This window comes from Oncorhynchus clarkii, chromosome 5 (assembly GCF_045791955.1).
Source record: "Oncorhynchus clarkii lewisi isolate Uvic-CL-2024 chromosome 5, UVic_Ocla_1.0, whole genome shotgun sequence".
In the NCBI taxonomy this organism is placed as follows: Eukaryota; Metazoa; Chordata; class Actinopteri; order Salmoniformes; family Salmonidae; genus Oncorhynchus; species Oncorhynchus clarkii.
This window is the reverse complement of record NC_092151.1, coordinates 28,679,374-28,751,462: the sequence shown is the minus strand read 5'-3', so window position 1 is coordinate 28,751,462 and position 72,089 is coordinate 28,679,374. Positions and strand designations below refer to the sequence as shown.

At 42.3% G+C, this 72,089-nt stretch overlaps 1 protein-coding gene and 1 pseudogene across 1 annotated transcript; one reads left to right on the top strand and one right to left on the bottom strand.

Annotated features, from left to right (window-relative positions):
- Nucleotides 1-30,585: 30,585 nt before the first annotated feature.
- Nucleotides 30,586-38,034, bottom strand: LOC139408625 (mitochondrial fission process protein 1-like). Its single transcript, XM_071152730.1, has 4 exons — nt 37,874-38,034; nt 34,756-34,883; nt 34,195-34,427; nt 30,586-33,144 (listed from the first exon to the last, which is right to left on the bottom strand). Exons 1-4 carry the CDS (start codon nt 37,941-37,943, stop codon nt 33,072-33,074), a joined length of 504 nt encoding a protein of 167 aa, XP_071008831.1. The 5' UTR covers nt 37,944-38,034; the 3' UTR covers nt 30,586-33,071.
- Nucleotides 38,035-62,746: 24,712 nt separating this feature from the next.
- On the top strand, nt 62,747-71,507 carry LOC139409672 (VIP36-like protein; annotated as a pseudogene).
- Nucleotides 71,508-72,089: the final 582 nt, after the last annotated feature.

The following is a 72,089-nucleotide window of genomic DNA, read 5'->3' as shown; positions in this document are numbered from 1 at the left end:
AGTTTCTAAAACTGTTTATAATGATGTCTGTGAGTTTAACAGAACTCATATGGCAGGCAAAATCCTGAGGAGAAATCAAAACAGGAAGTGAGAAATCTGAGCTTCGTATGTATTCACCACAGTTCCCAATGAAATGCCCATGAGATATTAATGATGTTGCACGTCCTAGGGTTTCCACTAGATGTCAAACATCTATAAAAATTTGAATGAGATTTCTACTGCATTGGGGGACTGAATGAGAGCAGAATCTATCAGGTGACTGGCAGTCAGCCATTTTCTGATCACGCTCATTCCTCATGGTATCCAGTTGCGTTCCATTGCTAATGAAGACACAAAGGAATACTCCGGTTGGAACTTTATTCATGTTAAAAACATCCTAATGATTGATTCTGTACTTAGTTTGAAATGTTTCTTTGACCTGTAATATAACTTTTTGAAGTTTTTGTCCGACGTAACGCTGACCATAATGAGCGTTTGGATATGTATACCAAATGCGCTAACAAACGGAGGTATTTGGACATAAATAATGGACATTATCGAACAAAACAAACATTTATTGTGGACCTGGTATTCCTGGAATGCTTTCTGATGAAGATCATCAAAGGTAAGGGAATATTAATGATGTAATTTGTTGTTTATGTTGACGCTAACACGGCGGCTATTGTGACTGTTTCTTCTGAGTGCCGTCTCAGATTATTGCATGGTTTGCTTATTCCGTAAAGTTTTTTTGAAATCAGACACAGCGGTTGCATTAAGGAGAGGTATTTCTGTAATTCCATGTGTATAACTTGTATTATCATCTACATTTATGATGAGTATTTCTGTTGAATGATGTGGCTAAGCAAAATCACTGGATGTTTTTGGAACTAGTGAATGTAACCCGCCAAAATAAACTCATATTATGATAAATATGAACTTTATCAAACAAAGCATACATGTATTGTGTAACATGAAGTCCTATGAGTGTCATCTGATAAAGATCATCAAAGGTTAGTGATTAATTTTATCTCTATTTGTGCTTTTTGTGACTCCTCTTTGTCTGGGAAATGGCTGTTTTTATTGTGGTTTGGTGGTCACCTAACATAATCGTTTGTGGTAATTTCGCCGTAAAGCCTATTTGAAATCGGACACTGTGGTGGGATTAACAACAAGACCACATTTAAAACGGTATAAGATACATGTATGTTTGAGGACTTTTAATTATGAGATTTTTTATGTTTTGAATTTGGCGCCCTGCACTTTCACTGGCTGTTGTCATATCATCCCGTTAATGGGATTGCAGCCATAAGAAGTTTTAAGCAGTTGGGCCTGGACACTGTTTTGCTTGATTCACCTCTGGAAGCCAACGCTCTCAATGGAAAGCTACTCTTCCATGTTTTGGAGAGAACTGTTCCTGTTATCCTGCGTCTCTCTGGTAATCACCAGGAAAAGATCAGTTTCCATGTCATCGACTGTTCTCACTCACCTCTGGTTCTGGGCCATCCATGGTTAAAGCTACACAACCCACAGATTGACTGGTCTACCGGAAGGGTTACTACATTTTGCCATTCTAATTGTCTACATTCTGCCCTTCCTCCTGCCTTGTCTTCACCCCAGTCCATCCCAGACCTGTCTTCTGTTCTTCCAGAATATCACGGTCTAGCTCCTTTATTCAGCAAGCACCACACCCCATCTCTGCCGCCTCATCGGCCTTACGACTGTGCTATCGAGCTTCAGCCTGTAGCTCCTCTCCCTAGTAGCAGGTTGTATAACCTCTCTCGCCCCGAGCAAAAGGCCATGGAGGAATACATCCAGGACTCACTGGCTGTCAGACATGTCAGGCCTTCTTCCTCTCCGATGGGAGCTGGATTTTTCTTTGTCAAGAAGAATGGGTCACTGAGGCCATGCATAGACTTCCGTGGGTTGAATAGTATCACTGTCAGGAATAAGTATCCCTTGCCACTTATCAGTTCTGCTTTTGCCCCCTTCCATGGTGCCACAGTATTTACTAAACTGGACCTTCGGAATGCCTACCACCTTGTCCGCATCAGAGAGGGAGATGAGTGGGAAAACGGCGTTCAACACACCACTTGGACATTTTGAGTATCTCGTTATGCCTTTTTTGCCTCACTAATGCCCCGGCTGTTTTTCAAGGCCTGTTGAATGATTTCCTGAGGGATGTCATTGGGCGTTTTGTTTATGTGGATTACATTCTTATTTTTTTCGAAGGACATTGAGGCTCACACGTCCACCAAGTTCTCCAAAGGCTATTGGAGAATAAGCTATTTGTCAAGGCTGAGAAATGTGAGTTTCATGTTTCCTCTGTGTCATTCATGGGTTACATTTTTGCTGAAGGTTAGCTACGAATGGACCCTGCCAAGGTTAGGGCAGTCAGAGTGGCCTGTGCCCGTGAATCTGAAGCAGCTACAGCATTTTCTGTGGTTTGCTAATTTTTATAGACGATTCATCCTTGACAACAGTTGTTTGGCAGCTCCTCTCACCTCAACCTCCACTCCATTCCACTGGTTCCCCGAGGCAGAGGCAGCATTCCGGGAACTCAAGCACCACTTCACTACTGCTCCAATCCTTACCCAGCCAGAGTCAGAACTCCAGTTCGTCCTCGAGGTGGACGCTTCCGACACCGGTGTAGGTGCAGTCCTGTCTCAACGTACTCCCTCGGATCAGAAGCTCCATCCTTGTGCCTTGTCCCGCAAGCTCTCACCTGCAGAGAGAAATGTTGACGTAGGCAACCGGGAACTCTTACCTGTTAAGCTGGCTCTTGAGGAGTGGCGTCACTGGTTAGAGGATTCAGTACTTCCCTCCATTGTGTGGGCGGATCATAAAAATCTAGCCTACATCCAGACCGCCAAACGTCTCAACTCTCGGCAGGCCAGGTGGGCATTGTTTTTTAGAAGATTCAACTTCACACTCACTTATCGCCCCAGATCTAAGAATACCAAGCCTGATGCCCTCTCTCGTCAGTTGACCGCAGACAACAAAAGTTCAGAGCCTGAGACCATTATGCCATCCTCCTGCATCGTTGCTGCTGTCTCCTGGGAGATTGAGTCTCATGTTCGTCAGGCTCAGCTGAACTAGCCTGATCCTAGAAACGGCCCTTGTAAGGCTCTGTTTGTGCCAGATTCAGGTCGTTCTTCAATGAGCCCATTCTTTAATGGGCCCTACATCTGGTCTGCTTCATCTTCTTCCCATACCTAGTCGCCCCTGGTCACACATAGCTTTGGACTTTGTCACTGGGCTTCCCCCATCAAATGGTACAGTGGGGCAAAAAAGTATTTAGTCAGCCACCAATTGTGCAAGTTCTCCCACTTAAAAAGATGAGAGAGGCCTGTAATTTTCATCATATGTACACTTCAACTATGACAGACAAAATGAGGAAATAAAATCCAGAAAATCACATTGTAGGATTTTTAATGAATTTATTTGCAAATTATGGAGGAAAATAAGATATAAAATAAAATTACTTGCACAAAGTAGATGTCCTAACCAACATGCCAAAACTATAGTTTGTTAACAAGAAATGTGTGGAGTGGTTGAAAAACGAGTTTTAATGACTCCAACCTAAGTGTATGTAAACTTCCGACTTCAACTGTATATATTGTTTGACACATTTAACCCCTTTTTTTGTTGGCACAATACTACCTCCATACTTCAATTAATTTGTATGGGTTACCTTCAGATGAGTCCTGTGACACTTATGGGGGTCGTAGAGCAAAATGGACAACACCATCGTGTTCGTGGGAGGGTCCCCTTTCCCCCTTTCCATAGTTAGTAGGCCAAACCGTTCGGAAGCTACAGACGTTTTCTGGAGAAGAGATTTTCGGGATGTCTCCTGGTCTGACAAGCAGTACTGTAGCTCTGCCACTTTCCACCGCAGATACGGAAGGCCAATCCTTCCATTCATCTACACTGATTGAAGTGGATTTAACAAGTTACATCAATAAGGGATCATAGCTTTCACGTGAATTCACCTGGTCAGTCTGTGGGGCGGTTTCGTGGACAGAGTTAAATTTAAGTTAGGACTAGGCTAATTCTACTTAAATTAATCCAGATGTAAAAAATTGCTTCCTGAGATGTTACTTAACTTAGTTCTAGACTAAGGAGTTCCAGACTAAGGTAATCCTTGTAAAGCCTAATTAAATTAATGATGTGCACTTGGTGCTGACCTGAGGATGCTTCAAAAACCAGGTATGGGACACTGATAGATAAGCATTGTGTGGAATTGGAGCAAGTCACCTAAACCAAATAATGGACTGAGGTAAAAGAAAACATTAACATTTTTGTGACTTTGAAAAAATCCCTTATGAAGCTAATTGTGTCGAACCACCCAATTATCTAGAACAAAGACCATGATTCATCAACAGAAAACAAGAAAAATAATGCATGGACTACCATCTGTAATGAATTCAACTGAAATGAAAAAGTAAACAGAAGGACGCTACAACAACTTCAGGTAAGATACTGTATTTATTGTTGGTCCACAAATCAGAGTCACTTTGAAATGTTTGTTTTCTTGTGTAACACAATGGGGGCCTAAATGTATTTGTGTGACAAAAATGTAACAAACAATATCATACATAATTAATAATATATTTTCTATAAAGTCGTTACTTTCTAAGGTCCTGTAGAAAAACATAAAATAAACTTAAAGAAGATACATGCTGTTGCTCGTAGGGAGCGTTTCAAGACTGGTAAGACCAGAGACAGTTGAGCTTGGGGACTTGTTGACCGGGATCATTGATAGCCAGCAACCCCTGGACGGTATCCCAGATAATGACCATTTGCACAGTTCAGATGGGGGACCGTTCCAATCTTCATTTGGTAGGACACATTAATTTAATATGCAATGTTGTCAGTCAACTCATGCACTCCCATAATAAAAATGTAACTCTTGAAGAAATAATGTTCTCCAATGCATTAATGCAATCATTTTCTAGAGGCAGATGATCACCATAGCTCAGAGGAGATAATGCAGGATGAAGGTCAGCCCACTACATCTGCAGCAGCCAGGAGGGATGATTGTGTCACTAACCCAGGCCGAGGACAAAGAGGCTGAGCATGCATGAGAAACTGACCATGGAATTTCATGAGCGCAAACTAATGTATTTAAAAGAAGAGCATGATATGAAGATGCAAATCCTTCATGTTTTGTTGGCTATGAAAGAGGAGAAGAGAAACATGAAGCAACAGCAGAACCAATATTTTTCTTGAACCAGCACCAGTTCAAGGTCCTGATATTTCCACTTGAGCTATCTTTGTTGTGAGAAGTACTGCATAGCAAAAGCTTCTTTGCAGGCTAGTCCATTTCTGTCATTGTCTGCCTTATCCAATGGAACATCTTCAATGCAAGGATCTGGGCAGCCATGCTGTTGGAGGTTATTGATCTGGGCAGCCATGCTGTTGGAGGTAATTGATCTGGGCAGCCATGCTGTTGGAGGTAATTGATCTGGGCAGCCATGCTGTTTGAGGTAATTGATCTGGGCAGCCATGCTGTTTGAGGTAATTGATCTTGGCAGCTATGCTGTTTGAGGTCATTTGTCTTGGCAGCCATGCTGTTTGAGGTAATTGATCTTGGCAGCCATGCTGTTTGAGGGTAATTGATCTTGGCAGCCATGCTGTTTGAGGTAATTGATCTTGGCAGCTATGCTGTTTGAGGGTAATTGATCTTGGCAGCCATGCTGTTTGAGGGTAATTGATCTGGGTAGCCATGTTGTTTGAGGGTAATTGATCTGGGCAGCCATGCTGTTTGAGGGTAATTAATCTGGGCGTCCATGCTGTTTGAGGATAATTGATCTGGGCAGCCATGCTGTTTGAGGTAATTGTGAAGCACTGCTGTTGCAATTATGGCAATGCCACATCTTGGTTGAAAGCGCAATGTGCTTCTGAGACTCTAGAAACGACTAATCCATACACCAAACATGTGCTCCACTACACCCCTGGTTCAGATTTGAGCTTGGTTGTACCGTTGTTGATCAGGTTTTATTGCATGCCGATAGGGAGTGAACAAGAAGTTGGTCTGTGCATACCCACTGTCACCAAGTATGATTCCACTATGCTGTCCTTCTGTTCTATTCTCCAGGTCTGTACCCAAATAATTTGAACTTCTACTTTTAAAAATCCACCTCTCTAAAAACAAGTCTCTCACCGTTGCCGCCTGCTATAGACCACCCTCTGCCCCTAGCTGTGCTCTGGACACCATATGTGAACTGATTGCCCCCCATCTATCTTCAGAGCTCGTGCTGCTAGGCGACCTAAACTGGAACATGCTTAATAACACCCCAGCCATCCTACAATCCTACAATCCCACCATCCTACAATTGATGCCCTCAATCTCACACAAATTATCAATGAACCTACCAGGTACCTCCCCAAAGCCGTAAACACAGGCACCCTCATAGATATCATCCTAACCAACTTGCCCTCTAAATACACATCTGCTGTCTTCAACCGAGATCTCAGCGATCACTGCCTCATTGCCTGCGTCCGTAATGGGTCAGCGGTCAAACGACCTCCACTCATTGCTGTCAAACGCTCCCTGAAACACTTCAGCGAGCAGGCCTTTCTAATCGACCTGGCCGGGGTATCCTGGAAGGATATTGATCTCATCCCGTCAGTAGAGGATGCCTGGTTATTTTTTTAAATGCTTTCCTAACCATCTTAAATAAGCATGCCCCATTCAAGAAATTTAGAACCAGGAACAGATATATCCCTTGGTTCTCCCCAGACCTGACTGCCCTTAACCAACACAAAAACATCCTATGGCGTTCTGCATTAGCATCGAACAGCCCCCGTGATATGCAGCTTTTCAGGGAAGCTAGAAACCATTATACACAGGCAGTTAGAAAAGCCATGGCTGTTTTTTTCAAGCAGAAATTTGCTTCCTGCAACACTAACTCAAAAAAGTTCTGGGACACTGTAAAGTCCATGGAGAATAAGAACACCCCCTCCCAGCTGCCCACTGCACTGAAGATAGGAAACACTGTCACCACTGATAAATCCACTATAATTGAGAATTTCAATAAGCATTTTTCTACGGCTGGCCATGCTTCCCACCTGGCTACCCCTACCCCGGTCAACAGCACTGCACTCCCCACAGCAACTCGCCCAAGCCTTCCCCATTTGTCCTTCTCCCATATCCAGTCAGCTGATGTTCTGAAAGAGCTGCAAAATCTGGACCCCTACAAATCAGCCGGGCTAGACAATCTGGACCCTTTCTTTCTAAAATTATCTGCCGAAATGGTTGGCACCCCTAATACTAGCCTGTTCAACCTCTCTTTCGTGTCGTCTGAGATTCCCAAAGATTGGTAAGCAGCTGCGGTCATCCCCCTCTTCAAAGGGGGGGACACTCTTGACCCAAACTGCTACAGACCTATATCTATCCTACCCTGCCTTTCTAAGGTCTTCGAAAGCCAAGTCAACAAACAGATTACCGACCATTTCGAATCCAACCATACCCTCTGTGCTATGCAATCTGGTTTTAGAGCTGGTCATGGGTGCACCTCAGCCACGCTCAAAGTGCTAAACGATATCTTAACCGCCATCGATAAGAAACATTACTGTGCAGCCGTATTCATTGATCTGGCCAAGGCTTTCGACTCTGTCAATCACCACATCCTCATCGGCAGACTCGACAGCCTTGGTTTCTCAAATGATTGCCTCGCCTGGTTCACCAACTACTTCTCTGATAGAGTTCAGTGTGTCAAATTGGAGGGTCTGTTGTCTGGACATTCTCTATGGGAGTGCCACAGGGTTCAATTCTTGGACCGACTCTCTTCTCTGTATACATCAATGATGTTGCTCTTGCTGCTGGTGAGTCTCTGATCCACCTCTACGCAGACGACACCATTCTGTATACTTCTGGCCCTTCTTTGGACACTGTGTTAACAACCCTCCAGGCAAGCTTCAATGCCATACAACTCTCCTTCCGTGGCCTCCAACTGCTCTTAAATACAAGTAAAACTAAATGCATGCTCTTCAACCGATCGCTGCCTGCACCTGCCCGCCTGTCCAACATCACTACTCTGGACAGCTCTGACTTACGTGGACAAATACCTATGTGTCTGGTTATACTGTAAACTCTCCTTCCAGACTCACATCAAACATCTCCAATCCAAAGTTAAATCTAGAATTGGCTTCCTATTTTGCAAAAAAAAGCATCCTTCACTCATGCTGCCAAACATACCCTTGTAAAACTGACCATCCTACCAATCCTCGACTTCGGCGATGTCATTTACAAAATAGCCTCCAATACCCTACTCAACAAATTGGATGCATTCCATCACAGTGCCATCCGTTTTGTCACCAAAGCCCCATATACTACCCACTATTGCGACCTGTACGCTCTCGTTGGCTGGCCCTCGCTTCATACTCGTCGCCAAACCCACTGGCTCCATGTCATCTACAAGACCCTGCTAGGTAAAGTCCCCGTTATCTCAGCTCGCTGGTCACCATGGCATCACCCACCTGTAGCACGCGCTCCAGCAGGTATATCTCTCTGGTCACCCCCAAAACCAATTCTTTCTTTGGCCGCCTCTCCTTCCAGTTCTCTGCTGCCAATGACTGGAACGAACTACAACAATCTCTGAAACTGGAAACACTTTTCTCCCTCACTAGCTTTAAGCACCAACTGTGAGAGCAGCTCACAGATTACCGCACCTGTACATAGCCCACCTATATTTTAGCCCAAACAACTACCTCTTTCCCAACTGTATTTATATTTTATTTATTTATTTATTTTGCTCCTTTGCACCCCATTATTTTTATTTCTACTTTGCACATTCTTCCATTGCAAATCTACCATTCCAGTGTTTTACTTGCTATATTTGTCACAAATTACTAAGGTGGGTGGAATCAGGCGCAGAGAGCAGGTTTCAATTATTAGACAGTTTATTCTCCGGCGCACAAAACAACGGTCAACCCAACACACAGGGTGAATAATCCAAAGCAGGACCAAAATAGTCCGGAGAATAAAACTCATGAACACCACCAAATAACAGGAATACAAAAACAATCCCGCACAAAACAAGGGCGGGACAACCTACTAAATATAAGGACGCTAATTAAACTAAAATACACACAGGTGAAACTAATAAGACAAAACCAACAGACAAACGAAAAAGGGATCGGTAGTGGCTAGTAGGACGGTGACGATGACCGCCGAGCACCGCCCGAACAGGCAGGGGAGCCAACTTCGGCGGAAGTCGTGACAATATTGTATTTACTTTGCCACCATGGCCTTTTTTTTGCCTTTACCTCCCTTATCTCACCTCATTTGCTCACATCGTATATAGACTTGTTTCTATTGTATTATTGACTGTATGTTTGTTTTACTCCATGTGTAACCCTGTGTTGTTGTATGTGTCAAACTGCTTTGCTTTATCTTGGCCAGGTCGCAATTGTAAATGAGAACTTGTTCTCAACTTGCCTACCTGGTTAAATAAAGGTGAAATAAAAATAAATAAATAAAATACTCTGTACATTTACTGAGAACCAGTTTTTACGATTCCTGTACTCCTCAGCATCTGCTGTAGAGAGAAACTTGATGGGAATATGACATCCATCTATACAGCCAATGACTCCATGGAAGTTCCCATATTCATAGAACTCTACCTTGTAGTTGGCTCAGTCAGCAGCATCAGGGAACTTGGTATAATTGTCTTTCAGTTCACATATAGCATTGCAGACTTTGTGGACGATTATGCATACAGTTAGTTCACTTGCACCACACACATCTCCTGTTTCATGATGGAAGGTTCCAGATCCCATAAACCTCAAGGGGATCAGTACTTGTAGGGAAGGAGGGATGGGCCTTCCCCAAAGAGACTCAGGCTCAAGAAAACAAGTCGGCTGAATTTGTACATATGGAAACTTGATTTCATCAAAATCATTCAGTGGGTTGCTCTTGCCTATAACAGCTCTTTTGTCTGGCCTTGATGCTCTTTGATCATTACTGAAATAGTCCAGGTAATCCATTTTCCTCCATTGCCAAGGTCAACCTGGGGGCCAGCATTCATTAATCGGAAGTTAAAACTGCCTCTAGGCCAGGTTTAATTTGAGCCTTCACTTAGATCTAGATTAACTCTAAATGTCCTTCTGGAAATCAGGTTTTTAAAATCTAGACTAGGGTAAGTCTGAAACTATTTTAAACCATATGCAATTTCACTTAGTCCAGTTTAAAAGGACAATTTAGTTTAGGGTTAGGCTTAATCTGTGTCCGTGAAACCACCTCATTAGTCATGGAAAGAGCAGGTGTTCCTAATGTTTTGTACACTAAGTGTATATATAACAATGCCTTGTATTATGTGACTTTTGAGCACATAACTTTCCATGCAAGACCTTCATTGCAGGTCTATTCATCAAATAACATTTATGAATTCCTATGAGCTTTTTAGAAAAAGACTGGCACGGGCAATTGTGCTCCACAAACGTCACGAGATGGTGATAGCTATCACATTATAATAGCCAATTCATGCTGTTATTCTTTCTGCATGTACTGAGGAAACACCTGCTATATCTGCCTGCAAATATACGGTTGGCATCTTGCCTTGTACTTCGAGTTGAAGATCAGAAAAAAAATAAGATATGAATCAGATGGGTGAGAGCTCAGCCTACTCGCCATTATTGATCCCGTGCTCAGGGAACAAGCCAGAATTGATTTGCACTTTTTTCTCCTTGTTCAAAACCTCCTCCAGGCCTCTATACTCTGTAGCATTACAACATTGTGGTGAGAAGCTAGATGGCTCGTACACAGTGAAGTGCTAGCCACTTAGATCATTCAATGCATTCCTCTTCACAGCATATCTCGGTGGCTTGAGCTAGATTAGAAGGAAAAGATGCATTGCGGTTTTCCGCAATTGTTTACACACGTTTGCTGAATCTTTGGACCATTTTCCAAAAACTCTAAACACAAAACACAAACCCACAAAATGCAAAACTCTACAAATCTCTAGAAAAAAGCAAAAACTGCACTCAAAACTGTTCTCCATCCAAAATATTAAAAAATGCATCAAAATGACACACACGTCATATGAACTAATCTGTCTACCAACCAACAACACACTGATGTGCTCAACACAAAACACTACTATGAATAGCCCATCAGCAGGTTTATGCCTGCAGTGTTACACTGTAGTCAGTTGTCAAATAATGTATACCTACTCAAATATACATTAATAAACAAACACAAATGCAATACAGTAACAAAAACATGATTTATTTCCAAAATGCACTATTTTTGAACACTTGTGTTTTGTATGTAACACTTTCCATACCCAACAGGAGAAAACCAGGAAAAACATTCAGTAAGATAAAGGGTTTTCTGTACAACAAAAAAATGAAAGTAGCTCATTCTTTCAAAACTCTAAACATTAAAAGACAAAAACACATGCAAAATGTAAGAAAAAAGACATTAGGCTGCATCCTGCCTTCTCTTTTGGTCTGGCCACAACACCTCATCTACATCACAAGCAATGTTGTCCCTGGCTAAACAGCGGGGAAAGAGTATTCTGGAGTGAAGGATCCAGCCGCTGAAAGCCCCACATCGACTTCACCACATGCATCCTCCATTGCCTGGAGAAGAGGCAGGCGTGCGAGGGGATGGCGGTCATACACCTTCCATAGCCATGCCGGAAAAAAACTCTTCAATTGGGTTTAGGAATGGGGAATATGGTGGGAGGTATAGAACAATTAATTATGGGTGGTTGATGAACCAGTTGCGGACCAGAGCAGCCCGGTGGAAACTCACGTTGTCCAAGATGACAACATACCTGGGCTGCTATGGTCCACCCCTCTGCTCGGCTGGAATGAGGATGCCATGTTGTGTGTCCAGGAATGTGATGAGAAGGGTGGTGTTGAAGGGACCAAGGTTGGCATGGCGATGGAGAACGCCTGGCTGTCTAACGGCTGCGCACATGGTGATGTTCCCTCCACGCTGTCCAGGGACATTCACAATGGCACGGTGGCCAATAATGTTCCGTCCCCAGGTTGAAGCCAGCCTCAATGTAAATATAAACGTGCTGAATTGCAGCGGCATCCAGCTCCAAGATTGTCTAAGACAATATGTGACATAGACCTAGAGCAGTCAATATATTGAAGCACAATTGTTATGAGAATTTAGTTATCAATGTTCATAAACTTCAAATAAGCTACTCAGTCTGCAACCCAGAGTTTGTAAGGTTCTGGTTTAAATGAAACACAGACTTCCCAGATAACAATAGTCAAAACATTTATTCACGAGAACACTCTAAAAATAAAAACTGCAAACCCAGTCTTTATAACGCACACAAACAAGTTCAAATCTTAAACTACGCCTTGCTCAGACAGTCGTTTTTTTTCCACTACACAGATACATGGTTTAATCTGAAACATGTTTCATAATTTTGTGCAAGCCTAACAGTTTCTTCCCTCCACGGGTGGAGACAGAATGTCCTGTAAGAAACACAGTAGTACAGCTCCACTTGTCATTTGTTTCCCACTTGCACCCTGCTTACATGCTAAAAAGGAACAACGGGTCCTGGTTCAAATTCTGACTAAAACTACACACATCATCAGATTATAGTTTTATGATTCTAATAAATTTCATACAATTATATGGTTTCAGGGTGGAATATTTTTTGTCATTATCTTAACATTACCTGAAACATATAAATCATATGAATTTCTATCATAACAATCCGCCCTTTGACTAAACATTATATACACACACCATTGCACATCTATTTTTAATGGAATTATAAAAGTCACACAAAAATCTATCACACAAAACCAATATATGTATTTACATCTCATACTCATCAATGACTGTCCTAGGTCTACATTAAATTATAACTCTTCTTTTCAGGATTTTTGTCATAATCTTCATTAGAACAGCCTAAACATTAAAAATGGTCTCATCCAACATGGGCTCCTCGTAAGTGAAGGAACCAGAATCATCTACTAGGTTTGGAGGCATGTATTCATCATCCCACTGGCCAGAGCTTGGAATCGGTCCGTATCTCACCATTGCGTCATCGACCTTTCCAGAGTCCTGGAAATGAGACCTCACATACACGGAATCAAACAGCCACATAATACCAACACAGTCATACAGGTGAAGGTTGCCCATAACACAGTGATTATGACATTTTTCCATTTCCCAAACATACTGTCAAATCAATTTGTTAGAGAATAATCCACCCCAGAGTTCTCTGCTAATTTGTGAGCTAATGTGGTTAAACCAGCCAGGGCCTTGGTCACTGATCCGTCTGGAGCTGTGTTATCAGGGATAAAAGTACAACATTCCGATCCGAATATCACACACACCCCTCCCTTCACAACCAGTAGCATATCCAATGCTCTTCTATTCTGCCATACCATCAAACTAGTTGCAGCTGTTTGTACTGCTAACCTTTTTATTGCATCTCTAGTATAGTTGATGAAATGCTGTTGCTTATAGTAGATATAATTTATCCAATCTACATTTTTAATGAGAGTTGATCACCAGAAGATGCTTGATTCCAATCCAGCCAATATCTGATTCCTAGCTTTGAACTCATCAGGCACCCCCATTGGATCCCCAATGCTATCAATGTAAACTCTATTGTCAAAGGACCCTGATGGAGCACTCCTTCTATCTCTTCTACATGGCACTAGGTATTTGTGTTTGATAAGGGTGAAGGGCATGCCTAACTGCACTAGTGCACAAATACCGGTCCAATTTGTAGGCTGGTTAGGCCACAGCTTCATATCTCCACATAACCACCAGACATCCGAGGACTTTAGTAAGATAAAAAGGCCTAGAGCGGAACTCAACCACCCAGTCAGGTCCCTCATTGTCTTGTCGGTTGTAACATTCTCTGTCCTATTGCATGTTTTCACTTCCCCTACGTCCCGTCTGTGTGTTGTATCGAGCCATACAATAATAGTTGTATGTCTGGATGTAATGGGCACATGGGGATACAGATAAGGCAGATCAGTGCAACTGTCATTGTCTGGCTTTCCTGCCTTCATGAACAGCTTTACCATACAGGCCATTCCCCTGGGTGAATTACTTCCATCGAGTGGAAAGGGGATGGTTGTCAACTGAGGTTTGGCTGTGGCGCAGGCATAACATTCTTCTTTAGCTACTGATCTAGCTGTATACTGAATCCATTCCAACCATAGATTGGAATCCCCAAACCCAGTCTCCACCTCAATCCCTTCCTTAAGAGCTTTCGTCTGAACTATCCGCACCAGTCCTTGGCTCTGGACGACTCCACGGGTAATGTCCGTTTTGTCAGGGGTACTGCTTGTATTCTGGCTGGCGGTAGAACTATCACCAGCTTTAACTTCTGCTACCCGGAATGGTACCGTAGTGTCGACCGAAACCTGGTCAAAACCAACATACCATAACCCTAGATCCTCTTTCTTTACTTCTTTAATGGTAATTCATACTTTTATGCAATACTTCCCTTGCTCCAGATTACAGTCAAAAACCTGTAATCACCTTTACTATACTCCATCTGTTTCCATATTGGGTGTGTGGATTTACATAGCTCACACAGAGAGAGAAGGCTATGACCGGATTCCATGAGTTACACGGGGACCTGCACAGATATCTTCCATAAAGGCCCATAGTTCTAGACTGCCAAGGGGTCAGAGACCCTATTTGGTCTACATAGAACTCAACTGAGACATCCTTCCCTAGCTCTACTCTCAATTCCTTTCTACCCGGATTAACTTCTCTAGGGTAGGGGACTTTTGGATGAAATGCATGCCCAAATTAAACTGCCTTCTACTCGGGCCCAGAAAATAGGCTATGCATATAATTAGTAGATTCGGATAGAAAACACTCTAAAGTTACCAAAACCTGATAAAATAATGTCTGTGAGTTTAACATGTTGGTACTAGGGGGCAGTATTTTCATTTTTGGAAAAATAACGTTCCCAAAGTAAACAGGATATTTTGTCAGGACAAGATGCTAGAATATGCATATAATTGACAGCTTAGGATAGATAACTCTAAAGTTTCCAAAACTGTAAAAATATTGTCTGTGACTATAACAGAATTGATGTTACAGTCGAAAGCCTGAGAAAAATCCAATCCAGAAGTGACTCATTTTTTGAAAGCCCTGCGTTCCGATGCGTCCCTATTGAGCTGTGAATGTCCTATAATCCAGATTACGCTTTCTACGTATTCCCCAAGGTGTCTACAGCACTGTGACTTAGTTTTACACATTTGTGTTAAAGAATATCCGTAGGCGGCTACATTGCGCAAGTGGTCACCTGATGCTCCCAGAGAAATTCTCGGTAAAATACAGAGGTAGCCATTATTCCAATCGCTTCTACTGAGAAACCAATTGTCCCGTTTGATATATTATCGAATAGATATTTGAAAAACACCTTGAGGATTGATTATAAACAACATTTGACATGTTTCTGTCGATATTATGGAGCTAATTTGGAATATTTTTCGGCGTTGTCGTGACCGCAATTTCCGGTCGATTTCTCAGCCAAATGTGAAGAACAAACGGAGCTATTTCGCCTACAAAAATAATATTTTGGGAAAAAATGACCTTTGGCTATCTACCTGGGAGTCTCGTGAGTGAAAACATCTGAAGTTCAAAGGTAAACGATTTAATTTGATTGCTTTTCTGATTTTCGTGACAAGGTTGCCTGCTGCTAGCAAGGCATAATGCTATGCTAGGCTATCGATAAACTTACAAATGCTTGTCTAGCTTTGGCTGTAAAGCATATTTTGAAAATCTGAGATGGCAGGGTGATTAACAAAAGGCTAAGCTGTGTTCCAATATATTTCACTTGTGATTTTCATGAATAGGAATATTTTCTAGGAAGATTTGTCTGTTGCGTTATGCTAATTAGTGTCAGATGATGACAACGGTCCCGTTCACGGGATGGGGTGTCACTAGAGGATAACAGAACTGATTTGGCAGGCGAAAAACTGAGAAATATCCAGGATTTAGGATTTATTGTTGTTGTAGTTTTCTATTCAATGCCATTACAGTATCCTTTGACTTAGGATTCAAATTGCAGTTCATATGCCTTCCACTAGATGTCAACAGTCTAGAAATTGTTTCAGGCCTGTATTCTGATAAATGAGGGAGTAAGAGCAGTGGAAACAGATTGATATTGTTAGTATACATTAACTTCCTGCTCAAATTCACTGATGTTACTTAAACAATAAAACCAAAAAACAAGAATCAGAAACTATCACGAATTGTAAAAGTTTTAACTATTCAGACCTGAATCCCTTACAGCGAAATATTAACTAACTCAACTATTCTTCCCAGTAGGCAAAAAACATAACCCCTACTCAAACAACGTTCTGCCTTGCCAAACTTTACAACTTTCTCTTCTCTTTCTGTAATGGGTGTCGTCGGAAGGAGGATGAGACCAAGGTGCAGCGTTCCTTGTACAAACGAAGAACAAGATCCCACACAGAAGGAGGGGAAAAAAGCTACCTAAGTATGATTCCCAATCAGAGACAACGATAGACAGCTGTCCCTGATTGAGAACCATACCTGAACAAACACGATAATTCTCCTTACTCTCTCTCGTTGTCTCTGCCTCTCTCTTTTTCTCTGCATGTCCCCTTATCTTCTCTTTTCCTTTCCTCTCTTGACTTTTGTCACGCTCTCTCCTACTCAGAATTTAGGAATAATTACTATTGTGACTTTTGATAAGTTATTAGGTCTCACACGCACATAATTTCCCCCCTGCTGATATCCTTCTTGTAACTTTCTCTACACTTGCCTTCTTACCTTCTTTTCCGGGCTTCAGACAGCCAGGTATCTAACCCTTGACCTGCTGTTTCCCTTCACTATCTACACATGTCTTATGTAGCTACTTTATCATTCATTCTAATTCGTACTTCTTTCTCCTTTTTGGGCATTAGATTTACCTCTCATCCCCAGTTAATTCCGGGACCTCATTTGAGGATTTACCTCCCATTATTAGTTAAAACCTTGTATAACTATTAATTTGGATCTATGATTAGCTTACCTTGTTTCGTTTAATTCAAATCTATTCATTTGGATCTATGATTAGTTTACCTGGTTTTGTTTCATTCAAAATCTATTAATTTGGATCTATGATTAGTTTACCTGGTTTCGTTTAATTCAAATCTCTCGCCTCTCCTCCTTTTTGGACTTATTTCAGTATTGTCTTTTGAATCAGATCTATGGTTAATTCACTCTTGTTAATTGACCATTTGAGTTATTTTGTTTGCATAGAATTACCGTCCTATCTCACAAACCCTATTTTATATCCTCGTCTCTGTTTAGAATACCTAAGTTCCTATCCTTGATTAATTCTAGGTGTTTAGAATATCAAGTCCAAGATGTCTTAAAATATTTGGCAAATTCGTGAATAAAGATTTACTGACTTTCGTCTTGCAGGCTGGGAAAAGCAATGTTGGTTGGATTCCGTCACTGTCTGTCGACCTTAGATATATACCGGCCTGTTATGGAACCCCAATGTCAGGGGACAGGTCTTTAATAATTTATGGGTCATCGACCCGCCCGTGCGCGGTGTTCGGCGTGTTACCTTCGGACGACAGGGACAGGTATTGGAATCCGTCTCGAAGGACCAAATTGTTATGAGAATTTCATTATCAATGTTCCTAAACTTCAATTAATCTACTCAGTCTGCAACCTAGAGTTTGTAAGGTTCTGGTTTAAATGAAACAGACAGATTTCCCATTTTACAATAGTCAAAACGTTTATTCACAAGAGCACTCTAAAATCAAAAATGCAAACCCAGTCTTTATAACACACACAAACAAGTTCAAATCTTAAGCTACGCCTTGCTCAGACAGTCAGTGTTTTTCCACTACACAGATACATTGTTAAATCTGCAACATGTTTCATAATTTTGTGCAAGCCTAACAGTTTCTCCCCTCCACGGGTGGAGACAGAATGTCCTGTAAGGAACACATCATCAGATTATAGTTTTATGATTCTAATAAATTTCATACAATTATATGGTTTCAGGGTGGAATATTTTTTGTCATTATCTTAACATTACCTTAAACATATAAATAATGTATTAATTATTTTACCATTACCTTAAACATATAAATCATATGAATTTCTATCATATCAACAATACACTGGATTACAGTACTGTAATGTGTCTATACAGTGCTGATATGGTAGTAAAATCACAGTATAGTACTTACTTGCACATATTCATAGCGCTGTTCTTTAACCCTCTCTGAGTTTTGCTCAAATGGCACCATGTAGACCTGTTTCATCCGGATTCGGTTGCGCTGTAATACACAGTCAAATGTAGACAAGCCCGACGGCTGAATGTTATTGAATATTGTGTTGTCTGCAATTATGTGGTTCTGGATTCCTCGTAGTCTAATGGTATTGTTTGCCACCACCATGTTCACAATAGTGGTCTCCTGTTCTGGTGTGAACAGCCGGTGTCTTCCACCATGGCCAAATTAGACATGATTGGTTATAGTAAGCTAAAATGATGTATTTTCTTTCAATATGAAATTACATTACTGTAACATTGGTCAACAATCACTGAGGCTTACTGATATGTATGACTGCAGTATACTACAGTATACATACATAAAGAGTATAGTGTAGATGGTAGGTAATATACCAGTTGTCATTTCTGAATGTACAGATGATAGATACAACCGTGTAGCAGCTCAGGTTGGGCTGAACTCTCTGCCCAGCCTCCCTTATACTCAATCCATGGTTGAGCACATGGTTAACCAATGTGGCCCTGATCTCATCTGAGACAACGGTCCTTCCTCATTCCTGTCCTCCTTCACCTCTAGCTCTTGCTTCACCATTGACTTCCATTTCCTCCAAAACAGGAGAGCTCATCTGAGGCCTTTTATAGTGTTAAAGCTCTGATTTCTAAGTGAACAATTCAGCAACTAGTGTTTACACCTGTGAGGAGTGGGTGTTGCCAATTGGTGTATAGAGCTTGGCATTGTGATTGGGGTTGCTTTCCAAAGGGACTAAAGTTGAAATGTTGTGCCTAATGTAGAGAACTGTGTGTAGTATTTTGCAAAAAGTGTGATATAGAATTGAAAACCAGGTGTAAAGCAGGAATTGTGCTTGCAATTTTGCAGACTTGGTTTAGGGATTTGGTACATGAGTTTCAGGTTTCGGTGATTGCGTTTCAAGTCCCAATTTTAGTGTGTAAACAATTGGTGTAATGGCTGTGTTAGTTGAAGGTGACACGGTGCGCAAAGTGAGCCCTGAAAGGGTTGGAATCAGGACAGTGCATTAAGTGCTCTAAAAGAATATCTTCAGTACTGATTACCAAAAGCCCCAGCAGATTCCTCTATGATCAGATGGGAGTTTCTATTCCTCCCGGAGCGCAATACCTCAATGGAATTTCCTGGAGCACAGAGTGTCTCACAGAAGAATAGATGGTCTGCATTATCATGAACACAGGCTGACACAAGCTCATTCATCATTCAACCCAGGAAAATTATAGCTGACATATATATATATATATATATATATACACACACACACACACACACACAGAGAGAGAGAGTTCAAGCCACTTCCGCAAAGCACTTCTGTGGCTACAGGTCTCCTGATTTCTCTGCAGGCTGTCATCACCCTGTTGTTTTCTCCTGCCTGATTGTTAGTCAGTGTCAATGTATTACTGTGTCATATATTTTCATCTCATGTCCAATATTTTCATCTAAATCCCAATTATGTTTCTAGTTCTTTCAGTATTAGTTCCATCATCTTTAATGTGTGGTGACTGTTCTTCTGTTGTTGTGTGTGCCTGCTAACTCTGCCCGTCCTATAGTTTGTGGCACTGCTGCTAATTAGTATGATGCATGTCTATGTTTGTGAGTAGAACGTAGTCCCCTCACCCAGGTCCTCTCTCCCTGTGCGAGTGAGTCTACTGTGCCCAATAAAATTGATTCTGATCTGGCATTATTTTCCAGCCTATGGCGCTTGCTTGATTTTCTGTGGTTTCCACATGCCTCTCTAACGCTAGGAAGCTTTGTCTCCGGGCACGAAAAACACAATTGAATTACATCGAGTAGAATTACTCATTCATTGCTTTAGAGGAATCTGTTGGCCTTGTTTTAGCGTTACAGTTTGGTACACATCTCCCTGTGTTTGACTTGTGGCAACATACTGCACCAGAAAAGGCACCAGGTTGTGGTGTTGATGTGCTCCTCTGTGATTTGGTGGGATAAGCTCAAAGGGCATTGTAGGTTCTGTTATGTGACAGTTCATTCTAAACTGTATAAAGCATTATTTCATGTCATGCTCAAGGACAACAGCTATTTTAATCAAAATTGATGTTAGATATATTACAAAAAAGAGTTTCCAGATTTAGGAGGACTACCTAGACAGGGCTTGCAGAGATTTTCACATTTTTACTTAACTGACCCTTGATTAATTTGAGGAAGATACAATTTTCTTTTGTTAGGTATTTTTCATTTACTTAACTAATCAAAATAGAACAAACTGTCAGTTTCAGCCTCACATGTGCCGAAGTTTTCTAATTTAGCATGTGTGATCCATATTCTAACTAGGCATTTATTTTTCATATCCACAAAGAATGGACAACTTCACCAATGTTTTGCCCGAAGCCCTTCATTATTCCTTTAATTCCTATTTGCCTGAAACTAAGCAGCAAAGTAGTGAAATATGTTATGAAAATGTCTTCCTCCAGGCTAGTTAAAAAATATTCTAGATTCCAAATGAAATTGAAAATTAAGAGCTGTTCCATAAACCCCTCAAAATAAAATTGGACTTCAAGAAAATGGGATTTTGTTATTTACAGTATGTCAAACATATTTTCTCCATTGATTAGGACATTCATTTAAAAATCAAACCCATTAACCCCAAAGTATACAATTTGTCAACACGATCTGCAGATGAGATGATATAACCAATGTATGTTTTGTAGTCATATAACCACATAATACATACAGAAACATAAAAAAGGCTAAATCCCCATCTCAAATGGCAGGCACAATGATAACCATGGCTGTGCTGCTTTCATGTAGAGAGATTACCACAGATAGTGGGCCTTAAGTGAACGGGCAGCATTTCCACTTGGCTGCCCCATATGATGCAACCTGAACAAAATCCAGCAAGAGTTCCTCATACATAATGTATTGCCATTGGCCTGCTCACTTTTTAACTTCTCCAGACAATTTTTTTTTAAAAACAGCAAAACCCTGGGAGCCTACAGACCATCCCACTATACAGTATCAAATCAACCATCACTATAGGATCACAAATCTGTTACACTTTTCACACCTTGGAATGAAGGCAATATAGTTCTGAAATGGAGGCAATACAGTTAACCCTATAAACTCAAAGCAGATTATTGACATTTGACCCTCTGTTGTTTTTGCTCTAACCTAAATATAGCAGATGTAATATTTAAAAAAGCCTGAAACTAGATCCCCACATTCTGGTCTTGACAAGAATTAAACTGTTGGGGTAGGTTATCTTTTGCACTGTTCAGCCAGTCCATGAAATGTGGAGGAAGAGTTAAGATGGAGTGTCTACCTCGTTAACATCTTCTATTTCACTTTCCTTTTGACTTTCCACTATCATCAAGCTGTAATGATTCAACGTCTACTCCGTCTCCACAGCTTCCCAGGCAACCACCATGCTTAAAGGGGGGATATGATGTGAAGCCAGTGGAGACAGACCCATAGTTATTCATTTCAAATCTGCATCAACTGAGCATTTCAGGCACACAAAAATTCCAAATACAAAATTAAAAAGTTTTACTAAAAACTTGCATATTTCAATTAAGTATTTCTTCAAAAACACCAGAAAAAACATTGTAGATTGATTAGATCACTACATCTACGAACTGATACCATCGTAAGGAAATGAAATGCACTACCCATTTGACAAACATTTCCCTTTTCAAAAACTTTACAGGCTACGTAGAGGCTCCTGGATCTCTTTCTTAATGAGGTCACCTTTGATCCAGCGATGTATGAAGCTGTGCAAGCTGTCCATCCCATGACCCCCATCTGCCCAGAGTGAGAGACCTGACAAGGAGGAGGCCATAGCTGGGTTTGTCTCCTGCTTCAATCTTGGGGGTGACTGAAGCCTGCTTGATTGAAGCGGGGTAAATTGGTCCCCCTCCTCTCCCTCTCTCCTCCCCTCTCCATCAATCTCTGTAGTCGGTGTAATTTCCTAAAGTCTAAGTAATTCACTTTTACGTGATATGATATCACAATTTAATACTTGGTATTATTTTTTCAAGCGTTTGGACAGGAGATAAGTGTTACAAATGATACAGTACAATGGGTTCTGCAAACTTTAGGGTGTCATTTCTCACCATTATTTCTCATGAGTGTTCATGTTGATCTATATTTCAGCTATGCTGGCCTATTGTATATTATCCAATAAATATCTGATCAATACGTACAATTCTGAACATATTGTGAAAAAAATATACAATAAGCTAGCATATTTGATATCCAATTCGTAGTTATAGTCTTGTCACATCGCTGCAACTCCCGTACGGACTCGGGAGAGGCGAAGGTTGAGAGCCGTGCATCCTCCGAAACACGACCCCGCCAAGCTGCACTGCTTCTTGACGCAATGCTCGCTTAACCCGGAAGCCAGCCGCACCAATGTGTTAGAGGAAACACTGCACACCTGGCGACCGTGTCAGCGTACACTACAGTTCAAAAGTTTGGGGTCACATAGAAATGTCCTTGTTTTATATGAAAACAAACTCAGCAAAAAAAAGAAACGGTCCTTTTTCAGGACCCTGTTTTTCCAAGATAATTCTTAAAAATCCAAAAAACTTCACAGATCTTCATTGTAAAGGGTTTAAACACCGTTTCTCATGCTTGTTCAATGAAGCATTAACAATAATGAACCTGCACCTGTGGAACGGTCATTAAGACACTAACAGCTTACAGACGGTAGTCAATTAAGGTCACAGTTATGAAAACTTAGGACACTAAAGAGGCCTTTCTACTGACTCTGAAAAACACCAAAGGAAAGATGCCCAGGGTCCCTGCTCATCTGCGTGAACGTGCCTTAAGCATGCTGCAAGGATGCATGAGGACTGCAGACGTGGCCAGGGCAATAGGCTGAGAGAGGCTGGCCTGAGGGCTTGTAGGCCTGTTGTAAGGCAGGTCCTCACCAGACATCACCGGCAATGTCGCCGCCTATGGTCACAAACCCACCGTCGCTGGCCCAGACAGGACTGGCAAATAGTGATCTTCACTGACGACTCGCTGTTTTGTCTCACCAGGGGTGATGGTCGGATTCACGTTTATCATCAAAGGAATGAGTGTTACACCGAGGCCTGTACTCTGGAGCGGGATCGATTTGGAGGTGGAGGGTCCATCATAGTCTGGGGCGGTGTGTCACAGCATCATCGGACTGAGCTTGTTGTTATTGCAGGCAATCTTAACGCTGTGCATTACAGGGAAGACATCCTCCTCCCTCATGTGGTACCCTTCTGCAGGCTCGTCCTGACATGACCCTCCAGCATGACAATGCCACCATAAATAACTTTGCTTTCATCAAAGGATCCTCCATTTGCAGCAATTACAGTAATTACAGTAACTGTAATTGCTGCAAATGAAGAATTCTTTGATGAAAGCAAAGTTATATCTTACCTTGTCAATGTCTTGTCTACATTACCTATTCATTTTCCAACTAATTTAATGTAAACTCAGCGAAAATCAACTGCGTTTATTTTCAGCAAACTTAACATGTGTAAACATTTGTTGTCATGCTGGAGGGACCTTTGGCATTCTAGTTGTCAATTTGTTGAGGTAATCTGAAGAGATTCACCCCATGCTTCCTGAACCACAGATTGGATTGGCTTGATGGGCACTTCTTACGTACCATACGGTCAAGCTGCTCCCACAACAGCTCAATAGGGCTGAGATCCGATGACTGTGCTGGCCACTCCATTATAGAGAGAATACCAGCTGACTGCTTCTTAACTAAATAGTTATTGCATAGTTTGGAGCTGTGCTTTGAGTCATTACCCTGTAGTAGGAGGAAATTGTCTCCAATTAAGCGCCGTCCACAGGGTATGAAATGGCGTTGCAAAATGGAGTGAAAGACTTCCTTCAAGATCCCTTTTACCCTGTACAAATATCCCACTTTTACCACCACCAAAGCACCCCCAGCCCATCACATTGCCTCCACCATGCTTGACAGATGGCATCAAGCAGTCCTCCAGCATCTTTTCATTTTTTCTGCATCTCACAAATGTTTTTCTTTGTGATCGGAACACCTCAAACTTAGATTAGTCTGTCCATAACACTTTTTTTCCAATCTACCTCTGTCCAGTGTCTGTGTCCATTTGCCCATCTTAAACTTTTATTTTTATTGTCCAGTCTGAGATATGGCTTTTTCTTTACAACTCTGCCTAGAAGTCCAGCATCCCCGGAGTTGCCTCTTTACTGTTGTCATTGAGACTGGTGTTTACTATTTAATGAAGCTGCCAGTTGAGGACTTGTGAGGCTTCTGTTTCTCAAACTAGACACTCTAATGTACTTGTCATCTTGCTCAGTTGTGCACCGGGGCCTCTCACTCCTCTTTCTATTCTGGGTAGAGCCGGTTTGCACTGTTCTGTGAAGTGGCCTTCCCCAGATCTGTGCCTTGACACAATCCTGTCTTGGAGCTCTACGGACAATTCCAGCCTCATGGCTGGGTTTTTATGGTCACTCTGACAGAGCCCCAAAGTTCCTCTGTGGAGATAGAACCTTCCAGAAGGACAACCATCGCTGCAGCACTCAACCAATCAGGCCTTTATGGTAGAGTTTCCAGACGGAAGCCAATCCCCAGTAAAAGCCACATGACAGCCCGCTTGGAGTTATCCAAAAGGCACCTAAAGACTCTCAAACCATGAGTAGAAAGATTATCTGGTCTGATGAAACCAAGATTGAACTCTTTGGCCTGAATGCCAATCGTCAAGTTTGGAGGAAACCTGGCACCATCCCTACAGTGAAGCAGCATCATGCTGTGGGGATGTTTTTCAGCGACAGGGACTGGGAGACTAGTCAGGATCGAGGAAAAGATGAACGGAGCAAAGTACAGAGAGATCCTTAATGAAAACCTGCTCCAGAGCGCTCAGGACCTCTGACTGGGGCGATGGTTCACCTTCCTATAGGACAACGACCCTAAGCACACAGCCAAGACAACGCAGAAGTGGCTTCTGGACAAGTCTTGACTGGCCCAGCCTGAGCCCAGACTTGAACCCGATTGAACATATCTGGAGTGTAAAAGAGCTGTGCAGCAACGTTCCAACCTGACAGGGTTTGAGAGAATCTGCTGAGAAAAATGGGAGAAACTCCCCAAATACAGGTGTGCCAAGCTTGTAACATCATCCCCAAGAAGATTCGATGCTGTAATCGCTGCCAAAAGGTGCCTCAACAGAGTATTTTCCTATTAGTAATAATTTAGCAAAACATCTAAACCTGTTTTTGCTTTGTCATTATGGGGTGTGTGTAGATTGATGAGGGGAAAAAACAATTTAATCCATTTTAGAATAAGGCTGTAAAACCTAACAAAATGTGTGAAAAGTCAAGGGGTCTGAATACTTTCCGAAGGCACTGAGATATAGACATATATATATTGGAACTCAGTCCAGTCTCAACAATTTTTTAAGAGCAATGTCAACTTACCAACATTACGACCAGGAATACGACTTTCCCGAAGCGGATCCTCTGTTTGGGTCACCACCCAGGACAATGGGTCTAATTCCTGTAGTCAACCCAAAACAACGACACCGCAGAAGGGGCCACCTGGTCAGGCTCCGTATACATGCACGTCGCCCACCTCTCCCGAGTAAACTACTAGCCAATGTCCTGTCTCTTGACAACATGATTCCTGATGATTAACGACTCATGGTGTAATCATAACAACATACAGGAAATCAAGTCCTTCTGCTCACCTGACCTAGAATTCCTTACAATCAAATGTCGGCCATTTTACCTACCAAGAGAATCCTTGTCAGTTATAGTCACAGCTGTGTACATTCCCTCTCAAGCAGACACCAAGACGGCCATCAAGGAACTTCACTGGACTATATACAAACTGGAAACCATATATGGAGGGATTGCATTTATTGTAGCTGGGGATTTTAACAAAGCAAATTTGAGAACAAGGCCACCTAAATTCTACCAGCATATTGATTGCGCTACACGCATGGGCAATACCCTCGCCCACTGCTACTCTAACTTCCGCGATGCATACAATGCCCTCCCCCACCCTCCCTTCGGCAAATCTGACCACGAAGCCATCTTGCTCCTGCCGTCTTTTAGGCAGAAACTCAAACAGGATGTACCAGTGACGAGAATCATTCAATGTTGGTCCAAACAATTGGAAGCCACGCTTCAAGATTGTTTTGATCACGCGGACTGGAATATGTTCCGGTCAGCCTCAGAGAACAATGTTGACCTATACGACGACTCGGTGAGTGCGTTTATAAAGAAGTTCATTGGAGCCCGATCCACCGCATCTAACCATGGAAAGTGGTCTGGGAATATGACTGGATATAAACAGTGTAGTTATTCCCTCCGCAAGGCAATCAAACTAGCGAAATGCCAGTACAGGGACAAGGTGGTCGCAATTCAATGGCTCAGACACAAGACGCATGTGGCAGGGTCTACAGGAAAGATAACCAGCCACGTCACGGACACAGAAGTCACGCTTCCAGACAAACTAAACACCTTCTTTGCCCGCTTTGAGGATAATACAGTGCTACCGTCGTGGCCCGCTAACAAGGACTGCCCCCCCCCCCCCCCCTCACCTCCTTCTCCGTGGCTGACGTGAGTAAAACATTTAAACGTGTCAACCCTCGCAAGGCTGGCCTAGCATCCCTAGAAGAATCCTCAGAGCATGTGCAGACCAGCTGGCTGGTGTGTTTACGAACATATTCAATCGCTCCCTATCCCAGTCTGTTGTCCCCACATGCTTCAAGATGGCTACCATTGTTCCTGTACCCAAGAAGCCAAAAATAACTGAACTAAATGACTACCGCCCCGTAGCACTCACTTCTGTCATCATGAAGTGCTTTGAGAGACTAGTCAAGGATCATATCACCTCCACCTTACCGGCCAACCTAGACCCACTTCAGTTTACATACTGCCCCAACAAGTCCACAGACGACGCAACCGCCATCACACTGCACACTGCCTTATCCCATCTGGACAAAAGGAATACCTATGTAAGAATGCTGTTCATTGACTACAGCTCAGCATTCAACACCATAGTACCGTCCAAGCTCATCATCAAGCTGGAGGCCCTGGGTCTCAACTCCCGCCCTGTGCAATTGGGTCCTGGACTTTGTCAGGCCGCCCCCAGGTGTTGAAGGTAGGAAACAATATCTCCACTTTGCTGACCCTCAACACTGGGGCCCCATAAGGGTGCGTGCTCAGCCCTCTCCTGTACTCCCTGTTCACCCATGACCGTGTGGCCATGCACACCTCCAACTCAATCATCAAGTTTGCAGACAAGCATTAGTGGGCTTGATTACCAATAAGTGGCTGAAGAAATTTGGCTTCTCACCTAAAATCCTGACAACCTTTTACAGATGCACAATCAAGATCATCCTATCGAGCTGTATCTTAGCCTGGTACGGCACCTGCACCACCCTCAACCGCAAGGCTCTCCAGAGTGTGGAGCAGTCTGCACAACGCATCACTGGGTGCAAAATACCTTCCCTCCATGACACCTACAGCACCCGATGTCACAGCAAGGCTAAAAAGATCAAGGACATCAACCACCCTAGCCACTGCCTGTTCACAGTGCTACCATCGAGAAGGCGAGGTCTGTACAGGTGCATCAAAGCTGGGACTGTGAGACTGAAAAACAGCTTCTATCTCAAGGCCAGCAATTACTAATTCAGAGAGGCTGCTGCCTACATTGAGATCCAATCTCAATCTCACTTTAATAAATGGATCACTAGTCAATTTATACAATGCCACTCTAAATAATGGCACTTTAATGTTTACATATCTCATATCACATGTATATACTGTATTTTATACCATCTATTGCACCTTGCCTATGCCGCTCGGCCATCGCTCATCCATATACTTACATGTACATATTCTCATTCACCCCTTTAGAATTGTGTGTATTAGGTAGTTGGGGAATTGTTAGATATTACTGCACTGTCGGAACTAGAAGCACAAGCATTTCACTACTCTCGTCAACATCTGCTAACCATGTGTATGTGACAAATCAAATTTGATTTGAAGTGTATCAGTTAACTGTATTCTGTAATTAGTTACAAAACTAAAAAAAAATGCAAGTGTTTTCCTACTTATTGTCTGATATTACAATCCTCCATAATCAGCTGTTTACCATGAGAGTATTTTGCAATGAAAATAGGGTTGGGGCATAGGATTTAGGCTTGGAATGACATGTGGCCCATTGTGGTTGTTGCCAGGTAACAACATAAACAAAGACATTTCAAAGAGCAGTCAGTTTAGGTGAGCTCATGAATATAAGCTCCTCCCCAACTCACCCTGTTCTTTCAGGTTTCCAGGAAGTTAGCGATGAGAGAAGATTCTGAGCATTGTAATACTGTAAAAATATTACTGGGGATGATTGTCATTGAAAGGCTATTTTTACTTGGGAAATGGGATGACTGTACGGTATCTTTAATATACATAGATTTTTTTGTCTGCTTGACAAAACCTATGTATTGTGAAAGTAGCCTTACCCAGTTGAAGGTCCATGTAAGGTCACCATTTTTAAATATGAAGCCGAAGGTTTATTAGCTTAGTGTTGTGTTTACACAGGCAGCCAATTCTGATATTTTTGACTAATCAGATCAGTTCTGAAAATGACCTGACGTGAAAAGACCAATTAGTGGAAAAAATTGTTTTCCTTCCCCCATTTCTTTTGTGGTCAGTTCATATGCACCATTTATTTTTTCCCACTTTTGGTCTGAGGGAGAATGATATTAATGAATCTACACACATTGCCGCCCAAACGTAGCCTTCTGCTGACCTCAAAATCGAGGGCAATAATTTGTATCTGTCCATGAACTCACCCGTTTATAAATCTACCGTGAACAAAATGTTCTAGCCTATTCTAATCCATATGATTTATTTTGTGTGAGGATAGGCCTGTGGTAAATATAAGTCTAAAAACATACACAGAGCAGAGATGTTGCAGTTAAGTCATTTTAGGCACTGTTGAGTCCTAAATGTATTATGAGGGGAGTGACTCGAGGTATGTGGATGGAAGCAAAAAAGGGAGGGGTTCTCTTGGCCTTCACTACCCAGGCACAAATCAAAGAGGGATGTGGCTATCGGAGTGACAGATGAACAATGCTCCCCTTTTCCAAGCCCCTGTGAACACCCCCAGCCAACACATATGGGAAGATTAATTCAATTCATCAGCACTCTTTCTCCTTGGGCCTCCTAATAATTGGTCGGGTGAGCCTCATGAATGTGTTGGGATTTGAGACTGGACGTTCAGTTCAAACAAATCACATGGACAGACCTCTTCAACCTGCCAATCGCAACAGTTCTGATAATGAGGGACGCTAGACCACAGTGGGAAAAAAAAAACAGTGACTGCCTGGGAGCAGAGTTTGAGGGACGAAAAAAACCGGTAGTGAGTGTCTGATGCGGTCCCATGCCATCTGTTCTATATACAGATAGTTTAAAACGCCAATACCCCTAGTGATACTAGAACAAAACGACCCCTGGTGGTATGCAAGGGTATCTTTTTAAAGTTGCTTTGAAAATCAGCATCAAATAAAGAAAACCTTTGGATTGAAGTCTTTATCACAGTAGTGTTTTGCAATCAGGAGCACCATCAGGTCAGTCACCTGAATGCAACACCAAAACAAGTCAATGAGTTTGTCCTAAATGACAGCTTACCAACAACCCTAACATAACAGAAACATAAGGTGAACATGTATCCCAAAGAAAACCATTTTGACAACCTAGAACTGCCTAGGTCCAGATTTGGCATGCGTTGTGCCATGTAGTTTCCTGTCAGGGAATCGCTAGCTACTGGGACTGCTACGAGGTCTTGTGTTTGTGTCATGTAATGGACATACACAGCAGTATGGTTTTACAAGATGCAGGAGTCAGGGAACTAACATTTATTTTCAAACCAAACAAAGCAAATTGGTTAAACGTTTGTCAAGAGGTCTCTGCGGGGCCGGTAGCCTAGTCTGCCTCCCCTCCACACACACAGGTAGTAACCCACAGCCAGAGCTCCCATAGCAGTCAATAACACCATAGGGACCACCAGAAACAGAACCCAGACTGGAGACTCAATCAGCGCACCTGAAAAATATAACGCATTTTCAATGAGTCAAATGGCCTAAACTACAAACCACAGTTTTGCAGACACACTAAAGGGGATTATTGATTGAGAAAACATCAGCTCACCTTGTTCATCGGCACCAAGAGACTTGTCTGATCCAATGGGTTGGATCTCATCTGAGGCATAAGTCTGAAGCTCATCTGAGTCATAGGGCTGAAGCTCATCTGAGTCATAGGGCTGAAGCTCATCTGAGTCATAACTCTGTGGAGTCTCCACAGAGATGGTCCACTGGTCTACCCTGTATCTTATTCGTGGAACTCCTACAGTAGGTGGAAGGAGTGTCACTGAGTCATTTTAACTACCCATTTAGAATGTTGTCCAACTTTTAATTGGTTTCCATATTAGCAAAATTAAAATGAATCCAAACTTTAAACATTTAAGGCAGACCTTACACAAACATTTAGCAAGTTATCAAATATGTTAGCATACCTGTTTGGGCCACGGCTGTGGCCACAAGCATCAAGAACAGCACACTGTGGATAAACAACATCTTTCTGACAATATGCCAGCACTCAGACCACCTGGACTTTTTATGAGCTAATGCACCTAATCAAAATAATTGCTGTCAGCTGTGGATCACTTACTCAATCACGACAAATTTCTTAAACTAGAATCTTGGCTCGTTGAGGTCATTGATGTGATTGGCTTTGACAGTGGCACTGTGGGCATTTTATTGGTAAATGTATGTTGTGGCCGTACAATCTACAGGGAATGAAAGCTGTGACTGGCTGCATTGAGAAAAATATGTGCAATGTTGTTTAAAATCAATACATCAATTTGTACAACTTGTTAGACCTTATTGTCAAACCACGAACACAATTCCACAACAATATCTCTTTGTGAGAGTTGTCAATCATATTCCCCAGAGGAACGCTACTGAGACAGTTCTGTGCTACTTGTTGCCAATGAGTGTGTCATAACACATCCATAGTTACTCCTTATTTTCTGACACCACAGCATGAGGAATGTTGTACTGTGGTATGGATTTATGAAGGTTCAAGTACATTACGGGTATTTGCGACAGTGTTTTGGCTGCGTATGAGGGGTTGCTGTTTCATTTAAACAAGTGTCAAATGAATACATATGAAGAAACGTATTCTCACTGATAAACTTAAAAACATGTTGAATATGTTCAATTGTTTGCACAGGAAAAAAAAATGTATACAATACAGGATATTGTTTTTCTACAGTATATATTTTTAAACAGTTTCAGAGTAGGGGATAGCTAAATAGCTGCCCATTGCAGTATTACTTTCACTTTCGATGATAAATTACTATAATTTTGTCAAAAATGTTTTTTTCAATTTCTCTGACAACTAAAATAAAATGTACATGTACATCAGTAGCAGGTTTGAAAACATATTTGAATTTTAAGGCTAAAACAAACATATTATGAAATTAACAACAGTTAAACATTCCCTTGTTTCCAGCATGAAAATATATTGATATCGAAATATGAAATTGATTATGTGACTATGTGGGGAAATAATTAGAAAAAAACATTCAAACATATCACAAAAATGTTGCATTTTGGTGACAAAACATTTTTAAGTAATCAATATATTAAAAATACAGAAGTTGACTTATAACTGAGAAGTTAAATGAAAATTATTGCTAAATATTTGTTCTGGTGTATGAACAATTGGCAACATTTCCCAATTCAGTATATCACATTAATTTACATCAGGGCTCTCCAACCTGTTTTAAAACCAACCCCAGTTGATTCAGCTTATCAACCAGCTAATTATTAGAATCAGGTGCGCTAGATTAGAGTTGGAGCAAAAACATACACAACAGTAGCTCTCCAGGAACAGAATTGGCGTGCCCTGATTTACATATTCCAATAGCATTTCCCATTTTTGAATAAGATGACTCAGATTCCTTGCATATTGCAGCACAGCTTTGTATACTGATGGGTTCTCTTCCAGAGTAGCCTAAATCTTTGGCAATAATTACAGTATTTTATGCATATTCCCTTCATATGCATTCTGCATAGGGCATGTTACACAACTATTACAGTACTTTCTATGCCTTAGATGCTACCAAAGTAACTGAATCTTTAGAGCCAACCAAAACCTCAAGGATTCTTACATCTATTCGGTTCACCTCTGTAATAAATGACAAAAAGCACTCAGGTTAATCTCAAGACTGAACATTGAAAAGTGCATCACAATATACTCTGTAAATATCTATTCAAAGTGACAGACAATACATTATTTTTGAGGCAGAAATAAACAAAAACAAAGGTAGATGTTAACATGTAATGAAAATAGGGCCTTAATGCCAGGTCTAAGGACAGTGACCCGAATATTCCCAAATATGGCTAACATCAAGAGTTACCTGGATACATGCCAAGTGGAGGTCTGAAAATTAACAGGTGGGCTCTGCAGGCCAGTAGCAGCCACAGGTATTCAACTCCAGTGCTGGAGGGCAACACTGTCTATTGGATCCCTTTTCTCCCTGATTCATTGACTGGCCAAAGTCATTGACTGGCCAAAGAAACATAGGTCCCCCTAACTTGGAGTTTAAAATGAAAAGATGGGAATAAACAGAGGGGCATAGACAAGTGGCAGACAGTACAGTGGCCCTGGAGAACTGGAGTGGAGTAACCCTGCTGTATTGGCTTTGTGCTTCACAGTGATGTTACAGTAGAGTGATCAGCAGAGTTTTCAGATGGCTTGGGAGGAAGTGCTGTCTGGGACAGAGGGTGGGTGGGGTCAATTTCCTGGTGGAGCTAACCTGTCCGGGCCAGGGACACTAGGACCAGGTTGCAGGGTGGTCGTGGTGCTTATTAGTCGTGCCTCTCTCCTGCAGATTGACCGTAGACCTTACGCAGGCTGGAGTCCAGCAGGAAGTCCACTCCCCTGTGGAGCACAAAGAAGGAGAACGGCTTTAAGGTTAGAATGTAGCAAGGATGGGACCTCACCTCAAACACTGGGGGGGGGGGGGGGGGGGCTTTTTTTTAAAGTCTCCTGGCTCCCTTGACATCATCAAGTACATATAAGCCTATAGATATGAATGTGCTATGCACTCACCGCAAATGGGCGTAGGCTATATCTCACAGCCATGCAAGATACTCCAGTTGTAAACGGTGGAGTCAATATTTCGAGTTTCCCATATTTTCAGAAATCGCATGCTGACCTATTTAAACTGCTGTTCACTGACAACCGTGCAACTCAACAATCAGCCGTTTGAGAAAATCCATGTGCTGCCCAAATTGAGGGCTTCCAGACTAATCAAACCATTCATGTGATAAAACATAACAGAAATGTCTTCAGAAGCAAATGATCCGTTATTTATGTCTGTAAATAAATGTAATGCCTACCAGAGGTAGGGGAAGTCCATCCGCACCGGGGATTAAATATAACCAGCCATTCAGAGCTGGTTGATGGCAGAAGCCAAGATGGGGAATGCCCCCATCCCTCCCTAAAAACCAGACCCTGAATACACCTACCTCTCTTCAACAATGGATTCAGATAAATAAAAATGGTGGCTACACATCTAACACCACATTAAAAAATACATTTTTTTTTAAATACATTATGGTGTGCAACTCCTAATTGGACACTCAAAATGATGCATAGATTTAAAACATGTAATGCTGTTTTCTAAGGTAATGTGTGGATTTTTCCTCTCAATGAGCTGGGGAACACATTCAGGCCGAGACATTTAACTGCAGGCTAATACCTTGGCACACTTGGGACCATAAACATTGATGGGAAAACGTGCCAAAGTACACACGCTACTGTTATTTCTTCCTCCCGCTCACATTCAGGTTCTTTCTTTCTCAAACACACACACCTTTATCATGCTCTCGAACACACACCCCTTCACTGCCTCCCTGTCACATATCTGGCACACATTCAGACAAACATTTTCTTCACTATCTAACACCCTCACCCACCAACACAAACCTGTCGATGGGGTGGATGATGAAGGGGATGGTGGAGAGGCCGATGGCCGTGGTGGTCCACTTGCGTACGGAGAGAGGCAGGCGCGTGGTTCTGCCCAGGAGGTAAAGAGAGGCGGCACACACACGGTTGATGGTGAAGCCTGGGATAGCGACCGAGGCCAGGGCCTGCCATACAAACGTATCCACCACTGCTACAGCCACCTTGGTTGTCTTCCCTGGGTTGTCACCATGCTCCTACAGCACAGGGATAGACATAGAGTGTGACATTCTGTGCTTCAGACCACTTTATGTTTCAGGGTGGGAGTTGAGTTTTGTTCTATGACACATTCTCTAGGGATTTTCAGGAAAAGCTCCATTTACTTATGTATGCGTTGAAAAAGGCAATGTCATTTGGAAGTATGTGTTCTCTACATTTTTGGAAACTCAAGTTCATAATATAAATGCTTCACGGGGCAATAATTCCATGACCCCTTAAAAGAATGGTAGTTCATATCAATACAAATGAAGACAGGATAAGAATGAGAACAGAGCTTTGCTTTTACAAAATGTCCTCCTTCCTTACCACGGCAGCCTTCTTCCCCTTGTCCACAGCATCAGCGGAAACATACACGGTGGCAACTGCATATGTGGCCCATACAGCACTCACTGGCACCAGGGCACGGAAGGCCTCTCCCACCTCGTTGGCATAGCCTGTGGGCACAAGACGACATGACAGGGTAAGATACAAGCGCAATTAAGGCTTTAACTGCCTCACTGTTGTGAGAGGCCTCTAAACAAATCATAGTCAACCCCCACCGGATCAGAGCTAGGGGCCTGAGGTAAAACAAAATGTATTAGAATAATAATTCCAAATTTCCCTCTTGGACCTCTGCCATGTAAAGGGGGGTACATTAATATTCACTTTTGTTTGGGGCTGTGGGTAGTAGCAATAACCCCCCTGACACGTTTCGTTCCATAGAATGGGCGGTGACCTTTGGAGCAATATGCACTGTCCGCTCCAACAGGGTTGGAATGACTAATAATGCCCTTGGTCTGTCATTAAACGCTTACACAGCTCCTCCTGCTGTGTTGGCTGCTGCTGAAGCTGTACTGCCACCCTGTGGGAAAACATTACACAGCGTCAGGTCTGTAGGCCTTTACACACGACACAAGGTTATATGAGAGATACACTTTTGTATATAGTGTGTGGACACCCCTTCAAATTAGTGGATTGGGCTATTTCAGCTACACCCGTTGCTGACAGGTGTATAAAATCGAGCACACAGCCATGCAATCTGCCTGCGGCAGGCACGCATGGGGCAGCAGGGTAGCCTAGTGGTTAGAGTGTTGGACTCGTAACTGAAAGGTTGCAAGTTCAAATCCCCGGGCTGATGTTCTGCCCAAATGTTCCTAGGCTGTCATTGAAAATAAGAATTTGTTCTTAATTTGACTTGCCTAGTAAAAGACAAACATTGGCAGTATAAAGACCTTACTGAAGAGCTCAGGGACTTTGTATGATGCCACCTTTCCAACAAGTCAGGTTGTCAAATTTCTGCCCTGCTAGAGCTGCCCTGGTCAACTGTAAGTGCTGTTATTGTGGGAAGTGGAAACATCTAGTGAGTGTTGCTCGGTTGCAGAGTTCCATACTGCCTCTGGAAATAACCTCTGTGTAAATAACTGTTCGTCAGGAGCATCATGAAATGGGTTTCTGAGCAAGCCTGACATCACAATGCCAAGCGTCGGCTGGAGTGTTGTAAAGCTCACTGCCATTGGACTCTGGAGGAGTGGAAACGCGTTCTCTGGAGTGATGCTTCACCATCGTCCGACGGACAAATCTGGGTTTGGCGGATGCCTACCTGTCCGAATGCATAGTGCCAACTGTAAAGTTTAGTGGAGGGCAGTTTCGGGCTATTCCATTGAACACCTTTGGGATGAATTGGAAGGCCAAACATCAGTGCTGGAGTCCCCGCGGCGACGTTCCAACATCTTGTGGAAAGCCTTCCTAGAAGAGTGGCTGTTATAGCAGCAAAGGGGGGGTTGGAATGAGATGTTCAACAAGCAGGTGTTTAGGACACACTTTTTAACATACTTTAGGAGATGTGGTGTATTTGTTTACCTGGTACCTTTACCTGTAAGGCTACTTAGCTGGCTAACAACCTGGTAACGTGACCAATGACCAAAGATGATATTGGAAGAAAGGAAAGGTACTGGTTAGCTACTCCAGGAGATGTGTTTCAAAAGTTAGGATAGGCATAACCTTTTATAGTGCTCCTATACTGTTTGGTGCGGGGGGCACCAGTGCTATAAGTTGGGAGCATCAGTGCTATAGCCTGAGTACCCCAGTCTATTTTTCTGACATTCTAGTCATTCTCGCCACTCATTATCATGCCAATGTCGTGTTTGGTGTCAAAAGGAGCTAGAATGTTAGTATAGTGGAGTTAGGAACTCACTCCACAGCTAGCTTGAAATGTCTTTTTTTTTCTATGGTTCAACTGGTTTGTAAGTTGTCAAGGAGGGCAGTCATGTGTGTTTGCAATCAGATGAGCCCGGTTATGGGCTATACTATTAGCAACACACTGACGTGGGTTTCAAAATCACAAACAGATCTGGGACCAGCCTACCAAAGAAAAAGTTCATTTAGAGCCCTGCTTGTGCTAACACACTGGCAGCACTAAACAAAATTGTTACTTCAGTGAATCTGTTTCTGGGACAGGTTACACTACTCATACAGCAGAACAACAATACATTCTGAACAGATTCTCTAACATTGTCATTTCTAACTATGTAGGCTACTGAATGTGCTTTACAATACACTTATCAATAATTGATTGGAGTTCATTATAATGCTATAAAGATGTTTCATTTGATAAACATAAAGAAGTAGTTGTATGCTAAATGTTTACGTGTGTGAGAAAGACAGGGAGAAGGCAAGGAGAGAACCAGTCAGAGTCAGTGTTAGAGGAGATAGAGCGCTGTGCATGCAGGCCATAACAGTCACCAATTTGCAGCTGGCCCTGGGGTTTATTTTAGTAACATAGCACATTTCAATGTCAACCCCAGCCAATAAGAACCCAGCAGAAAATGTCAACGCATTGCACAATGGCTAGTGTTATTTATCCCTTAAAATAAATGTAGAAGGCCCATTTAGCTTGAAATCAACCTGATTGCCTTATGACAATGAGGAACAGAGATCCTCTGTACAGTTTTGACTCGAAGGTCAGTATGGAGTAATGGTATTGCAATGCAGGGACAGCTATATTAAATGTAGCTATCAGGCCTACTACGCTGAGATTCCAGACATTGTATCATTTCAATGGAACTGGTGCTTAAATATGTGATGAGCATTTACTTATTTGTCAATAATGAATCACTACTAGGAAGTGCCATGCAATTTACCCAACCCACTAACCTAACTAGCTGTTTGAAGGCAGGTATTAGAGTGCTAGCTAACGTTATTTGAATACATTGGTATTTGATCGGGTTGCTTAGCTTTGAATTGGTCGAATGCAGCCATTACAAAACAATATCACGTAAAGTATAGAGCATCTATTTATAAGTCGTTCAAATTCAGACGTAAAACTGGATAGCTCACGAGCTAGCAACCCAGCTCGAGCTTGTTCTACTAGTTTACGCTTGTTCTTAGCGTGATGGGGACATCCCCCTGGTTTAAGACATCCAAAAACACCACTTTTATTGCATACCTAAGAAGCGGACCCATGTGTCACGATAAATATCGACCTCCTTGCTTGTTTTTTCTTGAATTTGATCCATGCTTCGTCTTTAACCCCATGTAGATAGAGTCCCAACTAGAAGCTGCGAGTCAAGTCTTGCAATGCGCCACACCGAGGGAGTGTCTAAGACTGTATGGTGCTATTCAGAAAGGGAAAAAAAGCCTACTGTATTTGTCTGACTTCACATTTGTTATTGGTAAACTATTAGGCCTATTATCTTAAGAATCAACCAGTTGATACATTTACAAATTGAATCTTCCACAGAGGGATAAAGTTCGAGTCCCGTGACAAAAGTTAAGAATTTCTAGATAGTCCCTGATGACAATTTACATAATTCATATGCCGGAAGTTAGCGGATATAGGAAGAGAGAGACTCAACTCGGTGGAAAATCTGTCTCCCTCCAACAGGTGGCGTTTTTCACCCACCAACTTTGAGAAAAAACATTTTATATTGGAGTTGTCTCGAGATGGCTATGCATTATCATTGCATGAGGCTTGTAGCATAGCTTCGGCAGTTGACGTCAACAACCCTCTGGAGCCATGCCTCTTTGTGGACAACGACTCCCATTGTTAGGGCGTAGAGACATGTAGTATATTGTCAGTTTATCCCTAATCTTTGTTTAGGCGTGAAAAGTGTTATGTAGCACTATATTGGATAACTCGAATATGGTATCCTTCCACTCTGTAGGATACTCGTTAGTGCTTTGGCTGACCCCCTTAAATAGCTGCTGCCACACTACTCCCTTCTCTTCCTTTTCTCAGTTGATTCCAAGGAGGATTCGCTTGGTAAGAGCTCTATGTTAGAGTGTATAAGTGCAGAAATATACCCACAGCTATTCAATAGCTTGGAGCATCTAGCTAGCTAGCCTCTCCGCCTGGGTGCTCCGCTGTCCCCCCACTCGGTTTGGCTTGTGCCATCTCATTTGGGGTTTGTCCTGTATTTAATTACTTGCTAGGTAAAGTCGCCCCTTATCTCAGCTCGCTGGTCACCATAGCATCACCCACCTGTAGCACGCGCTCCAGCAGGTATATCTCTCTGGTCACCCCCAAAACCAATTCTTTCTTTGGCCGCCTCTCCTTCCAGTTCTCTGCTGCCAATGACTGGAACGAACTACAAAAATCTCTGAAACTGGAAACACTTATCTCCCTCACTAGCTTTAAGCACCAACTGTCAGAGCAGCTCACAGATTACTGCACCTTTACATAGCCCACCTATAATTTAGCCCAAACAACTACCTCTTTCCCTACTGTATTTAATTATTTTATTTATTTATTTTGCTCCTTTGCACCCCATTATTTTTATTTCTACTTTGCACATTCTTCCACTGCAAATCTACCATTCCAGTGTTTTACTTGCTATATTGTATTTACTTTGCCACCATGGCCTTTTTTTTGCCTTTACCTCCCTTATCTCACCTCATTTGCTCACATCGTATATAGACTTGTTTCTACTGTATTATTGACTGTATGTTTGTTTTACTCCATGTGTAACTCTGTTGTTGTATGTGTCGAACTGCTTTGCTTTATCTAGGCCAGGTCGCAATTGTAAATGAGAACTTGTTCTCAACTTGCCTAACTGGTTAAATAAAGGTGTAATAAATAAATAAATAAAAAACTTGTGACAGCCTAACCCTGCAATATCGGAGGTCTGTGTATGTTTCACTCTGCGGGCTTGAAGTTCTCATTGAAGAGTGAGTCACGTGTTGCTAGGTGCACCACGCTTATCTTTCACAGGGCACAGCCATTTTGCCTAGACTCTTCTGTGTTCCACAGTGAACGAGCTATGCAGTAGCTAGCTTAACAAGAGCAGACCATCGCAGTACTAGGCACATTCCTTACATCCTGCCAACACACCCACGTATAGTAGAATAAACTAAAACCTGGCGTAAGTTACAGCCGACCCACACGTATAAGATTGAGCCAACCTGTGTGTGAGTTTGTGTGCTCTGCCCCTCCACACGATTAGGCAGTTCACACCCAGTTCACGTCTTCTCTCCTTCAGATAGTGTATGAGACTAAGGCTGGTACTATAGGTCTGTAGTATCTGACTATTACAGTATTACAAGTGTATACTATAGACACAGTAATATCACACTGTTGGCTTTACTTTCACAGAAAAATTGCATAACTATTAGGGTGTTTCATTGTGAGAGAAGCGGGGTACCCCTGTCTACGGGGGATGCACACTGCCTTCATGACCTGTCTTGGGTTAGATCACGCATGGAGAGCAGTTAGAGAACCCAATAGTTGTTTGGCCTGTGCCACCTTTGTAGAATGCAAGCATTTAGCACCCCTGGGGTTGTCGCAGCAGCACCCCTTTGGACGCTTTGATGGTGACGGAAGCAACACAGGCGCTTTTAGCAAGAGTGGCTACCGCCCTTGATATCAAGCTGTAAGAAGCACCATCTCAGCAGCTCCTTATCTCCATCTGCCCCAAGTTCGCTTTGGCTCTCCGTGAATACTGGAGCAACATGGGAGGGCGTTTCCATTGCGAAAGCCAGACCAGGCTGTGTACTCTCCTAATGGATGCAGAGTCCTTGGGGCGAGACCACTGGCAGCCATGGTGGCTGCCATGATCCTCCCTGACAAGGAGATCTTGGCAAGGTGCCTCGCCTCACACCAGGACCTTGAAGAGTAAGTAATGAACGGATGCAAAGCATTTTCAGGATCCTCTCCATCATGGCGCGCCTCGTACACGCGAATACAATGCTGAAATCCTACTTCACCCTGCTGATCCCTTGCCTCCCAGGAGGTGGTGACGAGTTTCTTAAGGAGGCCACAGAGGTGTCAAGGCTGCTCACTATGCTCCAGACGGATATGGCATGTGCCAACGGCACAAGGACGCAATCAGGAAGGTAGAGCCGCTCAAACAACTAAGTGGGTTCTACTCCACGAAAAAGGACGGCAGCTTTCGGCTGATCCTGGACCTGCGCTGCCTCAACAAATCCAAATCAAATCAAATGTATTTATATAGCCCTTCGTACATCAGATGATATCTCTGTACAGAAACCCAGCCTAAAACCCCAAACAGCAAGCAATGCAGGTGTAGAAGCACGGTGGCTAGAAAAAACTCCCTAGAAAGGCCAAAACCTAGGAAGAAACCGAGAGAGGAACCAGGCTATGAGGGGTGACCAGTCCTCTTCTGGCTGTGCCGGGTGGAGATTATAACAGAACATGGCCAAGATGTTCAAATGTTCATAAATGACCAACATGGTCAAATAATAATAATCACAGTAGTTGTCGAGGGTGCAGCAAGTCAGCACCTCAGGAGTAAATGTCAGTTGGCTTTTCATAGCCAATCATTAAGAGTATCTCTACTACTCCTGCTGTCTCCAGAGAGTTGAAAACAGCAGGTCTGGGACAGGTAGCACGTCCGGTTCAAACAAATGTTTGAAGGAGCTCAAGTTCAAGATGCTCTCACCAGCGTGGGTGTTGCAGGCAGTCTCAAGCAGCCAATGGTTCACCACCCTCGACCTGAAGGATGCGTATTTCCACATTCCTGTTCATCGAGATCACTAGAAGTACCCCAGGTTTGCCTTCAAAGGAGTGGCTTGCGAATTCAAAGGCCTCCCGTTTGGCCTCTCACTGGCACCGCATATATTCACAAAGTGCATGGACACAGTCCGAGCACCTATCATGTCCCAGGGAATTCTAGTGCTGAACTACCTGCCTGACTGGCTGGTGTGTACTCAAGAGAGCAAGCTTCAGCAGACACACAGCAGACATAATGTTGAAGCACATTCACCCTAAACAGGGAGAAGAGCAACCTGACTCCCTCACAGCCGGTGGTCTACCTTAGGACGTTGATCGACTCAACTCTTATGAGGGCACGTCTCCCTCAGGTGAGATCGGAGAAAATACAGGCCTACCTTGACCATTTCCGGCTTAGACAAGCCATGTCCGTATTAGTGTGCCAGAAGTTACTCAGCCTACTCACGTCAGCTTCTCTGTTAATTCCGCTTGGCCTTCTTCACCTCAGGCCACTCCAGTGATGGTTCAACTCTCACCACCAACACCAGAGACAACACAGACATCGTCAGCTATCGGTGAAAAATGCATGTGAGGACTCTGTTGAAATGGCACTATCACTCCTTCCTGTTGGAGGGAGTTATACTGAACAGAGTCCACTGCAGGGAGCTAGTGTGCACCGATGCTCGCTAGCGGGTTGGGAGTGGCAAGCACATCAATGTGCTGGAGCTCAGGGCAGTTTGCCTGGCACTCCCAACAGTTCCTGCCATACTTGGAGGGAAAGTATGTCCTGGTCAGATCAGACAACACCACGGTAGTGGCGTATATCAATCACCATGGAGGACTGAGATCACGGCACCTCCATGAAATGGCTCGGAAGCTCTTACTGTAGGCTCAGAGCCACTTATCATCAATGCGGAATGCAACATCCCCAGGGTCTTGAACTGGGCAGTGGACCTATATTTGATAAATGGCCCGCCAGAGGGGGACTGGAGTCTACACCCTCAGGTGGTGTTACAGCTGTGGCAAAGGTTCGGAGGAGAGCGCAGGTAGTCTTGTTTGCATCTCAGGAGAACACTCATTGTCCCAGTTGGTTCTCGATGTCGGACCCTCCAGGCCCTCTGGGTTTGGACACCCTTGCTCACGATTGGCACACTTTATGTGTTCCCACCATTTCCCCTGATCACAGCTACGCTAACAGGGTCAGTTTGAAGACCCAGCCACCTCCTGCTCCTGAGAAGATCATGTCCCTCCTTTCTGGGACCCCATGGAAGCTGCCACTGAGACTTGACCTGCTCTCTCAGTCTCGGGTGGGCGCTCTGGCATCCGGACCTACGCCGTCTCTAGCTTTGGGTTTGGCCCCTGAGTGGCGTAAACGGGCCAGTCTAGGCATTAGAACAATATGGTGAACACGTTGCCGATCGCCAGGGATTCCTCCACCAACAAATAATATCAAATGCGGTGGGGCATATTCTGTGCTTGGTGTGAGCGTCATAATGTTGCCCCCGAGCTGTGTGATGTACAAACAGTTTTCCACTTTTTACAAACACTGCTTGACGCTGGCCGAGCGCCATCTACTTTGAGAGTGTATTTGGCCGCAATTTTGGCATGCCATGACAATGGCCCGGAGGGATCCATGGGTGGCCACCCATTGCTCTCCTAAGTTATGAAAGGAGTTAGACATCTGCGTCCAATGAATGCCCGTTCTGTGCTAAACTGAAACCTTGAATTGGTGCTGACAGCACTTGCTAGACCACCCTTCGAGCCCCTGGGTTTAGCGTCCTTTGAAGCACCTATCCATGAAGGTGGAATTCCTGTTGCTTCTTGCCTCCACTAAGAGGGTCCGTGAACGTCATGCTCTTTCAGTAAGCGCTGAATGTTTCCGAATGCATGCAGGCAAGGGGAGTGTTATCCTCTAGCCCAACCCCTCTTTCTTGCCGAAGGTCCTGTCTGACAGACATGTGAAACGGCCCTTACGTTTGCAGCTGCTGTTGCTAACTTAACGGCTAGGAGGTATCACTTCTGTAGTGAATAAGTTCAAGTTCAAAGTTCATACCATTCGCAACCAAAGCTCACGCTGAGGTTGGCTTCGTTCTGTAGCTATTATCTGAACCCTTCTGACATCGGATCGTCATCCTAATGTACCCAGAACAGGAAGTTATATTGTCATCAAGGCTTTATATAGGAAGGGAGAGGAGGGAGTGTTTCATAGTTTATAACCAATGTCTCTTCACGTGGGCGGGCCACTGAGTCGGGCCTAATTCACTCATGAAAACCCAATTCTCACATTTTAGAAGCTAAAATCACATTTCATCCCCTCACAAATAATTTCATATTCAAACATTTAAATTGCACAACAATTCCATGTGCATCTGATAACTATAATGTGTAGACTTTCCACTGTACCGTTTATGTCATCCTATCATTGATAAGAATGTCTCAGATGACAACCGAACTGACATCATATTCATTAATTAAGTACCAACGCATATGTTCAACTGGTTGGATTACCAAAATATGGTTAATTTCCCTTCACCTTCTGATGTTCCCAGAATCTCTATGTTAACCAAGGGATTTTCAATAGTCACATCAGTAGGGTAGAGAGGGGAAAAAAGGTGGGGAAGAGGTATTTTGACTTTATGACTGTCATAAGCCTACCCCCAGGCCAGCGTCATGACACCACAATAAGTTGGGTGAATTTTGACCAATTCCTCCTGACAGAGCTGGTGTAACTGAGTCAGGTTTGTAGGCCTCCTTGCTCGCACACACATTTTCAGTTCTACCCATACATTTCCTATGAGGTTGAGGTCATGGCCATGTGATGGCCACTCCAGTACCTCGACTTTGTTGTCCTTAATCCATTTTGCTGCAACTTCGGAAGTATGCTTGGGGTCATTGTCCATTTGGAAGACCCATTTGTGAAATGTCTGTGAAATGTATTTTGTATGTATAAAGTGGAAGCCTAAGAATTGTTGTCCATAAGTTACTCCAATTAGGGGAGGGGTGGTAGGGTTAGGGTAAAATAATAAAATGGAAAATATATTTAATTTGTTTTCTCCAATTAGGAGAGGGGTGGAATATATCATTTAATTTTAATATTAAACTAAATTGAAATAGAATTTTAAAACAGAATGCAATATTCACTCAATTCAATTTGAAATCATGAAATACCAGTTCAATTTCTGATTTCAATGATTCAATTTGTGCATAAAAATAATAATAATATGACATTCAAAATACAAATTCTAAATTATGGAATTCAAATACAAATCTGTTGGCACTGAAATCGCTCTATAGACATGACATTACATTGCAATGCAAAACCTTTCCAGTGGTTTTAGTTCATGTAGTTGATGCAAACTAGCCACTTCGGAAATGCACTCATTACAAATAACCACAGTGATCTCCATATTGCTAGCTACTATTATCTATTTTTTTATTAAAGCGGATAAAGTAGGCAGCAGGCATGTGCACAGGTTGGGCTCAACCAGTGAAAAAGAGGTGAAGCGAGAGATTTAATCTGCCCAAAATCTGTCCACGAAACAAAGACAACAAGTAAGGTCAATGAGAAAGTGTCGAATTTGGTCAACAAAACATTCCATTTCTAATTTGCTATGTGAGCCTTATTTGATTGAATAGACGTTTCGTAATGGTTAGGATGTTATAAATGCACTGATATAAGTGGAAGCCCGTGGCATTTCGGCAACTTTGGGGGAAAAAACAACTTTATTTCAGCCTTGTGCCTGTTGATGTAGTGATAGAAGACAGACAGTGATAGATGGATATAACCCGGTTTAGCATGAACATTGCCATTGAGGGTTTCCACCATTTTAAAGTTGTCAACTGGGTGGGGATTCCTATGAGTTGGGAGCCTAGTAGCCTAGTGGTTAGAGCATTGGACTAGTAACTGGAAGGTTGCAAGTTCAAACCCCCGAGCTGACAAGGTACAAATCTGTCGTTCTGCCCCTGAACAGGCAGTTAACCCACTGTTCCTAGGCCTTCATTGAAAATAAGAATTTGTTCTTAACTGACTTGCCTAGTTAAATAAAGGTTAAAAAAAAACACGTCATGAAGATGAGGTTGGCTGATTCTTGGGTCGTCTCCTTGAGCGACACTGTGTCTTGGAGAGGTGAGTGTAGGAGCTGGATGAGGTCCTCCTCTGAGTCCACCTGGGCACAGGTGGAGTCTGGGAGAACAGAGTGAAAGGAGGTCGGCCACCACATTGTCCCTGCCCGTTGTAAACTGCAGCTTAAAGTTATACTGCTGGAAGCGGTCTGACCAGGATGAAAGAATGTCTGTGGAGGTAAAGGTGCCACCGCTCGAAGGACCAGGCACATGCTAGTGTAACAGTATAACTTTAGACCGTCCCCTCGCCCATACCCGGGCGCGAACCAGGGACCCTCTGCACACATCAACAACAGTCACCCACGAAGCATCGTTACCCATCGCTCCACAAAAGCCACGGCCCTTGCAGAGCAACTACTTCAAGGTCTCAGAGCAAGTGACGTCACCGATTGAAACACTATTTAGCGCGCACCGCTAACTAAGCTAGCCGTTTCACATCCGTTACTGTTGGTAAAATTATGAATAAATGACTGAACAAATAATTTTAAATGGAACTGTAACTAAGTAAACTTATACTCTGTTTTATTATATCTGATTAACAATATGAGTTCAAACAATGGGATTGTGTGACACGGACAAGGAGTAATTAAAGTTAATGAACACCATTCCAACTAGGAAGAAACTAATGGGTTGTGGACTGTGTAAACACATAAGCTTATGGTTGAACCTACGGAACTGAGCTCTGGGGTTTTTAGATAAGACAGTGAGTGCATTCCTAAGTTTTCTGTTAATTAGAACTGTCAGCTCAGTGGTGATTGATAATGTTGAGGGATCAAAAGTTACCTGGGAGTGTGTTAGTAAGTTAGAATGAACTTTTCACCTCATTTTGTCCCGGTCGAGAGGAGGGGATTCTGTTAAAGCAATGAAATGATGTCATGATTTGTATATAAACTGTTGCTCGTGGTGAAATGGGAGCGCGCTCCGAGAATAAATTCTGTAACCTATTATTGAAAAGACTGGTCTCCATCTATTTTATGCAAAGAAGAATCTTACAAATTCTCATAAAATAGATGAAGGGTTTTCAATTAATGAAAGCACATTGGCATAATTAAATTACAGTAACAGTTACACTCACCCCCCTTTTTGACCTCCTCCTTTTCCGCAGCAACCAGTGATCCGGGTCAACAGCATCAATGTAACAGTATAACTTTAGACCGTCCCCTCATCCATACCCGGGCGCAAACCAGGGACCCTCTGCACACATCAACAGTCACCCACGAAGCATCGTTACCCATCGCTCCACAAAAGCCCCGGCCCTTGCAGAGCAAGGGGAACTACTACTTCAAGGTCTCAGAGCAAGTGACGTCACCGATTGAAACGCTATTTAGTGCGCACCACTAACTAAGCTAGCCGTTTCACATCCGTTACACTAGTGCCTCCCTCTCTCTAACGGGGTACTTCTGTTTCCACATGAGGTTGGTGGCACCTTAATTGGGGAGGATGGGCTCGCGGTAATAGCTGGAGCGGCATTTGTGGAATGGTATTAAATTCATCAAACACTTGGTTCCCATGTGTTTCATGCCATTCCATTTGCTCAGTTCCAGCCATTATTATGAGCCGTTCTCCCCTCAGCAGCCTCCACTGTTTGGTTCGGGGGACTACGATGTGCGAGGCAGGAAAGCCACCGGGTTCTCAACACCGTCCTGAAGCTGGGAGAGGACCTCTCCCACTGCAGTGGCTGACGCGTCACAAGTGATCAGAGTTAGGCTGGTGAGGTTAATGTGGGCCAGGACAGGTGAAGTGGTCAGCAGTTCTTTGAGAGAGTGGACAGCCTGTGCACAGTCGGGTGTCCAGGCCTAGTACACCTCCTTCTTCAACAGCTGACACAGAGTGGAATGGCGGAGTACTGGGGCAGGAAGCACATGTAGTAACTGGTCATTCCCAGAAAGTAGGCAAGTTGTGTAGCAGATGTCGGTTCTGGGACACAATGTATGGCTTCCATGTTTGACTGCAGCGGCGAAAGCCCTCGGGCTGATACGCGGTACCTGACAAAGCCGATCTCTGGCACTAACAAGCACTTCTCAGTGTTGAGTGTGAGGATGTGTTGACTGAGAACTGCGGAGGCTGCTTGCAGATGTTGGTCATGGACGATGTCGTCCAAGTAGACAGGCACTCCAGAGACCCTGGCAAGGATTCTGGTCATTATTTTCTGGAAACAGCTGGGGGCCTAACTTTTTTTTTACCCCAATATGAGTGACGAAGGCTGTCAGGTTCCTACTCTGAGTCAACATAACTCATTGGCAGCTCTCAGATCCAAGCAGACCCGCAGCTCTCCAGACTTCTTTTTAGTGATGACCAAGTTGGACACCCATGGGAGGCATCCACCGGCTCCATGAATACATCCTCCAGCTGCTTGTGTAGATCCTTAGTGACCTCCTCACGTAAAGTCAGTGGAATACGACGTAGAGGTTGAATGATTTGAGTCACCGAAAGGTCGAGGAGGGGCTTAGGTGTGAAAGTGGTCAGGGCACCTATGTCGGTGAATACGGTAGGCCATCGCTTTTGTCATGGGGAGGCGATGTGCAGGATTGTCGAGCCGCTATTGTCCAACAGAAAGAACCCCAGGCTGGTTGAGACTATGGATGCTGTAGGGACTATGATGCTATAGGGACCATAGATACTATGGATGCTATAGGGACTGTGATGCTATAGGGACAAATGATACTCAGGGACTATAGATACTGTAGAGTCTATGGCGACTGAAGAGACTATAGAGGAACCGCAGAAGATACATACAGTGCCTTGCGAAAGTATTCGGCCCCCTTGAACTTTGCGACCTTTTGCCACATTTCAGGCTTCAAACATAAAGATATAAAACTGTATTTTTTTGTGAAGAATCAACAACAAGTGGGACACAATCATGAAGTGGAACGACATTTATTGGATATTTCAAACTTTTTTAACAAATCAAAAACTGAAAAATTGGGCGTGCAAAATTATTCAGCCCCTTTACTTTCAGTGCAGCAAACTCTCTCCAGAAGTTCAGTGAGGATCTCTGAATGATCCAATGTTGACCTAAATGACTAATGATGATAAATACAATCCACCTGTGTGTAATCAAGTCTCGGTATAAATGCACCTGCACTGTGATAGTATCAGAGGTCCGTCAAAAGCGCAGAGAGCATCATGAAGAACAAGGAACACACCAGGCAGGTCCGAGATACTGTTGTGAAGAAGTTTAAAGCCGGATTTGGATAGAAAAGGATTTCCCAAGCTTTAAACATCCCAAGGAGCACTGTGCAAGCGATAATATTGAAATGGAAGGAGTATCAGACCACTGCAAATCTACCAAGACCTGGCCGTCCCTCTAAACTTTCAGCTCATACAAGGAGAAGACTGATCAGAGATGCAGCCAAGAGGCCCATGAGCACTCTGGATGAACTGCAGAGATCTACAGCTGAGGTGGGAGACTCTGTCCATAGGACAACAATCAGTCGTATATTGCACAAATCTGGCCTTTATGGAAGAGTGGCAAGAAGAAAGCCATTTCTTAAAGATATCCATAAAAAGTGTTGTTTAAAGTTTGCCACAAGCCACCTGGGAGACACACCAAACATGTGGAAGAAGGTGCAAAATTTCAGTCTCTCGATGTGCAAAACTGATAGAGACATACCCCAAGCGACTTACAGCTGTAATCGCAGCAAAAGGTGGCGCTACAAAGTATTAACTTAAGGGGGCTGAATCATTTTGCACGCCCAATTTTTCAGTTTTTGATTTGTTAAAAAAGTTTGAAATATCCAATAAATGTCGTTCCACTTCATGATTGTGTCCCACTTGTTGTTGATTCTTCACAAAAAAATACAGTTTTATATCTTTATGTTTGAAGCCTGAAATGTGGCAAAAGGTCGCAAAGTTCAAGGGGGCCGAATACTTTCGCAAGGCACTGTATGTATGCATAGGAGGTAACGACAAGAGAATTGTTGAAGATGCATAAGGAGTAGTAAGGGAGATTACTGAGTGTGTTTGGGAATAGAACTAAATGAATGTTGATGTGAGAGTTGTGTGAGTGTGGAAAAGACGTGTTAAGCTGATTGAAATTTTATATGGGTAAGGGCTGTTCATTGATGCCCCCAGACACTACCTCTCGGGCTGGCTGTGCTGTGATCGTTGCTGGTGGTGTGGAAGTTCATTTATAACCTTATATAGAGGTAGGCAAATTGTATGTGTGAATGGAACCCTAGTGTGTGTGTGGGAAGATATGAAAAGAGAGATTAAATTGTATATAATCAGTTACTAGAGATTTGATGAAGTAATAATGGAAAATCATAATAATATACAACTTGCACACCCACACGTAGACATAGGTAAGTGGTGTAAAAAGTATTAAGAGAAATTAATAGTATAATGGGTTACTAATGTCATGTCATCGAATGATTAAAGTTTCTAATTGCGTGATTAACTGAATCAAGCTATTATTAACTCATTAACCTGGGGCACCATGGGAAAACTAGTTTTTATTGAGTTTCTATTTCCCAAATTAACTCAAAGAATATCAGAATATCGATTTTAAACAGCCGCTGATTAACCAGTTACCTCTACCATCTCGTTCTGAACGTCGTATAGTCTGTGAATCTGCACGGACCCGGGTCTCACCAATGAGTTCGTACCACGCCAATCTTAGTTGAATATTTATTTACTAAAAAGCTAAAATTATGATAAAAGATTGACAAAACACATTATAGGCTATTGATTAGAACTTAGTATAACGGGCTAACACACTATTGCGCGTGTTACCCAAAATGGGGATTTCAAAGAGAGAGAGAAAAAAGAAAGTACACGAGAGAAATATACATTTGGGTGAATTTGTCAGCTATGCTATTCTAACCCTAGCCTTGCCCCAAACTGCCGCTCTTATGGGTCAGAATATAATGATGTAATTACGTGGGGAAGTTATCTGTGGATCCTCCGCGTGGACCGTTCAGGCTGCTCGATGATGCACTTCTCCAGCGCGCCTTTCTGGTCGTCCTCACAATGTCAATGTCCTTTTGGCTTAGGAGTCTCACCCTTGCTATGGAAGGGGTCTTCTGAGGACAGACAGCTCTGTAGCTCAGAGCTCACAGCATAGGAATGAACCCTTTTAGATACCACGATTCGCTGGGATTGGATGCCATTCACCTGCTTAGACACAGCTACTCATCCGTAGCTTGGGTAGAAAAATATTTCTTTGTCTTCAAACTTGTGTTGCGTTCTGGGTTCGTTGACTTTTTAGACCTTGGCTGCAGCTTGGGTCACGTAGTCTTCCCTGGAAATTCTTTACTCACAGGTTTTATACCCTCGGTTCAGAAGTGGGCGTAACCGCCTTTAGGGCAATTCTCTGGGCGTACCAAGTTAAGAGGGCAAGGTCTAGATTTTACTCAAATCCGATTTTAGACAACTAACTTCACATTTCATCTTCCCCAAAACATTCTCTTTGATTTGGATATTTTCCATACAACATACAATGTATAAACATCCAACATATACTAGGAAAACTCTTCACGTTACAATGCTTTCGTAATAACGTCATCTATTAACCTTTAATAACAAAACAAAAAGGACATACATTTTCATATTCCATCTATCGTCATGACCACCATTGTGGCTGACGGAAACCATTGTTCCAAAGTCCCTTTATTTCATGTTTAATGTTCTGAGGCTGGTTCTCCATAGTAACAGGACAAAGAAATTTGTCTGTGGCCTGAGATTTACCAGGGGCGTGAGGGGTCATAAAAAAACCACATCTTCAGACCCCTAGATCTCTCCTCTGTTGGGGTTGAGAGATAATCTGTAGGGTTTTGGTCTCCTGTAACCTGACCTGATCAGGACAGTCATGACACTAGATTTGATAAAGTTATAGAATAGAATAAAACTTTCTTGTCCATCCAGGATGGACATTTTTCTTTGGATTCACCTTCCATTAAAATAATCACATACACATACATTCTCACATCATACACATTTAAACCAGTCAGTCCATCATATTGTATACACTAATGTATAGTGTATACACTAACAACATAGAGGACATGAATACAATGACCACTGTCCCAACTGCACTAGATAGATAAGTACATATACCGATACAATTTACTTTGCATTTAGTATTCCAACAGCACATGGAATGAATGAATGTTTGAACAAGTTCTTCTTGGCCATAGGCATTCTGAAGTGCCAGCCAGAGGGAAGCCTCTCCAACTGAGGGTGTAGAGGGTGGGAGGGGTCGCCAACAACAGCCAGGTCCTTCTTTTTGGTTGCCTTATGGAACAGAATGCTCAAATGTGCCTGTGGTCAACCAATTACTTTGCTGGCTGTGTTTACTATTCTGGTCAGTTTACTTTTGCTTCTCACACTCAGATTACCATACCAGACTGTATGAACAATGTATGAATGTATAAAGGGTTACTAGAGTTTAACTTGCCAGGTAGAGGCTTATTATGGATAGAGCACGCCATCTACAGGGGACTGATAGACATTGCCAGCCCAGTTTTAAAACGTGTTGATCGCAGAATGATTATCTCTTCCCTTCTGAATTGGCCAATGTATTTTATAATTTTGGCACATTACATATGAATCTCAAAATAATAGTCATGTGAAGTGAATATCCAACAGAAATTGGTAATAAATATATAGAGTAACATTGTTAGACTAAAATGAAAACAACGCCTTCCAATACAGAGAAAGTTATTATATTTGTTGTGTTTTAAATAGGTGTGAAGGCAGAACATTGTTTGAGAATGAGACGTGTGTATTAGCAGTAGTGATTGAGATTTTTTTGAACCTTTATTTAACAGTTAAGAACAAATTCTTATTTTCAATGACGGCCTAGGAACAGTGGGTTAACTGCCTGTTCAGGGGCAGAACGGCAGATTTGTACCTTGTCAGCTTGGGGGTTTGAACTTGCAACCTTCCAGTTACTAGTCCAACGCTCTAACCACTAGGCTACCCTGGCATTAGTCTTCCTATTGAAAGTAACAAAGTGAATGGTAATATTAGTGGCTTTCAGATAGCACTCTAATACGGCAATGCTTTAGCATTTTGAAGTAAATGTTTCAATACAAGATCACATGATGAACAGAGTGATTGAGCATTGGGACTGATATTAAATTAGAGGCCGCCATCTGTGGTTTGGGTTAGAAATAAGCTTCCTGTGGATAAATAGATAGCTGCCAGTACTCACTGAACTCAAACAGTCTGTAAGGGACACAGTGGGAATATTTGGGACAGAGGTAAGAATAATTGAATAAGAGACATTTTTGACAATTTCCAAGTATTATTGCTCAATTCTATAGTTTGGATAATACCAGTTATTTAAGTAAGAAGGTAATGTCACCTAAAATAATAATCTGTTTCCATTACGTGGAACTGTGTCCAGAATTGAAGTAGATCAAAGTAAATGTTTTTAGTACTGAATATTGTGCTGATAAGCCAGCACCAACATTTTTGAATGTTCTAGCAGATTTGTTAAACAACAGGTTTCATATTTTGACTAGTTGATGTCACAGGGACATATGTCAATGCAACAGGTCAAAATTATAAGGTTACAAAACATGGGCTCTGAGATTGTTTACTTGAGAAGGTGCCTATTCCGCTTAACGGGACACTGTATCATCTGATGTGTCTGAAGTATAATTCTGGATACGCATGGTTTTATCAAGACTTCCTGCCCAAGATGCAGTAAACTCGATTAAGTTTAAGAATTTTTAGGACTGATTTTGATGTGCAAACTAAGTTATTGTGACCAATTCCATACATCTGTTGTTCGTCATGTAGACTGAAGGGGGTGTATCTTGGCTATAAAATACCTTTGTACCTTTGTCTCGGGGTTCTCAACGAATCATCTGAGGGTGATTCATCGACCACCCATCATTAACGTAGAGCACTCAATCGATTCACTTTATAAGTGTGTGTTTTATTGACCTGCTCCCTTATTAATGAGCAAATAAAGATTTAGTTTAAGTATAACTCTGACTTGTGTGATAAGTTTGTCTTTCCTCATTTGATAGTAAATAAATTAACCACCACAGTGACCACAGATGGTATCTAGATGCATGGAAGGGATAATTCATCCAAGAACAGTGTGAGCCCCACCCACCCTAACTGGCTGAAGTAATGGCGACAATTGCGTTCACTATGGTCCTTCAACACTTCTACCGTGAGACCTGTGTTCGAGCCAGAAACGTGTACACTGCATCCAGCCGAAGGTATCAACTGCCTTTTCTCTCATGCCATTTCTCTCAGGAGTGCGACACGAGTCCACGTGGAGTGAGCATGGAGAGAGATCCCGTCCAAACTTCTTACATACTGCTGGTGGACTAGTAGTAAAATGGACAAGACATAATGGACCGTAAAGGACAGTGGTGGCTCAGGTGAGAGATTTGTCTGCTTGGGAAAATCGGATTATTCCCCAGATATTATAATCGGGACATTATTAAGGGCCATCCACTTTGAACATGTGTGCCATTGGGAGGATGAACTGAAAAACATCTGATGAAGAAACACCAGAAGAGTGAGTGCCATGAAGGAGGGGGTCAACCGTGCCCGTAATTGATTTAGGCTTGTCCAAAATTGTTTATTTGGGGATTGATTGTGGAGGTCTGCACACTGCAAAGGTTATAGTAATTTAGACTAGAAATGCATTGAGATACCGATCTGCCATTAGCATGCCATTCGTGACAAAAGTTCCAGCTGAAATGTAATTGCCAGAATCCATAAATTAAATAGTGTAATGAAGCAAATGTGGAACTGTATGAAGCGAAGGTCAAACCTTTTAAGGATCGGACCCTTTTTTTAAATTGTCACCTAAAATGACATACCCAAATCTAACTACCTTTAGCTCAGGACCTGAAGCAAGGATATGGATATTCTTGATACCATTTGAAAGGAAACACTTTGACATTTGTGTAAATGTGAAATTAATGTAGGATAATATAACACATTCGATCTGGTAAAAGATAATACATGCGTTTTTCCCCCGTTTTTCCCCCAACATCTTTGAAATGCAAGAGAAAGGCCAAAATGTAATATCACAGATTAGGTGCAATTTAGATTTTGCCCATTAGATGGCAGCAGTGTATGTGCAAAGTTGTAGACTGATTCAACGAACCATTGCATTTCTGTTCAAAATGTTGTATCAAGACTACCCAAATGTGCCTAATTGGTTTATTAATACATGTTCAAGTTCATAACTGTGCACTCTCAAACAATGGCATGGTATTTTGTCACTGTAAATTCTACTGTAAATTGGACAGTGCCATTAGATTAACAAAAATAAAAGCTTTCTGCCCGTATCAGACATGTCTATGGCCTGGGAAATGTTCTTGTTACTTACAACCACATGCCAGTCACATTAGCCTACGTTAGCTCAACCGTCGCGCAGGGGGGACTTAAGTTAAAACATTTGACTGCAATGGTTTTACAAGTTGAATTGTACAACCCAGAATGAAGGGTTAGAAAGGATGAAGTGTTTGGTTTTATGTGTTGATTTTGTTTACAACCCAGAATGAACACACTTACAAACTGAAATCATATGGGTGTAGGCCTACATTGTACAATCAATCAGCGAAATAGAGACTCAAATAGTGCAGTTATTTGCACTTGTATACCAATGTATTAGCGACAAAGTTGGTTCCTGTTTCAGTCATGCCTTTGGTCACTTTCATATGGTCAAATAAAAACAGCATAACGATTGGTTGGTAATAGATCCTCCCACAATGTAGGCAGGCACTGGCTGCAGGATGAAGTTGGTAAAAAGCAACTGCAGAAACTTGCAGTCAAAACTTCATGACCTTTGATCACATTATTTTTGTAAAGTTCATGCAGTCGACATGTTGACATGCAAGTCGAATCATTTTTATCCCCATAATGCAACACAATTTGAAAGGCGGTGACCATTGACTTAAAAGTGATCCGCTCAAACAGTTTCAATACTACTTACAGACATCCACCAGCAATATTTGAACTTTTACTGTTGAAAAGTGATATCCCAATTATAAATACAGTAAAGTACACAAACTGAAAAAATATATGTTTTAAGCAAAATATTGTTTTTTTAGAAACTTCAAGAAGTAGGTAATTCAAGGAATTGGTCTGATGGAAATCCATGATGTCATCTGCCTCCTCCTTGCATGAGGAACAATAGAGGAGCATTAGAGAACAGATATCATTACATACCTGAACCTATTGAGATGTGCCATTTATTAAGTAAATAGGTAATGTGAAAAGGAGGCTGGAGTGCCACTTTAAAGAGTGTCTCTCCAAAAAAACACCAATGCCATAGCAGCTAGTTCTTGTCTGTGTAATAAAGTGCGTGTTGGCGGCAGGGAAGTCAGGCGCCGGAGAATGAAATTGGTATAAAGCACTTAATAAGTGCTCATAAAACTCCAAAAACCAAAATATACAAAAAATAATAAAAGTGGATACAAAACCCCGTCGCACACCACCACATGACTTGCAGAAAACATACAATCAAACAATCTCCGACAAGGAAATGAGGGGAAACAAGGGGTTAAATACACAACATGTAATTGATGGGATTGGAAAAAGGTGTGAAGGAAGACAAGACTAAACCAATGGAAAATGAAAAATGGATCAGTGATGGCTAGAAGGTTGGTGACGTCAACCGCCGAACACCGCCCGAACAGGGAGAGGGACTAACTTCGGCGGAAGTCCTGACAGTCTGCTTAATTCACTTAATACACCATAAAAAACGAGGGAGTGGGATGTCTCGCTTCCTCTTACGTCTCTGGCAGAGATAATGGATCACCTCTTCCTCTCTGACTGTAGCATCATACATAGGCCTAGATATTGACCTGATTTAACAACCTCTGCATGTTTCTACTGATTATGATCAACATCACAATGTCACCTCTTCAAAGACAGAATTATAATAGATCACTGACCGTAAATGAAGATGAATTCTGATAATCTTATTTTGGTTAATTGTTTTACTTATAAATTAATAATATGTACCCATTGATTCTTTATGAATATAATGTATAAATGCCTCAGGAGCTTAGTTAAACTGTCGTACCGTACCACATCATAACCCAAAATATAAGCTTATTTTACTTCAATGTTTTTAAACAAAGAAAGGGAAATAAACACTGTATAGCCTCAACGTGGTTAAAACTATCATTTTGATATCATGGCTAGTCAGTCCTTCTGTCTGTTACATTGTTATTTATGGGAAGAAATACACAAATGACATACTTTTTCTCATGCATAAGGGAAATCCACCTCTCAAATGTCAGATCATATGAAATGTAAAGTCTATAATTTGACTAATTAGACTTGTGAACAAATAACCAGATGCCATGCAACCCTACAAACAAATCACAATCCACAGGATGTTGTATGATTGATTGGGGAGATTGGCGGCCAGTTTGGCCATAAGGTAGGATTAAGAGTGGAAAAGTGGAACATAAGTAAATGTGGAATGGGGGATTGCACAATCCTTTTGAAATATCTGACAAAGGAGAAGATGGCGAACAGGAAACAAATTGAGAAAAATGGAACATATTTTGAGTGAATATGGAGTGGTGGATCACACAGAACTTTTGGAAGAGCTCCAGAAGGAAATTTAACTTGACGATGAATTAACTGCGGTGGCAGGTGCTGTGAAGACAGTCGGGTTTGAGCCTCATCCTGATGTTGACAAAGATTATTCTGGCCAAGTGGGAGTGAGATTTTTGGAAAGAATGGATCCTTGCCTTCTGGCAGATCCATATGTTGTGTCAGGTTGGTTGGAGAAAGCGACTCGAAAGTGGAATTGTGTAGATGTTTTGTGTTTCTGCCATCCAGAGGGAGAGTGTGCTCCTCCTCACGCAACTGCGGACAAGAACTGTGACTAGCTTTCCTTTCTGTTGTTGAAAGGAGTGATAACTGGGGTGGTGTTTGTAATGCCCGGGGTGTAGTGGGGAAGAAGTCAGGCGCAGGAAGCAGAGAGTTCAGGGTAGCGTAAACTTTTAATGCACCACAACGGTGAACAGACGCCAACCAAAACAAATGCCCCAAACACGGGGGACTTAAACAGTCCAGCAAAAACCCAAACACACGGACAACCGTGACATACAGCCGTGTACACATGTACATCGACATAATCCCGCACAACCAGCAGGCGGGCCGGCTGGTAAATAAAGCCCAACCAATCATCCTAAACTAAACACAGGTGAAACCAATAACAGTATCAGTAACAGTATCTCTGATGAAACGCGTGGTGATAAAGAGAAGACACTGTCTGTACTACTGAGTTTTGATGCCAGAGGAAGTCACGTTAAGATGTCAGTTATCCTGTGAGAGCTTTTGTCCCGAATCCATTGCAGTGATTTAGGTGTCAAGCTTATTGTAATGTGGCAGCAGTGTGTAAGTGGGAAATTACTAGATGTGAGAAGTGTGCAGGAGGACATGAGACAAAGGAATATGGAGTATCGGTGGAAATAGTTTTTCACCCATGGTGCTGGAGTTCAGAGGTGTCCGGTGAGAGAAAGGCAGGTTGAGATTGTCTGGATCAGAGTAGTGCAGAAGGTGTTGTATAATGAGGCAGTGAAGAGAGTAGTAGACGAAGATGACCCCCTATAGACCCCTTTCTGTGTTTGCCAACATTGCCGCACGAGGGCAATATGCGCACGTTGGTGGCAGAACAAGGCGGAGTTCTTATGGAACGGGTGTGGTATCCTAAAAGGATCCCTGTGAGTAGGCTGTGGCCAATAAAGAGTGATGGGAATGGGGGGGGGGGGGGGGGGGGGGGGGGGGTATTGCCATAAATGTCAATTGTACTGTAGGAATGGAATGTAAATGACAGAGGATATATGTTGTGTATGCACCTGCAGAAAAGTACTTGGGTGTACGATATTTTATTGCAGAATAGTTACAAGGTTTTTTGAACGATAGTGTCCCGTCCTCCCAGGCTGCTGGCCTGGAGTAGGATCAGATAGGGTCAAAGTAGTGGAATCGCTGTGAGGTTTCAATGGGTGCAGGGTTAGATGGTAGGGCAATTTTTTCACAGTGTAATGAATTCATACTACAGAACAGTAGCCTGATACACATTTATACAGCAGTTGGCCTCATGCACCTATAATATTTGTTTGGGGTCCGCCATAATGCCAAAGAAGAATAATAATATGGTTGCCATCAGTCTCCTCATAGATGGATCTGGTAGTGTGGAAGCGCATGAAGCGAGACGGTGGATGGTGGTTGGAAGAGCATGCTTGTTTGAAATGGAAAATCGTTGCGATAGCTTTTGATAAAGAAGAACATCAAGACAAAGCAGTTGCTTTATAAGTGGGATGCACTGTTGTGTGCTACATCTTGAGGGGTTCTTGCTGATTGTAACGGCTCTCGTGGGTTGAAGAAGGAGACCAAGGTGTAGCGTGGTAGCCGTTCCTGATTTTTAATTAACTGAACACCGCAACAAATGCTGACACTACACATCAAAGTATATCTTACCAAATTATGAAAGACAAGCATTGTAATTTTAAATTCCTTAAATGTAGTATGGATGTGGTGAACAAATTATTGTTGTCTATCAGCAATGACAACCTGGATGGAAAATTACTGAGGATAATAGACGATGTTGCCACTCCCATTTGCCACATCTTCAATTTAAGCCTACTAGAAAGTGTGTGCCCTCAGGCTTGGAGGGAAGCAAAAGTCATTCCGCTACCTAAATATAGTAAAGCCCTCTTTACTGGCTCAAATAGCTGACCAATCAGCCTGTTACCAACCCTGAGTAAACTTTTGTAAAAAAATGATGTTTGACCAGATACAATGTTATTTTACAGTAAACCAACTAACAACAAACATTCAGCATGCTTATAGAGAAGGACACTCAACAAGCACAGCACTTACACATATGACTGATGATTGGCTGAGAGAAATTGAAGATAAAAAGATTGTGGGGGCTGTTTTGTTAGACTCCAGTGTGGATTTTGACATTATCGATCATAGTCTGCTGCTGGCAAAACTTATGTGTTATGGCTTTACACCCCCTGCTATATTGGATAATGAGTTATCTGTCTAACAGAACACAGAGGTTGTTCTTTAATGGAAGCCTCTCCAACATAATCCAGGTAGAATCAGGAATTCCCTTTGGCAGCTGTTGAGGCCCATTACTTTTTTCAATCTTTACTAATGAATTGCCACTTGCTTTGAGGAAAGCCAGTGTCTAAGTATGTGAATGACTCAACACTATATATATTAGCTACTACAGCGACTGAAATGACTGCAACACTTAACAGAGAGTTGCATTTAGTTTCAAAGTGGGTGGCAAGGAATAAGTTAGTCCTAAATATTTATAAAACTAAACGCATTGTATTTTGGATAAACCATTCACTAAACCCTAAACCTCAACTAAATCTTGTAATAAATAATGTGAAAATTGAGCAAGTTGAGGTGACTAAACTGCTTGGAGTAACCCTGGATTGTAAACGTTCATGGTCAAAACATATTGATACAACAGTAGCTAAAATGGGGAGAAGTATGTCCATGCTAAAGCGCTGTTCTACCTTCTTCACAGCACTATCAACAAGGCAGGCCCTACAGGCCCTAGTTTTCTCCCACCTTGACTACTGTTCAGTCGTGTGGTCAGGTGCCACAAAAAAGGACATCGGAAAATTGCAATTGGTTCAGAACAGGGCAGCATGGCTGGCCCTTGGATGTACACAGAGACCTAATTAATAATATGCATGTCAATCTTTCCTGGCTCAAAGTGGAGGAGAGATTGACTTCATCACTGCTTGTATTTCTGAGAGGTATTGAGATGTTGAATGCACCGAGCTGTCTGTTTTAACCACTGGTGCACAGCTCGGACACCCATGCATACCCCACAAGACATGCCACAAGAGGTCTCTTCACAGTCCCCAAATCCAGAACAGACTATGGAAGGCGCACAGTACTACATAGAGCCATGACATGGAACTCTATTCCACATCAAGTAACTCATGCAAGCAGTAAAATTTGATTTAAAAAACAAATTAAAAAACACTGGGGACTAGGAAGCAACACAAACATAGGCAGAGACACATGCATACACACACACACGATGGCATACACACTATACACACACGTACACATGGATTTTGTGCTGTATATACAGTTGAAGTCGGATGTTTACATACACTTAGGTTGGAGTCATTAAAACTTGTTTTTCAACCACCACAAATTTCTTGTTAACAAACTATAGTTTTGGCAAGTCAGTTAGGACTACTTTGTGCATGACACAAGTAATTTTTCTAACAATTGTTTACAGACAGATTATTTCACTTATAATTCACTGTATCACAATTCCAGTGGGTCAGAAGTTTACATACACTAAGTTGACTGTGCCTTCAAACAGCTTGGAAAGTGACAGAAAATGATGTCATGGCTTTAGAAGCTTCTGATAAGCTAATTGACATAATTTGAGTCACTCTTTGCTTGACATCATGGGAAAATCCGCTAAGACCTCAGAAAAATAATTGTAGACCTCCACAAGTCTGGTTCATTCTTGGGAGCAATTTCCAAATGCCTGAAGGTTCCACGTTCATCTGTACAAACAATAGTACGCAAGTATAAACACCATGGGACCATGCAGGTACATGGCACAGGTACAAAAGTATCTATATTCACAGTAAAAACGAGTCCTATATTGACATAACCTGAAAGGCCGCTAAGCAAGGAGGAAGCCACTGCTCCAAAACCACCATAAAAAAGCCAGACTACGGTTTGCAACTGCACATGGGGACAAAGATCATACTTTTTGGAGAAATGTCCTCTGGTCTGATGAAACAAAAATATAACTGTTTGGCCATAATGACCATCGTTGTGTTTGGAGGAAAAGGGGGAGGCTTGCAAGCCGAAGAACACCATCCCAACCATGAAGCACGGGGATGGTAGCATCATGTTGTGGGGGTGCTTTGCTGCAGGAGGGACTGGTGCACTTCACAAAATAGATGGCATCATGAGGCTGGAAAATTGTGAATATATTGAAGCAACATCTCAAGACATCAGTTAAAGCTTGGTCTCAAATTGGTCTTCCAAATAGACAATGACCCCAAGCATACTTCCAAAGTTGTGGCAAAATGGCTTAAGGACAACAAAGTCAAGGTATTGGAGTGGCCATCACAAAGCCCTGACCTCAATCCTATAGAAAATGTGTGGGCAGAACTGAAAAAGCCTGTGCGAGCAAGGAGGCCTATACAAACCTGACTCAGTTACACCAGCTCTGTCAGGAGGAATGGGCCAAAATTCACCAAACCTATTGTTGGAAGCTTGTGGAAGGCTACCCAAAACATTTGACACAAGTTAAACAATTTAAACGAATTGAGTGATTAATTGATTGAGTGTATGTAAACTTCTGACCCACTGGGAATTTGATGAAAGAAGTAAAAGCTGTAATAAATAATTTTCTTTACTATTATTCTGACATTTCACATTCTTAAAATAAAGGGGTGATCCTAATTGACCTAAGACAGGGAATTTTTAATATGATTAAATGTCAGGAATTGTGAAAAACTGAGTTTAAATGTATTTGACTAAGGTGTATGTAAACTTCCGACTTCAACTGTATGTGGTAGTGGTGGAGTCGGGACCTGAGGGCACACAGTCTATGAATGTATTGTGATGTTTTTTAAATTGTATAAAGTGCCTTAATTTTGCTGGGGATCTATAATAAATACAAATGCAAAAATGTTAGGATGTATAAGTTATCCTGTACGATATTTTGTACCGAATACGTTACGTTGTTACAGGTGTCAAACTTATGGGCATGTGGCAGCAGTGTTTCGGAGGGACGTTCCTAGGTGTGAGAAGTGTGTAGAAGGGCATGAGACAAAAGAATGTGTAGCGTTAAGGAAAGTTGTGGTATGTGTTAATTGTAGGGGTGCCCATGGAGCTGGGGATCAGAAATGTCCCGTGCGAGAGAGGCAGGTTGAGGTTTCCAGGGTTAGAGTAGTGCAGAAGTAGTCATATGCTGAGGCAGTGAAGAAAGTAGAGGAAGATGGGTCCATGGGTCCTGGGAGGAGTGGTGTGAGTAGTAGATTTATAGAGGGATAGGCCAAGAAGTGATATATGTTTCAGTAATATTGGATTTATTGCATTTAAATAGTGGTTTAGGGTGGTGCTATTTTTTTGTGTGATTGTAGTGTTAGATGGTAGAGTATTTGTTTATTTATTCATTTTTTAAATAAAAGTATGAGGGAGTTGTACTCCAGTCTAGTAGGTGGCGGTAATGAAACATTTATTGGATGCCAACTGCCATTAAACCTAATCGAAGAAGAAGAATAACGTGGTTGAAGTAGAACATCTTTGGTTGAATGAGTGGAGTCGCAAACGATGATGGCCGCCATGATAAACAAGAACTGCCAGATACTTTGATTCGTCAGACTGGCGCTAAAATTATATTGGACTTTTGTGTTTCTTCTTTATTGCAGCAGGTCGATCTTTTGCTGAAGATGGGCATTATGAAATGGAGGAGTTTCTGAAAAGGGAGCATTCATTGTCAAAGCTCTATCAAGGTAGCTAAATTGTGCAGGATCACCGGTTATTATAGACCCCATTCTGTGTTTGCAAAAATTGCCACACGACTCGAGGGCGATGTAGGCAAGTTGGTGGCAGACCAAGGGGGGAGTTCTTATTGCGCGCCAGCAAAAAAACGCCTCTACTTGCATATTGATTATACGTGAATTTCACACTACTTTGGGATTATAGTTAGTTTGTAAACCTTGTATGAATTTCCTGCTAAATATAATGTTCATGTCATCATCGCAAATAAACTGAATTAACGTTATACTTAAACACTTCAGCCAGTAAAATTGCTATTTGACAAGCTTTTGCTACAGTTTATATTAATGAGCGTTAGCATTGTAGTAAACACCTGCTGCTTCCAAAATAGTGAATTTGCAAAGGTCACAACCAAATATGCAAGCATTAGTCAAAATATAATTGTGCATGTGACATTGCAACAATGTTATACTGACTGTTAAATGTTGGTCATAAGATTAATACTTTCCTCCCACTCCATCAAAAGTATATTTCTATCTATAGTGAATAGGCTTGTTGTATATAAACTCAGCAAAAAAAGAAACGTCCTCTCAATGTCAACTGTGTTTATTTTCAGCTAACTTAACGTGTAAATATTTGTATGAACATAAGATTCAACAACTGAGACATAAACTGAACAAGTTCCACAGACAGGTGACTAACAGAAATTGAATAATGTCTCCCTGAACAAAGGGAGGGTCAAAATCAAAAGTAACAGTCAGTATCTGGTGTGGCCACCAGCTGCATTAAGTACTGCAGTGCATCTCCTCCTCATGGACTGTTCGTTCTGTGAGATGTTACCCCACTCTTCCACTAAGGCACCTGCAAGTTCCCGGACATTTCTGTGGGGAATGGCCCTAGCCCTCACCCTTCTATCCAACAGGTCCCAGACGTGCTCAATGAGATTGAGATCCGGGCTCTTCGCTGGCCATGGCAGAACACTGACATTCCTGTCTTACAGGAAATCACGCACTGAACGAGAAGTATGGCTGGTGGCGTTGTCATGTCAGGATGAGCTTGCAGGAAGGGTACCACATGAGGAAGGAGGATGTCTTCGCTGTAACGCACAGCGTTGAGATTGCCTGCATTGACAACAAGTTCAGTCCAATGATGCTATGACACACTGCCCCAGACCATGACGAATCCTCCACCTCCAAATCAATCCCGCTCCAGAGTACAGGCCTTGTTGTAATGCTCATTCCTTCGACAATAAACGCGAATCCAACCATCACCCCTGGTGAGACAAAACTGCGACTTGTCAGTGAAGAGCACTTTTTGCCAGTCCTGTCTGGTCCATGTGCCCATAGGTGATGTTGTTGCCGGTGTTGTCTGGTGACGACCTGCCTTACAACCGGCTTACAAGCCCTCAGGCCAGCCTCTCTCAGCCTATTGCGGACAGTCTGAGCACTGATGGAGGAATTGTGCATTTCTGGTGTAACTCGGGCAGTTGTTGTTGCCATCCTATACCTGTCCCGCAGGTGTGATGTTCGGATGTACCGATCCTGGGCAGGTGTTGTTACACGTGGTTTGCCACTGCGAGGACGATCAACTGTCCGTCCTGTCTCTGTAGCGCTGTCTTAGGCGTCTAACAGTATGGACATTGCAATCTATTGCCCTGGCCACATCTGCAGCATGCTTAAGGCACGTTCTCGCAGATGAGCAGAGACCCTGGGCATCTTTCTTTTGGTGTTTTTCAGAGTCAGTAGAAAGGCCTCTTTAGTGTCCTAAGTTTTCATAACTGTGACCTTAATCGCCTACCGTCTGTAAGCTGTTAGTGTCTTAATGACCGTTCCACAGGTGCGTGTTCATTAATTGTTTATGGGTCATTGAACAAGCACGGGAAGTAATGTTTAAATCCTTCACAATGAAGATTTTTACGAATTATCTTTGAAAGACAGGGTCCTGAAAAAGGGATGTTTCTATTTTTGCTGAGTTTGTCAGAGGTCGACCGATTTATGATTTTTCAACGCCGATACCGATTATTGGAGGACCAAAAAAAGCTGATGCCAATTAATCGGACAATTTTTTTATTTATAATTTTTTTTTTTTTTTGTAATAATGACAATTACAACAATACTGAATGAGCATTTATTTTAACTTAATACATCAATCAAAATCCATTTCGCCTCATAAATAATGAAACATGTTCAATTTGGTTTAAATAATGCAAAAACAAAGTGTTGGAGAAGTAAAAGTGCAATATGTGCCATGTGAAAAAGCTAACGTTTGAGTTCCTTGCTCAGAACATGAGATCATATGAAAGTTGGTGGTTCATTTTAACATGAGACTTCAATATTCCAAGGTAAGAGGTTTTAGGTTGTAGTTAATATAGTATTTTTAGGACTATTTCTCTATACCATTTGTATTTCATATACCTTGACTATTGGATGTTCTTATAGGCACTATAGTATTGCCAGTGTAACAGTATAGCTTCCGTCCCTCTCCTCGCTCCTACCTGGGCTCGAACCAGGAATACATCGACAACAGCCACACTCGAAGCAGCATTACCCATCGCTCCACAAAGCCAAGGGGAATAACTACGCCAAGTCTCAGAGCGAGTGACGTTTGAAACACTATTAGTGCACAACCAGCTAACTAGCTAGCCATTTCACATCGGTTACACCAGCCATTAGGCTGATAGGCTTGAAGTCATAAACAGCGCTGTGCTTGCGAAGAGTTGCTGGCCAAACGCACGAAAGTGTTGTTTGAATGAGCCTGCTGCTGCCTACCATCGCTCAGTCAGACTGCTCTTATTATAACATAACACACCAAAATACGAGCCTTTGGTCATTAATATGGTCGAATCCGGAAACTATCATTTCGGAAACAAAACGTTTATTATTTCAGTGAAATACGGAACCGTTCGGTATTTTATCTAACGGGTGGCATCCCTAAGTCTAAATATTCTTGTTACATTGCACAACCTTCAATGTTATGTCATAATTACATAAAATTCTGGCAAATTAGTTCGCAATGAGCCAGGCTGCCCAAACTGTTGCATATACCCTGACTCTGCGTGCAATGAACGTAAGAGAAGTGACACAATTTCACCTGGTTAAATTTGCCTGCTAACCTGGATTTCTTTTAGCTAAATAAGTTTAAAAAGATATACTTCTGTGTATTGATTTTAAGAAAGGCATTGATGTTTATGGTTAGGTACAGTGGTCCAACGATTGTGCTTTTTTCGCAAACGCTCTCTTGTTAAATCATCCCCCAGCGTTGCATCGATTAAATGCAACGCAGGACACGCTAGATAAACTAGTAATATCATCAACCATGTGTAGTTATAACTATTGATTATAATTGATTGATTGTTTTTTATAAGATAAGTTTAATGCTAGCTAGCAACTTACCTTGGCTTCTACTGCATTCATGTAACAGGCAGGCTCCTCGTGGAGTGCATTGAGAGGCAGGTGGTTAGATCATTGGACTAGTTAACTGTAAGTTTGCAAGATTGTATCCCCCTAGCTGAGAAGGTGAACATCTGTCGTTCTGCCCCTGAACAAGGCAGTTAACCCACCATTCCTAGGCCATCATTGAAAATAAGAATGTGTTCTTAACTGACTTGCCTAGTTAAATAAAGGTATACATTTTTTTATTTTTTTTAAATCGGCAAAATCGGCGCCCAAAAATACAGATTTCCGATTGTTATGAAAACTTGAAATTGGCCCTAATTAATTGGCCATTCCGATTAATCGGTCAACCTCTAGTTTGTGTGTTCATGTGTGGGTTCCTCCAGCTCCTCCCATTAGGAATTGATGGGCGACGCCATGGTAACGACAGAGCAGGTGCGCCTCACATCTGACATGCAGAGGGCAGTGTGGAGCCGCATTGTGAGTAGCCTTTAGAACACTGCACACTGTTATTATGTCTACAGAAATTATACTTATTCTCTCTATGCATATCACATTTTGCATGGCTTTGTCTAAATTGTCATATCTATGTGTGTTTGTGTGTCTAGCCCTGTCACCTAAGGGCCTTGGAGTTACAAGTGCACTTTAAGATTCATAGCCAAGGAATGAAGAATCTTAATGGGGATGTACTGGCAATTTGGTACACCAAGGAGCACATGCAGGAAGATACTGTCCCAACAATGTAGTTCCAACAGAAATATCATAGCGTAGGTGCAATGCAAATGTATAAATGCATTTATGTTGTTTTGTCGGTCCTGTGTTTGGAAACCAGGACCTCTTCACAGGGCTGGGTGTGTTGGTGGACACGTACCCCAATGAGGAAAAACACCTAGAGGTATGTGCATATATCTGCTAGCCTCTTCTATGTGTTTCTGTGGAGTGTAGGAGTAGCTACAGTACTGGTCCATGTTATGTCACATTATATAATAGGACTTTTATCTCAACTACTTCCTGTTTTTTTCCCACTCATTGTACTGTCTGGCAGGGGTGTTTATTTATGTGTCATATCCTGTCAAATCTGGATTAACATGTCCTGATCTTCCTGTGCTCCGAGAGGGGCTTTAGACAACTGACACCCAACACCTCCCACCTCAATACAGACTTGCGTCATACAAGCAAGCCAATACAGTGGAATATTTATGAGGTTTTGTTGGAACGCTTGCTTGGGCAGGGCTCACAGACCTGTGTAAAGGGCCTTGTCTTGTGTTGTGCTCCTCTGTTTTGTGCATCCCTATGGAGACAGGCGCAGAAGATGAGGTACACCACACGCACACAGGTACCCAATGTTTGGACCACCCATACCAAAAGCCCCCCATACCCCTCTCCTTAGCCACTCCCATCAACCCCTAATGAGCTTTCTGCCCCATGTTGTTGTTTATTACCCAGTAACAATTCTTTGTACCTTGAGTATAATTAGCATTTGAATGACTAGGGGATCAGGCAAAGGAAAAGGTCAATTGTACCAGCAGTATTGTATTGTTGTGACTGCTGTATCTTTTACCTGTTCACCTTCTCTCTCACTGTTTTCTGTGTCTCACTCCTTTATTTTTTCACACCTTCCAACAGAGGATCTACCCCTTTGTGTTGGCGATGGTGTCTGCACCGCCATGCTGCGCAACCACAATCACAACACTTTCATCAGATACGTCCGCTGCAGGCCCACGGTGAGAATACACACACACTCATTTTAATGGCTCAACGAAATATCACTATCCAAGTTATTGTGTAATAACTATGCAAATAATGATGTAATCCGAGATGCATATTGGGTCACTCTGGAGTCTGAGAAAACAGTTATGTTGAAGTGAACTGTTTCAACACACGTCAAGTATATTATGCCTTGACTGTACTAGGTAGTGCCTTAGCATACCCTGTTGAGCATACTCCCAATTTCTGTCTCCACTAGATTATGATTGACATGGATGGAGAGACTGCCTGGACATACCGGGGGTGCGGTTGCCTCGGGCTACTACTTTGGATCCTCTGCCATCACAGGAGATCTCTCTGGTAGTACTCTCCTCTACTGTGATTGACATAGTAGTGTTAATGAAATGGCATTTACATGAACTGTTTTATTGCCTATGAATTATCACCTAGTTTTAATTTATTGCCTACTTGATGGTGTTTCATTGAGGTGTCTAATTTCCAGTTAGATGTGGCCATCCCAGATTATTATCATAATAAATTGTATCAACTCATTATGACCACACTGCCCAGAATTAAATTCATGTGTGTAGCGGTTTTCTTCCTGAGAAGGAGAGGAGGACCAAAATGCAGCGTGGTTAGGGTTCAACATCTTTAATATCGACGATAAACGAGAACACTACAAAATACAAAACAACAAAAGTGAAAACCGAAACAGTCCTATCTGGTGCAATGACACAAAGACAGAAGACAATCACCCACAAAACACCCAAAGAACATGGCTACCTAAATATGGTTCCCAATCAGAGACAACGACAGACAGCTGCCTCTGATTGAGAACCAATCTAGGCAACCATAGACATACAAAACTACCTAGAAAGGAAACATACCCCATAAACATACAAAACCCCTAGACCAGACAAACACATTAATCCCCCATGTCACACCCTGACCTAACCAAAATAATAAAGAAAACAAAGATAACTAAGGTCAGGGCGTGACAATGTGATACATAAGTGAAATTCAGAGTGCATGTAGTCTAATAGGAAACGAAGATATTGGCATAGAATTACATATAGAATTATAATATAGTAATTTCTGTGGATATTTTATTGTATTTTTTTTTTATTGGAGGTGTTTTTGCTGCAGTTTGCCTTGAATGATAGAAACATTATGTTCCTCACAGACAATCACGATGTGATCTCCCTGAGACTGTACCAGCTGACGGTGTTACGTAGTGAGACGTAACACCGTCAGATGAGATCCCTCTACCCAGTGTAGATAACATAGACCTACTAAGGCGTAAGGATCGCTACCCCTCTCACACAAACAGAAGAACATACACATTCATTGGCGTTACCCTATTTGGGTAACATAGTTATTCTTGATGAAAAGCTAAACTACAAATGCATACTATCAAATTATTAGGTTAAACTATTAGGGCTCCTTAACCAACTCAGTGGCCTTATGGTTAGTGTCTGCCCTGAGATTGGAAGGTTGGGGGTTCGATCCCCGATCATACCAAAAAATGCCTTTCTGCTTGTCACTCAGCAATAAGGAGATGGATTGGAGATGCCCTGGCCTGCGATAGACTAGCGTCCTGTCCAGGGGTTGTAATTATACGTCAAGCTGTCCAGGGGGTGCAATTGTACGTCAAGCTGTCCAGGGGGGTGTAATTGTACATCAAACCAGAACGGCCACCTATGGGCCGCTCTGTTTCCAGGGCTTAGGGCTCCTTGTCACTCTTGTCACCTCAATTGTTTACCTTTTCTATCCATTCTAACATATTTCTCTCTTTCGCTCTGTCAGTGGGTGAGAATGAAGAGGGGTGGAGTAATATTGCCATGTTCTTCACCATCCTCTTCTCCATGCTGGGCTGTTTCCTGCTCATCGTGGTCGGCCTCATCGTCTACAGCCACTGGAACGAGAACAGACAAACGCTTCTACTGAGAGGGAGGGAGGCCTGTCATCATAACCTCTATTACTGCAGACTAAGGACAAAACTGCACTAAGACACTGAAATGACTGACGAGACTGAAATGAGAACAAGACAGAGACACTGACCTCTCAATGTAAACCAATATGCTGACAGACAGCGGTACCCCTGGGACAACACTAGTGAATCCTGGGAAAGACTGAGCAGTAGATGGATGCATTTAAACACTACAGCAACAAAGCACACTGACTGACCCCTGCCATAAGTAGAGATAGACTGGTACCTTTTTACTCCCTGTCCCTACCCCCACCCTCACCAACCAGGCCTTACTCTACACACAAATGTACTGACAACGTGAAAATTACCTGTTGTCATAGTCCAGCGACTAATTGTCCTCCAGGGGGGTAATGGACAAAATCTGAGATGACACTATAGCCAAAAATACTTATTTACACATGCCCTAGCTGCATGTGAAATTTGGTGTCTTTTATCACAAAATACACCATTTCCCCCACGCTGCCTACACTGGACTCTGCCATTGCTGGTTTTGTTTCTGTCTTTTTGAGGGTCTGGAGAGATTGATTTATACTGACAGATGAGAATGTCAAAGGGACAAAGTATCCGATGTGTTCTTACTCGAACAGCCCACATGACCAGCTCCCATTAGCAGAACACTGGCAATTGATGCATCACTTTTCTGCTTCGCTCTAGAAACAGCATTAGGATAGTTACATGTATGTCATATTTGACTCTATGGCGCTTGCAATCAATGTAAGTCTTTGTGTATTTCAATTGATTCAGACGGTCTCATACTCTATTGGGGGCTGCAGGTAGCCTAGTGGTTAGAGCGTTGGGCCAGTAACCAAAAGGTTGCTGGATCAAGTCCCCAAGCTGATGAGGTAAAAATCTGTCGTTCTGCCCCTCAGCAGGGCAGTTAACCCACTGTTACCCGGGCACCGTGGATGTTGACTAAGGCAGTCCCCGCACCTCTCTGATTCAGAGGAGTTGTGTTAAATGCTGGAGACACATTTGAAACATGTATGGCTGCAAATGGGTTTTATCATGTCTTGTCAAACAACGTACAGTAGTTACTATTACTGAAGGTAATTTTCATTTTAACTCAGTCATGATTGTCACGATTAGGTAGTTTGATTTTATTGTGTATGAAACTGTGTGAAATGGAAAGGTGAACGATCCCTCTCCCTTCAGGTCGCATGTTCTTAATGGAATTTATTTAAATTAGTTGCCTGTTCTTTTTATTGTTCCTACTACCGTTTTAAAACTTAGTCTACATTGTCTGTGTCTTCTAATTTTTATGTGTGGTATACTCAAATTTGTAACTTATGACATGCCTCACGTTCTTGCACATGCTATCTATAGAGATATGTTACAGAGTCTGAGTTTGGGACTTTCCACAGAAAGTATTGGGTTGGTTGATACTGCGGAAGAGAGCACAAGTGAGGTTTTTCTGCATCTCATGTCTACGTGTGGTGGAAAAAACATCCCGGATTGCTGTCAAGGGGTGTCTCAGGAGTGGGCTGTGCAAAAAAAAAAAAAAAACATTTTACATGTGAAACAGGACAAATAAACGCCCCCTATTTGACATCTTTCCACTGAGGAACGTAAAATAGGGGAGATTCTTTACTATGCTGATGGTACACTTGTTTTTGTTGGCATTAAAGAACGACCTTTACTGACATTGTTTCCTTACTTGTTGGGACTTCTGCTCTGGAGATGGTACTGTAGGTTATTTACATGGACATGACCATTCAGATGTACTGTGTGGATAGATTGGCCTAATTTCAACCCAATGGCAGGTAATGTTTATCCCTACAAGTCTAGTAATGCTGCAGTGGAAATACCAGTATTATACTCTTCACAAGTCATGTGATTGTATATCATGATAAAACACATGGTTAGTTTACTTATCACAAGGTCTGCTTGTTCTGCACTCATTTTTAACTTGAAGCTTTACCCCAGGCATGTCAGGCAAAGTGGGACTATTATATTTGTGACGGTCTTTGTCCTTAAAGAAGGGCATGTTAAGAGGCCATGCCTTGGGGTACTCATCAATAATGACAGCCGCATGCTTCAGGCACCATCTCAC

Excerpts from the sequence above, each read along its gene's own strand:
- LOC139408625 (XM_071152730.1), bottom strand. The coding sequence starts at position 37,943 with ATGGATCAAATTCAAGAAAAAACAAGCAAGGAGGTCGATATTTATCGT. Across the intron at positions 34,884-37,873 it reads CACATGGGTCCGCTTCTTAG|GCTATGCCAACGAGGTGGGA; the intron begins GTATGCAATAAA and ends TTGTGCCCACAG. Across the intron at positions 33,145-34,194 it reads ATCATCCACCCCATCGACAG|GGGAGTGGACTTCCTGCTGG; the intron begins GTTTGTGTTGGT and ends TGTGCTCCACAG.